Source organism: Nuphar pumila, chromosome 15, assembly GCF_984573655.1.
Source record: "Nuphar pumila chromosome 15, dmNupPumi1.hap1.1, whole genome shotgun sequence".
NCBI lineage: Eukaryota > Viridiplantae > Streptophyta > Magnoliopsida > Nymphaeales > Nymphaeaceae > Nuphar > Nuphar pumila.
In genome coordinates this window covers 74,154,380-74,207,315 of record NC_143263.1, presented here as the reverse complement: position 1 = coordinate 74,207,315, position 52,936 = coordinate 74,154,380, and the positions used below count along the sequence as shown (strand labels likewise).

The window sequence follows — 52,936 nt, the reverse complement described above, 5'->3', positions numbered from 1 at the left end:
AGGCCTTGAAAATTTGAAACGCCTGAGAGAGTTGTATCTTGTAGGATGGAGAAACCTTCCCGATGCTCTGTGGGACAGAATAAAGGTAATAACTTCCTTGGCATTTGGAAAAGAAAAAACAGTCCCGTATTGGTTTTACTTGAAACATGTGGGGGTGTTACTCATTGATTTCCTCATTTTTGTTCAGGAGGCAAGTTTTGAACATTTGACAGCGTTCGCAATTTCAGGAAGCCTGAGGCTTTCTTCATCCGAGCGCGAAACGATGTCTTTCGTCGTTCCCAAAGGGTTGAACCTAAGAATGGTTAAAGTTATGATAAGGGGAGACTTCGATGAGGAGCAGGAACCAATTGGGCATATTGAATTCGTAGAGGATGGCCGTTCGATCTTTCAGACAACCGTGAAAGGCCTGCAGGTGAGCCGCGGTTTTTGTAGCATTTTCAAATTAGGAGAGGAGGATGAGAATGAGATGAGGAGGGTAATATGGAATGGAAATGAATACTACGTGATGATGCATCTCCCAGTCGACAATGGCCCCATGACAGACGGTCTTCTCACTGTTGGCATCTCTGCTGATACAGATTTATTTAAACAATTTTAATGTCACCACAAGATACTTTGGAACAGGATGGATAACACAGTATCTTGTGTTTTCGCGTCAGGTTCGGTATTACATTCTTGTTGTGCAACATGATTGCACCTGTCCCGAACTCTCAACCGACGAGCCCTCTCTAACTAGGATAAATGGCAATTTTAATGTCACTACATGTACTTTGGAACAGGATAGATAACGGTTAGGTCAGTTCTGTTTTGGAATTTAGTTAGATTCCCTCAGAATTTTTCCCAAATATAAACTAATTTGAATTGGTGTGCTTGGTTGTAGTTACATACCTATATGCGCCATGTGTCTATATCATTAGTAATGAATCTTGTTATCGAGACTTTCTGGACCTAGTTAAATTTCATTGACAAATAGGAAATCTTGTTTGTTTAATAAAAAGATTCAAGAGATTTTCCATACATTTTAATTTAAAACACATAAACTAGGAAGCATCTTTAGTTCATGAAACTTTGCCTTATTTTGTTGCCTTTTGTCAAATTATGTGGCTGGTAGTTGCCCGTTGTCACCATTTCTTCTCATGTTTATGACATGAAGGTCATAGTTGGCCACCATTTTAGTTCATTGTCGTCCTCTCTTTAGTCCCCTTTGCCTTGTTTCTTTCTTTTAGCCACTAGGCTAGCCCTCTTAAGTTCACACCTAACCTAGCTAAGTCCTTGGTTTTAACCCAACTTCTTAGCTCACTCTCTCTCCTCTAAGACCTAGCATGGTTTTGCTTAAGCCTAGGTTTGACCAAACTCGCTACTATGTTCGGACCTAGCTCACTCGGCTTTACCTTCCTCCACCAAAGTTAGGTTCTGCCTAACTTAACTCAGCCCAACATGACTCGATTCTGCCAACCTTCATCAACTAAGTTACGCACTTGGAAGAATCATTGAAGTTATCCTTGTATTTTTAGAGAAAATTCTCCCCGGATTATTTTGGAATTTTTTTGCTTCTCTTAAATAGCGTTCAAAGGTAGGATCTTTTTTTGTCAAATGCTCATAAAGAGTACAATATTCGATATATATAATTAAATTTATTCAATTATTTCCTTTGAATATTTACTCCATCATGACTTCTAGAAATAATTGATTGGTCACTGATATTTTTCAAGAAGTATGGGTATTTTATTAATATTTTACAAGTAATGAGTGATATTTATCAATAAAATAAATATTCTTAAGGGAAAAATAAAGTATTTTAAAAGAGATAAATATTTTCAAAGCATTCACTTTACAAAAAAATAACACCATGAAAAAATAAATGATTTTTCAGATAAATATTTCACAAGTATCTTGTAAGGTAAGAAATGCTATATAAAGATTTTTAAAAGAACTAATCCTCAAAGAAATAAACATTTGGCGAATATCCCTTGTGAAAATAACTACCCTTGATTCATATAAACTCTATGCATACCCATATAATTCACAAAGAGTCTTTTGCATAAACTACATGAATAGTTCAATAATACTGAATTAGGATTTATGAAACCTTGAGGGCCATAGTAACGACATTTATTTATAAGCATACAGTTGGCTCCAAGAATAAAGCAAAGGTTCAAGAAACCTCTGGAATTAAACCTAAAATACTTATAGTGTGTGAAAAATACAATAGTTGAGATCCGCCTAAATAGACAAAGTGCTCATAAAGGGCAAAAGAGTTAGAACAACACTAAAATATAAAATAATTCACACACACACACATAAATGTCTTAGGCGGATCCCTTTAAAGGGGCATCTGCCTTCACAGGTGTAGTCTCATATATATAGAGCTATAACTAAATAGAAGAAAACATATAATTGTGTCGTAAAGCATTGGCTACTCGATTGAGATATGCAAGTCATCAATGCCTTGAAATGCTCATAAGAGGCAGACATAGTAATAAAACACTTACAATTAGGAAAAACTCTTTAGGCATACCTTGAAGAGTTTGAAATAAAAAAATTTAAATTTTTATGTAAAAATCTTCAGTCAAGGGTTTTGGGGCATGACAATATAGGCCAACAATAGGCATGTTTGCTAACCAGCATACCTTTTATGTAAAAGTGAAAGCATGATGCATTTTTGGGGGGCAGTACTAGGTAGGCGAATTTCAAGTTCAAAAAAAAAAATAGACTATTACCTCTTAGCACGATTAGTTGGTGTTCCAATCAATCATTGCTTTGTGTGTGTGTGTGTACGCATAGGGCAAACGAACCTAGGATGCCATGGAGCCAATCACATGGCCAATGTTTTAAGTGGGGACCACATTCAACGCCCCATGATTGGCAGGCCCCTTTTGCATCCCTACTTTACAGGCCCTAGCCAGAAAGTTGGGCCACATTTACGTGCTCTGGTCTAATTTTTGGATTGGACCTAAACTTTGGCCCATCTGCACCTTGGAAATGGTTTGGTTCCTCACGTAAACATGAAAGAATTCATCGATACAGCCTGACCTTATGAGAATCCCACTTGCAAAACTCAGGAACTCTTGTCGTGAATTGGCAGGGACGTCAATTGGTCGAACATCTAACCCAAATCCAAATACTATTAGTCGCATTGGGTAGCTAAATCTGGATTCAGGTTTGGTATTGAGTTTTGCATTGAAACCCGACCTGAATCTGATTAAAATCTAAATCCAACTAAAACCTGAACCTGAGAAAGTGAAAATATTGGGTTTCAATCCCATGGACGTCACTCCTTGAGTAAGCCAAAGCTTGGTGACGAAGGGGTAAGCCCTCAAAGTTTTGCACCGACAGGACAATGATCGTATGTATACGGCAGGCTTACCCAGCTTGACTAGGTTTATATGCTTGGGGTGGTTTTTTTGAGTAAAAATAAAAAAAAGTATATTTTAAATATATTTACAAGTATTTTTTTTAATATAATTTTTTTTCATCTAATGTTATTGACAATTCAGTTGCATTATATTTTCCAGAATCCTGTGCAAAATTATGACGGTTAGAAGAATCTCAAGTATCATTTTTATGACAAGTTCTCCAAGTGCAATATCATCATTGACAATTCAATTGCATTATATTTTCCACAATATCGTACAAATTCTTAACGTTCGAAAGAATCTTATGTAGCATTTTTCTGTCAAGTTCTCCAAGTTATGAATTTACCTTTTTTTCAATAATATGAATTTACCTTTTTTTCAAACCTTATCTGTTCACTGAGTACACTATGTGCACTCCAAGTTATGCAAATACCATCACTCACAATTGAGTTGCATTATTATTTTCAACTGTCAAAATGAATTTACCTTCTTTAATTTGTCCTACCATCAGTTCATCAACAATATTTAATGGACATTATAAACTTGTATCGATGCAAGATGCAAAGATTCCAAGTCAATAGAATTAACATAGGTCATTTGGAAGGAGCAAATGCACAAGCACTTTACGAAGAAGCTACGTTATCTTTGATGTATTTGTGATACCTTCAATCCAAATTCTCAAAATTTGTTCTTACTTTAACAATCAAGGAGTAATGCATAAGTAACTTTATGAAGAAATTCTGTTATCTTTAATGTATTTATAAAAACTTCAATCCATTTTCTCAAACTTTGTTCTTGCTTTCATAATCTCCAAAGCACTACCACTGTTTTGCATCTACATATTTTCAAGCTCAATATGTAAAAATTATTCCCATCTTGATATATTGAATTTACTTTATTTCAAAAAAAAAAAATACTTGGCTGAGTCAAAATGGCAAAATGTGAAAGGGCAAAAAAAACAACTTGGATTTCCAAGGGCTTTTCCATGTTTTCCTAAATCTGACCTGTGTTGTACATGCTTGATTTTATAGTGATTGACTCTTGCATCATCCAATTTCGATACACATGTTTGTTTTTATAATGTTTAAAATATTGATAGTCTAAGATTTTCTTAAATATTCAAGGTTTAAAAAGTTATGTTTTTTATCGAAAAAAACATGATCAAAGTTATGTTTCCTAGTAAAACATGAGAAAAACTCTTCAAAAGCAGAATTAGGTAGAAAAGTGGTTAGCAACTACCACCTTCTCTATCTATCTATCTATCTATCTATCTATCTATATAGAAAAGTGGTTAGTGCCTTTTTTTACTCCACAAATCGAGCAGGCTTGATGATCAGGAGAAGCAAATTAAACAAAAGAAAGATTTTGCCAAAACGGAGTTGCATGTTTCTTTCTAGGAGAAGGTGGTAATATACAACCTAGAATCACGTTGGACTTTGGTTTTCAAATTTTAAACCCAATCGGATTTTGATAGGTGAGTTGGTAGATGGACTAACAGGTGCTTTGGTCATAGACTCACAAGTAGGGGTGTCAACCGGTCAGATTTGGTTCGGACCTAGGAGGAACCAGACTTGGACCCAATTTCTGAGTATAGTATCATGTCCAGACCCGAGTTTAGTCAGGTCCTAACCTGAGTTTAATCAGGTCCACTATGAGAGAAATCATACCCAGACCTGATAAGAACTGCATGAACCAGATCCAGATCATACCCATTAAAATAATATTTTTTTATCATTTTTATATTAAAAAATTATAGGTCTTAATCGAAACTCGGGTCGGGCCTGGGTATGGTATAAAATTTCATACACTATACCCAAATTCCTGTATTAATCAGACTTTCAGATAATTGACTCGGGTCTTAATCAGGTCATTTTATTTTTCACAATACCCGGACCCTATGGGATTTGGTTCGGGATGGGTCTGGGTAGACCCAACACATTGACAACCCTACTCACAAGTGGGATGAGCCATTATGCTTGTAAAAGTTCAAACCTGAGAAAGTTGGACCTTGGTTAATCTTGTGACCAAAAGTGAGGATCACATTTACAACTTGCACTTTCTCATGTTTATAAGAACTCGAGGAAGTGTTGTGCTTGAGATTTACATTCACATGATCTTGAGAAAATCTAATTTTAATAGGGCATTACAAAAGTACCCATGCCGACATCTTAGGCTTAATTTGCAGTAACTTGTCCAATAAGCTAATCACGTCAAAACTCATAATGGATTCAGATTTGGTATTTTTTTTTGAAAGGCAAACTAGGTTTAGGCGAACCCTTGCCAGAACAACAGTTACCGTATGTGGCAAAGGGATTTGATCCTGTGCCTTTAGCTTGACACAGGACCCCTCTAATTACCACATGGGATACCACCTCGATGATCAGATTTGGTATTTATAATCTAGGCTTAAGACCGGATTTGATTAAGCCTGATATGTTCAAACATTTCTTTACTATAACCCTTTCGGACAAGTTTTTTATGCTTCCAGATTTGGATGTAAATCGATTTGGAGTTATGATTGAGGGTTAAAACGAGATCCATCTCATATTAATGGGTCTGATAGTGCGTAACTGAATCCGGGTCTGATAGTGCATAACTGAATCTTGGTCATCCACATCTCAAATTAATGGGTGTGGATCGATGAGCACTTCTCCGGCTATTACGACCTAATTTGCTCCTGTTTATAAATAAAAAAATAAAAAAATGCCTAGCTGGCAAACCATGTCAACAACCTCACAAAGGATTGAGTAATGTAGTGCAGAACTGAATCCGGGTCATCCACATCTCCGACAAACATAATTGAGTAATGTAGGAGTCACAAGGAGTATTTTACAAAGTGAAGGTCATCTGGATCATGGGCAAAATTTTAATAATTGAAAACAATTTAGACAGACTGAATGAGAAATGAAGAGAGTTATTGCCCACAGCTGGTAACTGACAGGTACCGTATAGTAGGCCAGCCATTTGTGGGTCGGTCACCAGTCAGAAATAATAGATAAATGATATTAGTGATGGTAATAAAAGCCCGACACTACAAACATAATTGAGAAATGTAGGAGTCACATGTAGTATTTTATCAAGTCAAAGCATTTTTTCAGCTGTATCAGTCCAAATGGTCTCTCTCTCTCTCTCTCTCTCCCTATATATATATATATATATATATATATATATATATATATATATATATATATATATATATATATATATATATATATATATATATATATATATATATATATATATGCTTTTTGAATTTTTAAAATAAAAAATCATTTGTTTAATAGATCTTCTGAGTGATTTATATAGAGGGTTCAAAATTGCATGATATTAGTGCGGATTAAGATGAAAAACACAATACAAGTAGTGGTTAGCTTCAATAAAAAGAGTTGGCAAATATGAAGGTTTAAGATGAAATATATTTTTTATACGAAGGACTTGCATGATCCCGTCAAAGAAGATATAACCCCCAAATCACATCGAATAAAGAATAAAAAAACCTTGATAAGAAGACCATTGCTACTATTCACTAAAGATTGGATGATGCAGTGTTCCACAAAGTGTCAAATAAGACTATAACTATGTCTTTACATAAGAAATTTCATAATTTATAAGAGAGGAAAACAAAATAACAAATGAGATATTTCTCATTCAACAGCTACTAAACATGAATCGGGCCCATTGGCACCCCTACCCTTGTCTAGTCAAATAAAGTTAGTGGGACCTATGGAAAGAAAAAGTAAAGTGGGGATTAGATATAGAAACGGATCGGATCCAGTATGAAACTTTTATAAATTTTGGTTGTTCCTTCGGAACCAATCCTCCTATGTATTTAGCTGATCTTGATCCTGATCCTGATCCCATCCATTTTCATTCCTAATAGAGAATGTCACTGCAAAAGTGAGTACCGACTCCATAAGATTTTGAGCTATGAATAATACCATCGGAGAACGAAGAATTCGGTGCTGAGGATTCGATGTTCAGGAAGACCTTGTAACACCTCATAGGAGATGTGACCCTCTGGAAAGACAGAATCGAGCTGACTGAAAAATACAGAAGAAGTAATGATAAAACTTTGAAAAAAAAAATACATGATTTTTGAAAAAAGATGCAGGCAGGAAAAAAAAATAGGTTGAAAATTCGAGATCTAGAGGAAAGAAAGGATAGAAATCACTTGGACTTTTGAAGAAAATAGAGAAATTTTTTGAAAATCGTCAAGGGTTTGAATAAAACAAGGATTTTAGATAGTATATGAAAATAGATGAAAAAATTGGAATTTTTTTAAAATCGTCTAGTATTTTAGAAAACTTATGAAAAATATAAGAAAAAAAAGCTAACATTCAATCACATCATGTACAAACAAGTATCCACATACAACATTCCCTAAAAGCAGACTCTAGATGCACAAGTTTTGAAATAGTTGTAGGATCATAATCCTAACTCTAAGACTCAGATCATCTGTGTCCGATCATGCTATGTCGACATACTCAAGTCAAGGCTCGATGTATGTGGCATAGAATCAATTTCTCTGGTTCTAGGTTCATATTTTCCAACATCCTTGAGCGCTTGCTGATATACTTTGGACTATGACCCTTGGTACGTGGCAGGGGGATTTTCACCCAAATAGGTGGCCCAATTGTGAGGTTTTTTCCTGAACTATGGTTTTGGAAGAAAACCCAGCAACGTGGTGGCCAGGTAAAAGTAGGTGAGGTTATTTCAGAAATATGAGCACATGCAAGAAAATAGAAGGCTCTAAGACCTAAAGAAGTAGAGTTTTTAAAAATTTTGAAGAAGCAAACATTGTTTACATACAAATCCTAGATTGAGGAGTGTTGTATTTTGACCTAAGTCTATGTGAGCATGAAAATTTTTGCCTTAATATAGTCCTACCAAACCATACATAGTCTATATGCAATCCATGTCAGCTGGGTTTGAATCTAAGCTCCTAGGTTTACATGATATCAAAAAATAAAAGCTAACATTCCATAGAACACGATTTTGATAACTTAAACAAAGCAGAGCAATAGATTGATCAGGCGAAGACAGGTCCCATCACGGTCGCCAAACCTGTTATCATCGCAAAATTTTACTTTTGCAAGTCAAACTGACCTTTGAAAAAGTTTTTTAAAATAACTCACCTCCGTTTTAAAATGCGGGATAATTCCGAAGAATGGAACTCGCCTGTCGGTACGAGGTTCAACCATTCCTGACACATTTACCAGAGGTAATTAAACCAAGGATCAATCAAATGCTTTGCTTTGCTCAACTTATCTAAATTGATGTTCTAATTCCTAAATACACAAAGAATCAGACATGTGCTATGAATTTCAGAAAATGCAGGTTTGAAAACATGATGTATGCTTCAGAGATTTGAAATACTTGGAGAATTCTTGGAAAATATGACACTTTAAAAATCGTGAGCCTTGTTGAGAGAATATTTCTGAAGAAATAGAAAATCGATTTCTGAAGAAATCTAAGTGTTTTTAAGAAAATCGATTTTGAGGAATTTCAAATAATTTTAGAAAAACTTGATTTCTCTGAATTCAAACTTTAAAATAGAGAATATAACTTGGAAAATCAAAGATTGAACTTTGAAAATCCCTTAAAAAATCAGAGTTTTGAGAAAATCATTTTCTGAGAAAAACTTAGAAATTTTTTGAGAAAACTGATTTCTCTGAATTGGAATTAGAATTTTCAAATTGAATAAAATGAATGAATATGGATTTAAAAGTCATGATTTTATGGAATTGAGAAAACCTTTTGTATTCTTGAGAGATGCAGTGCATTTTGAAGTTAGCCTAAGAGTGTAGGCTGAATGTGGCTAATACGAAGATCACATATCTGGCTCTCATTCGTATTCTGTCTATAGCCAAAAATACGAATTTCACCAAGTTTGTCAACTCCCTAAGAGCTTGTGCACGTGTCATTCGTGTAGACCATAGTGGATTTGTAAAAATATGCATGAATTGACATATATTAGATATTGAAATTTGCAGAATTAAACTATATGCAATGCTCCTTATTTTAAGCAAGAATTGAAATTCTTATTCCAAATTTAATTTAATTTACATCACTAATTGAATTTAAGTACAGGAAAATAAAGAAAATATATCCTTGAATGTCCCTGCAAAACTAGAAAACTTGTTAATAAAAATATGTTGGCTTTTCTAGATTTATCCAGTAATATATGAAAATTACTGGATTTTGATAGATATAAGCCTTATTTCGAATTTTCCCTGATATAAACACAATAAAAAATAATGTAAAATTGAAGGAATAATAAAAATAAATAACTTTAAAATTCAGAATTTGAGGAAAAATGATAAAAATACCCCTGAAAACAAGACTATGGCTTTGAAATCAGGGTTTTTCAGAAAGATATTTTATAAAAATGGGATTTTGAAATCCAAATAAAAATAAATCAAATACGAGATGATATAATATGATTAAAAATATGAAAATCAAAGTTTGAAATTTTGAAATTGAGTTCAAATGGCCAAAATGCTCCTGATAGCAAGACTATGGCCTTGAAATAAGGGTTTTCAAAAAATATTTTGGTAAAAACTTTGGGTTTAGGGTTTAAATAAAATCAAATAACATCCAAATCCAATATGAGGTGTCCTAGAACGATTCTAAACATGACCAAACCCTAAAAACATGAACTTATACAAAAAAAATCAGAAACATCATGAAAATCATGATTTTGTCAGTGTTTTGGGATCCTATGGGCACCCGATTTTGCAATTCAACTCATTCAAGCATTAAATGATATTCAAAATTGATAAAAATTGACATGTGAACTTGTTATAACCCTAAAATTAAATTGAAAATAGAAAAAATATTTTTTACATGATTTCAATCCGAAAATTATAAAAAACTCTAAAATATGCTATTTTTACCCACGGGCACGTACCCATTTCAGTGTCAAACCCGAATCAGGGGCCAATCTACATTGAAATTTTATAAAATTTTATAGAGCAATAGTAGACAGAAAAATAGAGAATCTCCTTCTTATAGATCAAAAAAACATCCCTGGTTAGGGAGATATCATTTCAGCAATATTTGATCAATTATAACGAATATAAAATCTATTAAAACAGATGCTTTCGGTTGAAAATATAGAGACAAATAGCAGAATACATCAGAAAATTCTAGGATTTCAGCAGTGAATAGTGTACATGCATATAAGGAACTTATTTTTTTATAGATCATTGATTGGATCTCTGGTTAGAGAGATACAATCAACACAAGTTGAGTTAGGGTTTTAACAAATCATAGCGAGGTCTAAAACATGGATCTGACTTTATGATAGAGGGAAAATAGAAAACAGTGACAGAAAATTACAATAAAATTACAGTAAATATTATACCCTAACATGAAGCTACTGCAATTTACAGATTCTAAATCGAATCTTGGATGACAAAACTAACACAACTGTAAGTTATACCTGAACATGAATAACGATTTTTAATCAACAGGAATCCCGATTTGACTTGGTATTTTTTTAACAGAGTTACTGAATCCTAAAACCTCTGATTTTTTTATAGAGACTCACTAAAATATCTGTGGACCACATACACAAAATTTAAAAATTTCTAACAAATATTTAAATAGGAAACAACATGATTTTTATAGAACTAGAATCAAAACACATGAAAATCTAATGAAACACTAAGAAAACTTGATTTAATAATGGAAAACAATAAAAAATACTTAACAGCCAAAAAATTTTATTTTAATGCTGAAACATGTGCAATAAACATTAATATGATAAAAAAGAAAAAGAAAATAGGGAATCCATGGCTGAAATTAATTTTACCTTTGAAATCATAAATTTAACCCATTTAACAAGTAAATCTCATGTTTCATTGGTTAAGAACATGAAATATAGCAAGATAAATGATTCTAATTGATTAGAATCTCGAAAAATAGCACCAAATAATGATAGATCATCTTCTTCGGTCGACCTTGGGGTTCTTGGATGAGAATCCATGGTTAAAACCATGAAAGAGGGGGCGTCAATGATGAAATCCATGTTAAAACATGGAAAAATATTAAATAAAACATGAAAAAGTTTATGAAAACCTTACCTTGAGGCTGCAGCTACAATGGAGGAATGAGAGGTGCTGGAAAGTGGAGAGAGAAGCTCTAAGAATTAGGTGTGTGAAGAATAGGGGGTCGACCCCCCTATGGGCTCTTTATATAATTTTTATTTTTTTTAGGTTTTCTAAAGAGTTTTAAAAAAAATGGACTTCTAAAGGGGGGGCGATTTTTCTTAATTGGATTTGACCTTTTGACTTTCCTAATTAAGCCACTAACTAACCTAAGACTCCTAATTAGACTTCTAAATGACTTAGAAAACCTATAAATGTGGTGCCACCTAATGTGGGCCTACATTGAGTTTTTAAAGCCTAATTTTTTTAAACTTTGAAAATCACTAATTAAAAACTAAAATAAAATGGAATTTTGAAATCACTTTGGACTCTCCTAAACCCCTAACCTAACTAGGACACTGACTAACCCTAGTCTAACCCTGACCTTATCAAATGTGGCGCCACCCAGAGTGGGCCCCACTTGAAATTTCAAAAAACGATTTTAAAACTTGAAAATGAGAGGTTTTTTAAAAGAGGTTTAAAAGTAGACTTGAAATTGAAAGTTTTGAAATGGCACAGAGTTCTGACTAGGTCACAACTCCTTCAGATATGGTGCCAACCGAGTGGGCCCCACACTAGGGTTTTGAAAAATTTGAAATAAAGACTGAAGATAGCTTTAAAAAGGAGTTAAAATCAACAAATGAAATTCAAAGTTTTGAAAATAGAGTTTTAAGCGAACTAGAACTCTGGGCTAGAGTCCTAAAATTTTAGGACTCTGAGATTTGAGATTTTTGAGAGCCAAATGAAGAAGTTTTTGAAAGATTTCCTCAGAATTGGTAAAGATAAGTTAGAAAATACAGTCAAGGTTAGAGTCCTAATTCAATCAGAACTCTGAAATAGAGTTCTGAATCAATCGGGACTTTGCAAAATGACCCAATTTTTGAAAAACAAATAGAAATGAATGAAAATAGAAGTAAAAACAAATTTCAGAACAGACTCCTAACTGGATTAAGACTCTGGGACAGAGTCCTGATCGGACAGAAACTCTAAATTTTTTTTGTATTTTCTGAAAAACATATGAAAGAACTTATGAAAACAATGAAAATAATAACAAGTATTGAAATCAAACAGAGTTCTGATCCAACTGGGACTCTGGGGACAGAGTCCTAATTGAACTAGGACTCTCAAAATTTTGGATTTTCTGAGAAAACAAATGAGAGGAGTTTGAAAACATGTGAGAATAAGGTGGAAATTGAAGTCTGGTTCAGAGTCCTGATCTGATTAGGACTCTGAGGAAGAGTCCTAATTCGACTAGAATTCTAAGAATTTTTTATTTTCTAAGAAGCAAATAATGAGTTTTAAACAAAACTTTTGAAAACCAGTGAAAATGAAGCGAGAAAATAAACTTTGGATAGAATCCTTATTCGACTAGGACTCTAGAACAGAGTCCTGATTCAATCAGGACTCTTAGATAAAATCCCAGAATTTTGAAATTCTATGATAAAGGTGTAACCATTTTAAAATTTGGAAAGATAAATAAAGAGATTTTGGAAAGATTCTCTCAAAATTGAAATCAGGGTCAGAGTCTTGATCCAACTGGGATTCTTTGAATAAAGTCCTGGTTTGACTAAAACTCTGAGCTCTTGACTTGTTTCAAGAGATTTTAAAAAGTTTGATTGAAAATGGCTAAAATAGCCACAAAAAATAGAATCCTAATCTGACTGAAACTCTAAAGAAGAGTCCTAATTCGACTGGGATTCTTGAAAAAGAGTCCTGGTCTAACTAGGATTTAAAGATTTTGGCCAAAATAAAAGATTTTGAAAGGTTTTCTCAAAAATAGGTAAAAAGTGTAGTAAAAGGTAGAGTTCTGATCTGACTAGGACTCTGAAGAGTCCTGGTCCAACTAGGACTATAAGATTTTGATCAAAATGATCGAAATGTGCAAGAGATATGACCACAACTGGTTTAAAATTAGAATGAAGTTTTGAAAAGGCTCAAAAAGATAGAAAGACAGAGTCCTGATCCAAATAGGACTCTGGAAATTTTGTTTAATTTGATCAATAAAGAGATCCAAAAGTGACACCACCTAAATGGGTCTCATCTGAAAATTGAAATCAGTTGAAAAATGATTCTAAAATAAATCCATATTGTTTTTCTTAAGAAAATGCCTTTGAAATAAGAAATGCAAAGCCCTGGGGGTTGGCCAAATAGTAAATATTGTTTTAAAACCCAAGTTTTTGAAATAGATTTTGAAATAAATGTTTAAACTCGAATCTGAATTTAATATTTTGAAAACATGAGTTCTGGATCTCTCTGAGAAATGATGAGGAATGTCATGTGAAATAAAAACTCTGGAAAAAGGATTCCAGGTATTGGACCCCGATTGATAGTTGTATCAGTTCAGAAAGTGGTAAAATTGATAAAAATGGGCAAAATGGTTTAAGAAATGATTTTTGTCTCTGCCGGGTCAGAGTGACACTGAAATTTGTGTTTTAACTGGTTTGAAATGGAATGAACTGAATTCTAGGATTCCAGAACTCAAAGGGACTGACAAGACACTGACTCAACTGAACTTCTAGACTAAATTGTCAAGAAATACTGCCATTTTTAGAGAAATGGTCACTGGAGTGAAGTGAGCTACGGACAAGAACTGAGTTTGAGCTGGAACTGGAGTACTTGAACTCCTGATGAACTCAAGCTAGACTTAGAGGAATAAGATTGACTGAGAATGACTGACTCAGAGACAATTGGCTTGGATTTGAGTGAGAAATGAGCTCATTTCTAAAGAAATGATCTCATTTTGGCAAGAATGATAAAAAATGAAAATGATTTGCTCATTGTGAGCTCAGGTGAGCTAGAAATGACTGGCATTCTAACTATTCTGAACTTAAAAATGAGCTTAGTTGACTCTGACTGGCATGGGTCTAGGATGACCTAAGGGTAAAACGGTAATTTAACTATTTAAAAAAATAGGTAAAATAGTAATTTCCTAAAACTGACTCGGGTTGGACTCCTACATTGATCTACTAGGGTTGACATCTACACGAGGGGGGTTGTCTGAGAATGGATGAGAGAAATTTGGTGTGTTTACAAACCTATGAAAAGAAAAAATAAAGTGGGGATTAGATATAGAAACGGATCGGATCCAGTATGAAACTTTTATAAATTTTGGTTGTTCCTTCGGAACAGATCTTCCTATGTATTTAGCTGATCCAGATCCCATCCATTTTCATCCCTAATGGAGAATGTCACTGCAAAAGTGAGTACCGACTCCATAAGATTTTGAGTCATCACAACACATCCAAACCAAATACTTACCAGCCTTACCTAGTCTATGGCGCCAAAAGCTATGGAAAACCAAATCTCTATTGCTTTCTTAAGGAACACCTAAAGGCCTTCTTGATTTACAATGATTTTGTGGTTCAACATAAACAAAACAGCTATAAGCTATGAATAAAACGGAAAATGATAACTGAAACAAAACAGCTATAAGCTATGATTAAAACGGATAATAATAACTGAAGGTAATGTTCAGACTGTTTACATCATTGTTATTGATTATAACGTGATCCCTGCACATCCCTTGCATTATTGGTTTTATAAAAATACACTGTTTTTACTTTTATCCCGTGCTCTCGTTATTGCTCTAAATAATATCATGACATTATTTAGAAAATTTTCAAAAGCAGACCTAATTTTTGACCTATTTACGAAACTTGTGAATACATGTTTGAGTTAAGAATTAATTCTCAAAGACACACCTCTCTAACATAACTGGCTTTTACCAAGTTTAAACTACGTTTTGCATGAACTCATTCCCTTGAATCAAGTGCCCCCATTTGTCATCCATCACCCGAGTGCAAAATGAACAGGAAATGGGGGTGGATTTAAGTTTGAAAAATGAACAAGTGCTCATGAACGTCGAGTCGACCCATAGAGGGAAGAAATGGAAAATAACAAGGAGACAGCGATGGTGATAATCATGATGTTGTTTTATGTATGATGAAAGATGGGTGATGGTGATGATACTGACGGTCTCTGTTTGAAATGGTCTAAGATGCGTCAATTGGGGACGTGATATGTCGTGGAGATTGCTCAACCACAATGAAATGAATAAAAAGAGAAGAGACATCAAATAATAAGGAAAATTACTTCAATGCCTCGTAGAGAGAAAGAGAACAAATAATAGGCAGGTTGACTAGACAAAACAACCTACATTGAACTTGGACATTGAGCCAAAGATACTGTCATCCCATGGGTCTCGGATCTGATCATTTCGATGTCAAATGTCAAACTACAGCATCCCTAGCCACAAAGGCATGAGCCCAAGATGATTCATGATCCACAATTTTGGTTTTGTGTGAAAGGTTTTAATGTGGACTTGGAGAAGGGTATCCGTGCCTTCAAAGACAATGTGGACTTAGAGAAGGGAGAGAGGGTGGATGGGCTGTTTGGGTACATCCTGAGATCCAGGCTTTTTGTGACCATATTCTCCAAGGGCTATGCCGATTCGAAATGGTGCTTGAAGGAGATAGCAAAGATCGTGGAGTGTGGAAGGCTGATCATTCCCGTCTTCTTTGATGTAGAACCAACCCATGTTCGTAATCAGACAGGGCCTTTTGGATCAGGATTCTTAAAGTGTTGTCGACAGCTAGATAATCAGGAAGAGCGAAAGGAGATCAATGGATGGATCAAAGCATTGTCGACAGCTGTGGGATATTCCGGGTACAATCTCAAGACAAACACAAATGGGTGAGTAACCTCTCTCTCTCTCTCTCTCTCTCTCTATATATATATATATATATATATATATATATATATCATTTATTTTGGTCCTGCCCAATCTTTGTGGCCCTATTTAATAGGACGTGGAGATCTCCGAACGTAATTGTTAAAGAGGAGTTTTTTGTGCTTGATCTGCTCCTGGGCCCTATTGAAATTAGACGATGCAAGCAATGGAGACTGATCTGGAAGACATGGTTGCTTACTACTTGGTGGTTTGTTTGGATGGCACCCAATGATGCTACTTTGTGTCAAATTCTGGTCATCCTTAATCATCTTGTCCATAAAATCCTGGTTGATGTATATGTGATTTTGTGTATGCATCTTAGAGACCTCTCCTTTCATCTGAACAACGTTCACTCAACGGTGGTTTCTTCTAATCCAGCGGATCCTGGTTGAGCTGGCTTTGTTGTTTGTTGCTAGCTGTCTGTAGTTTCTTTTTCTTTAGCTTTTGTTTTTTCTATATTTTAGTTTTGTTTTCTATTTTGTTCGGTTCATGGGCTCAACATTTTGTTGATCTTCATGAGTATTAATGTTGATCTTCTCTCTCTCTCTCTCTCTCTCTCTCTCTCTCTCTCTCTCTCTCTCTCTCTCTCTCTCTCTCTGAATGCCTTGTTGGTCAATGAGCCTGCCACGTCGAGCCCTCTCCAGGTTAGGCTGGTTTTTGCTATTCCAAGATCAATCTCGTGCTTAGCTTCTGATAAGTTGAGCCTAGATGGCCTTGTTAACAAAAAATATTATTTCCACATTTTTCTTGAGAAAAAATATTATTCTCCATATGAATACATTAGAGATGGAACACCCACCGACTTTCTTGCCAGCCGCTTAAACCAACCTAGTGGGCTACCAAAATATAATAATAATAATGGGTTCGTTCTAAATGAAATATGCTAGAATTTTTTAGTTTTATTTGTAAATTTTTTAGGTCCTTGATCTTATAGGGATTAGGTCTTGAAGTATTAAATTCTTACAAATGGGTGGTTTTTATAACATTCAAAATCTTTGTAAATTTTTTAGACCAGCATATTTCATCTCTCTCACTACAACAAACCAGCGGTTTAGCGACGACCTAAATTCGTCGCCAATCTGATGCTAATCCGTCGCTAACCTGTTTAGAGATGGATTAGCGTCGGATTAGCGACAGATATCTTCCATCGCGAATTTTTCGACGCTAATAAGCGACGACATATATCTGTCACCCATTCTGTCGCTAAGTAGCGACAGACTGTATCTGTCGCCCATTCCGTCGCTAAATTTCGACGGAATAACGAATGACAAAATTTGTCGCTAGTCCGTCTTCACTAAACGGCGGCTTCGGTTTGGCGATGGATTTATAGTCGTCGCTAATCCGTCTCTGAATTCAACGCCCATACTAATTAGCGGCGGATATATCCATCGCTAATTCGTCGCAAAAAAGAAAAAAATTTAAAAAAAATATTTGAAAATTAAATATCGAGAAAATTTTTCTCGTAATGCAATTTATATCCCCTGTACAATTTATATTTCTTGTGAATAAAAAATGAAGTACACAGCAAAATACATATAAAAGGAAACTAAAACAATTAATCGATCCACTTTAAAATTTGCAAGTTCTAATTATTTACAATTCAACATTTACATTTTTGAAACAAAAAGAAGGTATAACAAATTCAACACATAAATCTAATCATCGCCAAGATTTTGTGCGTCCTCTTGTTCAGTGTCTTGATTTGTCCCTTCAGCTTCACTACGCTGATTATCGCCATCAACCTACACGAGAAAAGAGATGTTAGTATTGATAAACAAAATATACTGAAATATAGCCTACTCTATATGTGATTCTATCATGCGCATATGTGTTCAAAGGCAGTAAAAAAACTTTATACATGATTCTATCATGCTCATATGTGTTATAAAGCAGTAAAAAAACTTCATATGTGATTCTATCATGCTCATATGTGTTCTAAGGCAGTAAAAAAAATGTATATGTGATTCTACCATGCTCATATGTGCACTAAGGCAGTCAAAAAGTTGTATATGTGATTCTACCATGCTCATATGTGTTCTAAGGCAAGCAAAAAACTGTATATATGATTTTATCATGCTCATGTGTACTCTAAGGCAGTAAAAAAACTTTATATGTGATTCTACTATGCTCATATGTGCTTTAAGGCAGTAAAAAAACTATATATGTGATTCTACCATGCTCATATGTGTTCTAAGGCAGGCAAAAAACTTTATATGTGATTTTATCATGCTCATATGTACTCTAAGGCAGTAAAAAAATTGTATATGTGATTCTACTATGCTCATATGTGCTCTAAGGCAGTAAAAAAACTGTATATGTGATTCTACCATGCTTATATGTGTTCTAAGGCAGGCAAAAAACTGTATGTGATTTTATCATGCTCATATGTACTCTAAGGCAGTAAAAAAGTTGTATATGTGATTCTACTATAATCATATGTGCTCTAAGGCAGTAAAAAACTGTATATGTGATTCTATCATGGTTATATGTGTTATAAGGTAGTAAAAAAACTTTATATGTGATTCTATCATGCTCATATGTGCTCTAAGGCAGTAAAAAAATTGTATATGTGATTCTATCATGCTAATATGTGTTTTAAGGCAGTAAAATAACTTTATACATGATTCTATCATGCTCATATGTGTTATAAAGTAGTAAAAAAACTTTATATGTGATTCTATCATGCTCATATGTGCTCTAAGGCAGTAAAAAATTTGTATATGTGATTCTATCATGCTTATATGTGTTATAAGGTAGTAAAAAAACTTTACATGTGATTCTATCATGCTCATATGTGCTCTAAGGCAGTAAAAAAACTGTATATGTGATTCTATCATGCTTATATGTGTTATAAGGTAGTAAAAATACTTTATATGTGATTATATCATGCTCATATGTGCTCTAAGGCAGTAAAAGAACTGTATATGTGATTCTATCATGCTAATATGTGTTCTAAGGCAGTAAAATAACTTTATACATGATTTTATCATGCTCATATGTGTTATAAAGTAGTAAAAAAACTTCATATGTGATTCTATCATGCTCATATGTGTTCTAAGGCAGTAAAAAAATTGTATACCTGCCGGGCACCGAAGCTCATGTTGAATGCAGACGAAGTTCCTCTGTCCTGAAAAAAGTTGCATAACTCATTACGGACAATGTTGGGAATGACTTCATCTAAAAAGTACTGCATTTTGTCCTCAAGACGCTGACAGACACCATCCCAAGACATAGCAGGGTCATTTGGATGTTGAGAGTTGATGATGATGGGAGAACTCTGTGGGCCCGGGCTGCAGGAGGCAACGACTGGTGTGGTGTTTATGTGACTCCCAAACCCGAACACACGTCCCTTTTTGGGTTCACCGGTTGCAGTCACCCATGCTGCACGTTCAAAAGGCGGATGCTAAGTGGAGTCATCGTCATATCGCTGTATCATTTGCTGCTCGTATGACTCCTACAATGTAATGATTAGAATATGAATTAATAATTAAGAATTACAATATTTTTGATAACGTAATTCATAGTAACTTGTCTATTACAATATTTATTAATAAAATAAATACATACCGCTGTCGCTCTCACCTTCTCTGATACGAACTCTCCCATGGTCTTACGTTTATGTGTTTCAACAAACACATCCTTGTATGGCACAATGCCACCTTTTTCTGCTTCCTGCAAAGTGAAATGATAAAAGATTTAATTAACAGGTTTGCAACAATACTTATAAAACTAACAATATATATATATATATATTGATGAGTTACCATTTTCTTCTGGTGGCTCCCAAAAGTCCTAGATTCACCTGTGTGTAGATGGGTTTCGGGCATTTTGGCTCGATTTTATGCAGCCTTCGTTGAGCGGTTTCAAAATGCATCCCCCGCCCACTTGTCACACATTCTCTCTCAATAATCTCTTATGATAGTAATAGGGTCATGGCCCTTCCACTGTAATGGATCATCTATTCCGTCAGATACTTTTTTGGTTGTAGTCTTCATGCCACACCTTTCTTGCATCATGTTTCTCAACCGTAGTCGCGAAGTGATTCGAAACCTATATATATTTTCAGAAAGTTAGTAGACATAACTATAACAAAAAATTAAATATGAAACACATTAACTATGACAAACAACTATATACCGTGAATGAGGACTACAATCTGTCTATCACCTCTTTTGGATACTCATTCCATTGAGCGACCGGTCTTGGTAGATGTTGAAGTAGTGAATTCTTAATATCGCGTACTACTTCTTGTGGCTCAAACCTCGTATTGCACATGAATTGGTACACACTAAATATCAATATACAATATTTATAAGATACGCAATAAGTGAAAATGAAATACTTACGGTCGATTATCGATATACACTATTCAAATGAGTCTTCTTGTGCCAGACTGAGAAGACCCTGCATCCTGTGTTGGCTCCTGACTTGTATGATCAACTGGTGTAGGTGGGTCATGTACATGTGCAACATCATTTGTAAAAAAATATGTTAGAAATTCTCAGAATGCACATTTCAACTAATCAAGTATCCAATTAGTTAAATGATATACCTATCAAAGGAGCCCATGAAGATGAAGGCTGAGACTGACTACCACTGGATGATCGACCACTGTAACCTCCACGAACCATATTCTAACAAATAAAAAATGTTAAAATATACATTCAAATTGTTTCAAATCAATCACATCAAGTATTTCAATACATTCAAATAATTCAAATCAAGTATTGCAATACATTCAAATCATTCAAATTATTCACATCAAGTATTGCAATAATACATTCAAATCATTCACAACATACATTGCAATAATACATTCACAATATTCAAATCATTCAAATCTAGTATTGCAATAATACATGTAAATACATGTTTGTATTACAAGATTTTGCTCACTAGCTCGATAATTCTTCATCATCACTTGTTTGACTTTCATATTCTTCTTCTTCTTCATCTTCTTCATGAACTTCTTCTTCTTCATCTTCTTCTTCATTGTTTGAATGTATTGAAATTAGTTGAAGGGTCGCCCCCCTCCCCTCTACCAGAGGATCATGGGGGCGACCCCCTGCTCAAATAAAAAAATGAGGCAGGGGGCGACCTCCTGGCAGAGAAAACAAATGAGGCAGGGGTCGCCCCACTACCGAAAAAAAAAGAGGCACGGAGGCGACCCCTTGCCCGAATAAAAAAATGAGGCAGAGGGAGACCCCCTACCCGAAAAAAAAAGAGGCAGGGGGTCGCCCCCCAGCCAGAAAAAAAGGGGCATGGGGCAACCCCCTGCTAGAAAAAAAAAGGCAGGGGGTCGCCCCACATGCCAAAAAAAAAGGGGCAGGGGGTGACCCCCTGCAAAAAAAAAAAATAAACGGCAAAAAAAAGGGGCAGGGGAGCGACCCCCTGCCAGAATTAAGCAACGAGGCAAGAGGGTCGCCCCCCTGCCTTGGTTATTTTTTTCGGCAAGGGGGCACCCCCTGTCGGAAAACAAAAAATGCGACAGGGGGTCACCCCCTGCCGAAAAACAAAAAATGCGACAGGGGGGTCGCCTCCCTGCCGAAAAACACAACACGCGGCAGGGGGTCGCCCCCCTGCCGAAAAACACAACACGCGGCAGGGGGTCGCCCCCCTGCCAGAAAACACAACACGCGACAGGGGGTCGGCCCCCCTGCCGAAAAATACTAACGAGGCAGGGGGGCCGACCCCCTACCGGAAAACAAAAAACGTGACAGGGGGGTCGCTTCCCTGCCAGAATACACAACACGCGGCAAGGGGTCGGCCCTCTGCCGAAAAACACAACACGCGGCAGAGGGTCGGCCCCCCTGCTGAAAAATACTAACGAGGCAGGGGGGCCGACCCCCTGCCAGAAAAACTAAAAGGGGCATCCTCCCCTTTTATCAGAAAAAATGTCTTTTATTGGAAAAACCTAGGAGACGCGGGTTCGGGGCGACGGACCGGGGGCAACGGGCAGGGCGGCAGGCCGAGGAGCAACGGGTGGCGGGCGGTCGGGGTCGAGGAGATGCCGACGGGCGAGATATGGGGTGGCAATAGAGGGCGGCCGGCGGGAATAGCAGAACAGAAAAGAGAAAGAGGGCTCTGATTAGGGATTTACGCGACATTTAGCGACAGATTTAGCGACGGCCGAAATCCATCGCAAAGTCGACGTAAATTAATATAACTACATAGCGACGAAACTATTCTGTCGTTAGATAGCAATGACACACTTTCCCTCGCCTAATCCGTCGCTAAAATATACGATTATTACGACCAAACATTTTGTCGCTACGCCGTCGCTAAGTTGCGACGAATTGTGAGACGGAAGCTATTCCGTCGATATTTTTGTCAATATTACGGTTCTTAGCGACGGATTTGTTTCTCTCGTTAATCTGTCGATAATTAGCGATGGAAAAATTCTGTCGCTAATATCCGTCTTTAATCCCCTATTTTCTCTCTCTCTCTCTCTCTCTCTCTCTATATATATATATATATATATATATATATATATATAGGGTAGCACAATGGTTGATTTATGGCTGGGAAGAAAGTGGGTGTTCTATCCCTAATGTTTTCATATGGAGAATAGTATTTTTCTAAAGAAAAATATGGAATATTATATATACATGATGCGAGTGGTTTTGACTCAATCTAATATCTTAGATGTATTCAATCTGATCTATTTAGCATAAAATTGACTCTTAGATTATGTGTTTTTTGGCAAAAAAATGTTTTTATTAGTAAAAAAAAATCAATATATCCATAGCCGCTGATTTTCAGAGATAAAAAAGCTTATGTTTCATGAAATCCATCTTTTGGACAAAACCTCAAGAATACATCGATCAAAACTGGGGTGTTCACAAAATCACATCCACATAGCTAGATTCAAGGCAAAAAGAACAAAAAACCAATGAAAATCTCCCTTAGATCTATATAAAGTGTGGACCACCATAGAAGCAGTCAAATTTATATATTAGGTGGTAACTGCCTACCACTTTTATAGCCTATCGTCAGCTTTTGAAGGGTTTTTTTTCATGTTTTCCTTAAATGTTTATATACATGTGTTTTACTTGCTGATTTTATAGGAATTGACTTTTGGATCATCCAATTCCGATATGCATGTAGGTTTTTATAATGTTTAAAAATAAACAATCTAAGATTTTCATAAGTATTCAATGCTTAAAAACTCATATTTTGTAAAACCCCCTCCGGCGAAGTCGCTGGAGGAGATAAACTTAAAAAAAAAAAATGGTTTCCCCAAAGGGAAAACCGCGTAACAAGAGGGGGTGAGGATAAACCTCACCCCCCATAAACCGCGGAAAGGGGGGGGGGGGGGCGAGGTTATCCTCAGCCCCTCACCCTGCATGAGGGTTATAAAAACCCTCACGCAGGTCCTCCTTTCCGCACCCTGCATCGAGAGAAATCAAGAGAGAAAAAGAGGTTCTTACCGGAGACGGCGGCGGCGGCGACGACAGCAAGGTAAGCCACCCTCTCCGTCTTCTTCTTCATTCGTCTTTCCTGTTTGGAGCTCAGAGAGCCAGCAGCCATGGCTGCCAGCGAGTTGCAGTGAACAAAAAAAAATAGACAGAGAAAGAGAGGGGGGGTCGGCCGACCCCTATGGCGGCCGACTCCGACGGCCGGCCCCGGGGACCGGCCAACACCGTTGGCCGGCCCCGGAGGCCGGCCCAGGTGGGTGGTGAAAGTGCACTAGGATCGAGCAAACACACAAAGAACACAAGATTTTATCTTGGTTCGGTCTATCCCGACCTACATCCAGTCTCCAAGCAAAACCCGCTTGAGATTTCCACTATCAACCTTGTTAACTACAAGATCACACAGACCAAAACCGGTCTCACTTTCAGTAACAACCCTATTGAAAGCAAACAACTCCTTTAAACCAAGGAGTCCTTTTTACAGAAAAGAAATAACAACTTACAATACAACATATGAGCCTTTCTTTTGAATGCAAATATGATGCAATTGGCTTTTGAGGTTGTTGAAATACTCTACTCATGAATTCACTATCTCTCAAAATGATTTGAGTGAAGAACTGAAGTGAAAATATCAAGTGAGTGAAAAAATAAATACTTGAATGAATAGGAGTGAAAAGCAATAAGTAAATTATTCAAATCGATTGAATTCTTGTTGTTTTGAGTGTAAAATGCACTCATATTTATAGTTAAAGTTTTTCGTACATTGAGAGTATGAAAGGGTGTCAAAACTATCCATTTTGAATTATCAAAACGTTTGAAAAATGAAAAGACACGCCTTTTTGAAGTTTCAGGAAAACGGCAAAATTAGTCGACTGAAACACCAGTTAGTCGACTAATAGTTAGTTATTAGTAGACTGCCAATTATCGTCGGTCGACTGATCTGTTAATCGAGCCGTTTGAAAATTTGAACTTTTGAAACTTAGTCGACTAGAGAAAAATTAGTCGACTGATAATATCATTAGTAGACTAAAAAACTTTCAGTCGACTGCTGCTAAAATCTTCTGAAAAACAAACATTCTGTTCGGTCTACTGATAAAAGCATTAGTCGACTGCTGCTAAATTTTCAGAAAACACATGTTCTGTTCAGTCGACTGATAAAACCATTAGTCGACTGCTGCTAATTTTCCAGAAAACAGACATTCTGTCCAGTCGACTGATAAAACCTTCGGTCGACTAATTTGACAAAAATGACTTTTTAGAAAATATGGTGCGAAAGGATTAGTCGACTGGTAAGTCGATTGGTCGACTAATAAACATGAAAATTTAAGAAAAGAGTTTTCTAAAAATATTTTCAAGAAGATTTCTTTTAGAAAAGTTTTTCTAAAGACTTTTAAGGTGAAATGCAACTTAAATATGCACTCTAAGTAAGACTCTTACAAGAATCTAAGACTTTTAATGAATTAAACATTTGCACACTAGTCTTCAAAGATTCTTCATCGAATTCTTTAATTTCGTCATAGCCTTAGCTGAAATGCAGTTGATTCCACTTGCTCATCATCAAAACCTTGTACTTGAAGTATCATGTATGACTTCATTGTCGTAACAGGTGGATGCAGAGAGAGGGTCGGCAGGGGCCGACCCTCTGCAACTGAAATCGGAAGGGGCCCCTTCCGCCCCTTTTTATCAAGGGACCGGTTCGGTCCGGGCACCCGGACCGAACCGGGATGGTCTGGGTGCGACCCAGACCGAGCCCACCGGTCTGGGTCGCACCCAGACCGAGTGCTTTTAAAAAAAAAAAAGTCTGGTTCGGCCTGTGTGCGACCCAGACCGAATCGGGTCGCACCCAAACCGAACCGGGTCACGTGATTTGGGTGAACCGGTTCGGGTCAAACTCGTTCAAGCCAAACCGGTTTGGGTCGAACCGGTTCAAGCCAAACCGGGTTGGTTAATTCTGGTTCGGGTCGAACCGGTTCAGACCGAATCGGGTCTGAACCGATCCGGTTGAACCAAGGTCTGAACCGAACCAGTCGGGTCTGGATCTGGGTTTTCAGTCCGGACCCAGTTCAATCTAAACCCGTCTTAGATCCAGATTGAGTGGGTCCAGATCCGTCTGGATCAATATCGGATCTAGACCCAGTCACACAGTTCTGGACCCAGTTAGATTATCCTAGATCTAGTCACGCAGATCTGGATCCAATCAGACTGTCCAAGATATAGTCAAGCAGGTCTAGATCCAGTCAATCTGTCCTGGATCCAGTCAGACTATTCTGGATCCAGTCAGAATAGAATGGATCCGATTTGGATCCAATCAGACTATTCTGGATCCAGTCAGACTTTTTGGATCCAGTTAAACAGTTTTGGATCCAGTTATGCAATGAATCCGAATCCAAACAGACAGGGTTTAGATCCAGATAAGAATTGGATCATAAGATAGTCTCAGATTGCTCAAAATCCGAAATGTACCAAGAGATCCATTTGGATACTTGAGATCCATTTCAGTAAAATGGACATATCTTCGCACTCCAAACTTGGAATCGAGTGAGGTTTGGTGCGTTGGATTTGTATTGAAGAGGGAAATTCATTAGTTTATGAAATTCATTCAAGCTAGAAATACAGAAACCGTGGTTTCTTGAATAAGATTCGAGAAGGGTATTTTGGTAATTTGGTAAGAGGTTTATGAACTGATTCAAGTATATTGCTTTAATGACCAGATCATATTGTTAGAGCTTCGTGAGGCTCGATTTCGGACAGAGTACGTTGTTCACACTTGAGGTAAGGGATATTATAAGTAACTTTAGATGTGAATAAATCTTTTTCACGTTACTTGTTATCGTAGTGCTATAGATTTTATGTGATTAGCATGATAACTTTGAATGTGACCATGACGTGTATAAATTTCATGCTTGACATTATGAGTTAATTTAAATACATGGTTATTGTGATATGCATGTTAGTTTTAATATGTCATGCATGATAGAATGCGATTGTGTTTAAGATTGCATGTCTAATTGATCATTAATATCATGCATTATGATGAGATTAAGTTTATATTAGAGTCTCATTTAGTTTATTCATGTAGTATGAATGGATATGTAGAGTTCAGCATGCAGTACCCCTTAAATCTCGGAAGTTGCGACCTGTGGCAAGGGCTATCTGGTTCACGGTCAGAGTGCAGCCACCATGGAGAGTGGGCCGCCGATGATTTAATGATGTAGAGTCATTACATCATTGCATGCTAATTGAGAGCGGTGTGAGTCCTAACGTCATCATGAGATGAAGAATGATATTTTTGTGATTAGTCATGACACCACTCGTGAGGGAACGGGTGAACTTTGTAATTGAGAAAATTGTTCAATGTGTGAACTTAGTTATGACTTAGGATTTCACTCACACTGGTTTGGGACTCTGGAGGACCCTAGATGGTTGATAATTATCATGGTTAGGATGTAGCATGAACCATGCCGAGATTGAGAGCTTGACCTCCCGGCTAGCTACCGATGGGGTCCCCGTGGTGGTTCACTGCAGTGCCTGGTGGTCCGGATACCACTAGGAGTGTATGGTTTATTGTTTGGCCAACATGTAGAATTGGGATGTTCTACAGGGTTGCTACGCCCATAGATGGCTATTACCGGTATAGTCAGCCTAGTGATAGTTGAGAGAGAGAGAGAGTTTGAGAATGAAAATGGAGAGAATTAAAATATACAAACATGTGTGGTGTATCGAGAATTAAAATAAGACTAGGGGCTTAGAGCCAACTACAATCGTACATTATTGTTTATTTACTTATAATTGTTTCTTACTGGGTTGTATACTCACCCTCATTCTTGTTTAATTACAACTGTAGGTTTCAGGCATTAGATCAGTCGCTTGTGAGCAGCTTTTTCAGTCTTCAGCAGGGCAGTGGTATATTTTACTTTCCTTGTCATTGAAAATAATATAATTGCTTTTCTTCTGTTGTGAATGATGAATATTGTAAGAAAAAGTTGATTATGAAAATAAAATAAAAAGTTTTTTTTTAGCCACGTTTTTTTCTGTGTAAGCTTTGCACTCTTTCCTCTGGGAAGTAATACCAACCGAACTCGGACTCCTGAAGTCCCAGATCGGGGTGTTATAAAGTGGTATCAGAGTCAGGTTTACACAAAAAAAGATGTTCATTATTCATAATAAGATTCAATGATAAGATGTAAGTCTCTGCTTGAATAATACACATTAGTGATTAAATTATTGCTTAATTAGGAATGGCTAATGAACAATGGAACAACGAAATCCCACGGGCTCAAGGCTCAGCTGAGCCTCCCATGGTCGGGAGAGAGGAATTCTTCGCCGCAATGGCGATGGTTACTGGAGTCATCACAAACATGACTCAGGTGGTTAGAGAGTTAACACCTCAGCCCCTCCGATCTACATTATACTCGGAGACCGGGACGCTTATCATCAGAACTACCCCTACACTACCCAGGGGCCACACCCACAACCGTACGGAAGGAGGAATCGCCAATGCAACTGTCAGAGAGCGAGGTCTGCATGTGGGCGAATGGGGGGAATTCGGATGGTGGCTCGAGGAGGCATCGGGAAAAGAGCAACTCCGAACACAAACTTTGTGCCTCGGGGTGGGTCTCGTATGGCCAGAGCACGGGGATGACATATGTCTCGAGCTAGTTATGTGGCGGCCATGAGTGGGGGAAACCAGAGGGTTCCACCTCCATTGCATGAGCTTCTGGCTGAAGAAGCTCGGAGAGCTGCATTTCAGGCAGCGGGAGCCAACCAAGGTGACCCAGGGTTTGGGTAGGGGCGAGAAATTTTGAGAAACTCAGAAGAGGGAGGCGAGGATGAAGATCCGAGTGATGATCCTGCCTCACCTATATACACTCCTGTCACACCTACCCACACATCTTTCTCACCATCGTACACTCCTGCTTCACCTCAATACGACTTGAACGCTCCTCCCGAGACTCAGACTAAAGGGAGTACTAGAAACAGGCCCTGCTTCGGATGTATCGAAGAATGATTAGGATTAGCTAGTTTGCTTAGTAGAGTAGCATTATTTTAATTGCATTGTTCTTTCTTTTCTTGCTTATAATGTTTCTCATGTATGAGACTTTTTGAATGCAATAAAGTGAATAATTTTATATATGTATTGCGTGAGATGTGATAAAGTCTTGTGAGAATCCAATGAAACATGTGATGTTAAGTGATAATTTTACTGCAGTACAAATGACCACTCGCAGAGGAACTTATCTTTCCAAGGACACGATAGCAGCTAGGCGAGAAAGGGAAATCCTTGGCAGACCGTCACGAAAGACACCCTCATCATCCCCTACTACGGAAGGGGCACGAGTTCAGGGGAGCCACACGGCAACACACACACCGGAGAGATATACTCCGCGTGAAGGTAGAGAAGAAAGTATGGAGATCCCACCTGGATCCCCAATGAGTCAGAGTACGAGGATACCGCCAGAGTATACTACCAACCGCATTTTATATGAACTGCTACAAACGACCCGTGCCCAACAAAGTCAGCCACAGACGGTGATTTCTGGTATCACCTCATGGGCAGAGAGGCTCAAGAATATGCAGCCTCCGCTCTTCGATGGCACTCCTGACGGTGTCGTGGCAGAGAATTGGTTGATGCAAGTTGAGAAGGTATTGGATGCCATCCAATGTCCAGATGATCACAGAGTTTGGATAGTGTATCCAATCTGACAAGCGATGCAGAGCACTGGTGGAGATCCATCAGGGACACCTTGGAGCCAGACACTTACTTGCCTTGGTCCACTTTCGTGAGAAGATTTTACAGGCAGTTCTTTCCAAAGTGTCAAAGGGTGAAAAAAGAAGAAGAGTTCAGGAAGTTGAAGCAGGGTGACATGACAGTCGCCCAATATACCACATGTTTCAACTCTCTCTCCTATTTTGCCAAGTCCTTGGTGGCAAACGAGAAAGAGAAGTGCAGAAGGTTCGAGAGGGGTTTAAGGCCTGATATTTTGAGGTTGGTCGGGCCACAACAAATAAAGAAATATAACTGACTCGTAGACTATGCCTCTAGATATGAGTTTTGGGAGATGCAGACAGCAAAGAAACCTCAAGCGAAAGAAAAAGCCAAGATGGAAGAAAGGACCCAGCACAGCGGTGACAACATATCAGAATCCTCTCGAAAGAAATTTCATTCTAAAGAACGATTTCAGCGAGGCAACAAGAGGCATTTCGGAGGGCAAAACCCTGGTCAGAACCAAGGTAAGCAAGTCAAGTGTGCAGGCAATCAACAAGCCAAGCGGCAAAGGTTCCAGAAGCCAGTCCAGTCGGACAATGCTTGTAAGACTTGTTCTCTCCAAAGGCACGAGGGTAAATGCGACTTGAGAAACGTCAAATGCTTCAACTGTCAGCAGATGAGTCATTATGCCAATGATTGCCCATAACCTGATCGAAGAAACAATGCTCCGCCAAAGCTGAAGCTAGTAGTACCAGGTCGCGCCTATGCGACTGCTCTCCAAGAAGCTCTTGCCAACCCTGAAGTGGTTGAAGGTACACTTTTTATTTCTAGTATTCTTGCTCGTGTGTTATTCGACTTAGGAGCCACACATAGTTTCACTTCTTCAGCTTTTGGGAAACGGTTGCCAGTGGCACCTTCGCGATTGAGTGTTTCTTATTTAATAGAGACACCTATAGAAGCATCCACCATTGTGGATACTGTGTATCCTAATTGCGTTGTAAAAATCGAAGATCGCGAGTTGCCTGTGAACTTGTTGCAACTCGACTTCAAAGATCTAGATATTGTTCTGGGCATGGATTGGTTGTCGGACCATCATGCCACTATCGATTGTAGAAGAAAGTGTGTCAACTTTCAAATACCCCATACTTCAACTTTTACATACCAGGGTGTTAGAAAGTTACATAAGTTGGCTATCATATCGTGTTTAAAGGCTAATTTATATATTGAAAAGGGATGCATGGGATTCCTGGCTTACATGAAAACTGAAGAAAAAGAATACCTCTCAATATCAGATGTAGACATAGTTCGGAAATATGATGATGTTTTTCCAGAAGAACTATCAAATCTTCCTCCTGATCGGGAGATTGAATTTCAAATCGATCTAGTTCTGGGAACAACACCCATTTCGAAGGCTCCCTATCGGATGGGACCTACGGAACTTAAGGAACTCAAGGAGCAAATACAAGAGTTATTGGAGAAAGGATTTATTCGACCTTCAGTATCTCCTTGGGGTGCTCCAATTGTATTCGTGAAGAAGAAGGATGGATCACTGCGTATGTGTATTAACTATCGTCAATTGAATGCAGTAACCATAAAGAATAAATACCCATTGCCGAGAATTGATGATTTGTTCGATCAATTGCAAGGAGCGGCATGCTTCTCAAAGTTGGATTTGAGATCAGGATATCATTAACTGAGGATCAAAAAAGAAGATGTATCTAAGACAACATTCAGATCAAGATATGGCCATTATGAATTTATGGTCATGCCTTTTGGTCTGACTAACGCACCAGCTGCCTTTATGGACATGATGAATAGAGTCTTCAGGCCCTATTTGGATAAGTTCGTTGTGGTATTTGTCGATGACATCCTCATATACTCTTCCTCGAAGGAGCAACATGAAGAGCATCTAAGGATAGTTCTGCAGACACTTAGAGAACATCAGCTTTATGCCAAATTCTCTAAGTGTGTTTTTTGGTTAGAACAAGTGTCTTTTCTTGGACACATTGTTTCTAAAGACGGGATTATGGTAGATTCAGCAAAGATTGAAGCAGTCACCAATTGGTCAAGACCCAAGAATCCTACAGAGATTCGCAGCTTTTGGGGATTAGCTGGGTACTATCGGAGATTCGTTGAAGGATTTTCGTTTTTGGTGGCTCCTATGACGAAGCTCACAAAGAAAGATGTAAAGTTTGAGTGAAATGAGAAATGTGAGCAAAGTTTTCAGGAGATAAAGAAGTGTTTGACCATTGCTCCAGCGTTGGTCTTACCTTCTGGATCTGGAGGTTTCACTATTTATAGCGATGCCTCTCACAAAGGATTGGGTTGTGTTCTGATGCAACACGAAAAAGTAATAGCTTATGCATCTCGTCAACTCAAAACTCATGAAGTCAACTATCCGACGCATGATCTGGAGTTAGCAGCGGTAGTTTTTGCCCTTAAGATATGGAGACACTATCTCTATGGCAAACAATTAGAGGTCTTTACCGATCATCAAAGCCTTAAGTATCTGTTTTCTCAGAAAGATTTGAACTTGAGGCAAAAGAGATGGTTGGAATTCCTGAAAGATTATGATTTCGAGCTAAAATATCATCCGAGTAAGGCGAATGTAGTCATTGATGCTCTTAGCAGAAAAGCAGGAGCACTAGCTAGACTCGCAGATTGGGAGTTATTTTCCTCAGTGGCTCATCAGAAGGCAGAAGCTCAATGCTTACCAGGTCGTTTATTATTCGTGCAAACTACATTGAAGTCAGAATTGTGGGATCAAATTAAGGAAAAGCAACCCTTAGACCCGAAATTTATGCAAGTAAGAAAGAAGATTTCAGAAAATGAAGAATCAGAATTCAAAATTGATGATAAAGGACTTCTTAGATATCGTCAGAGAGTGTGCATTCCCAAGGAGGATCAACTTAGAAATCAATTGTTGGAAGAGGCACATCATTCCAGATATGCCATACATCCCGGTAGCACTAAAATGTATCGAGATCTGAAAGATACATTTTGGTGGAGTGGTATGAAGAGAGACATTGCTGAGTTTGTTAGCAAATGTCTAGTATGTTAGCAGGTGAAGATTGAGCACCAAAGACCAGGTGGTCTTTTATAACCACTTCTCATACCCGAGTGGAAATGGGCGGATATATCAATGGACTTTGTTTCGGAGCTTCTAAAGACGAAGAATGGGATGGATTCGGTATGGGTGATTGTCGACAGGCTAACTAAGTCAGCTCACTTTTTAGTTTGTAAGACAACTCACTTGTGTGACCAATTGGCTCAATTGTTTATTAGAGAAATTGTGAGACTTCATGGAGTACCAGATTCAATTGTTTCAAATAGAGACTCGAAGTTCACATCACGTTTTTGGCAAAGTTTTCAAGAAGCTATGGGGACACAATTAAAAATGAGTACAGCTTTTCACCCTCAGTCGAATGGTCAGTCTGAACGAACCATTCAGACCCTAAAGGACATGCTCTGGGCATGTAGTTTGGAGTATAACGACTCATGGAATGATATTTTGCCATTAATGGAGTTTGCCTACAACAACAGCTTTCAAGCAAGTATAGGCATGACTCCATTTGAGGCATTGTATGGTCGACGATGTTGAACTCCCTTGTGTTGGGATGAAGTCGAAGAAAGGAGTCTGTTAGGGCCAGAGATGGTTCAACAAATGGCAGACCAAGTGAGATTCATTCGAGAGCGTATTCTCACAACACAAAGTCGACAGAAGAGTTATGCGGATAAAAGATGTCGTGAGTTGGAATTTAAGCAAGATGATCATGTGTTTTTAAAGATATCTCTGTTTAAGGGAGTAATACGTTTTGGTCGAAGAGGAAAGTTGAACCCTAGATATATTGGACCATTTGAGATACTTGCGAATGTTGGTCAGGCAGCATACCAGTTAGCTCTACCACCTTTCTTATCTCGAATTCATAACGTGTTCCATGTTTTCATGTTGCAGAAATACGTGTCAGATCCCTCCCATATATTGGATACAGTTGAGACTGTATTAGATTTGCAAGATGATTTGAGTATGAAAGAAAAGCCCATCGAAATTCTGGACACGAAGGTGCAAAAGCTGAGAAACAAGGAGTTATCTCTGGTATGGGTTAAATAAAGTCATCATAGCAATAAGGAGGCTACTTGGGAGCGTGAATCTGATATCCGCGAGTAATTTCCACATTAGTTTCCAGGTAAGATTCGGGACGGATCTTCTTTCAAGGGGGGTAGAATTGTAAAACCCCATCCGGCGAAGTTGTCGGAGGGGATAAACTTAAAAAAAAAAGAAACGGTTTCCCCAAAGGGGAAACCACGTAACGAGAGGGGGTAAGGATAAACCTCACCCCCCATAATCCGCGGAAGGGGGGGGGGAGGTTATCCTCAGCCCCTCACCCTGCGTGAGGGTTATAAAAACCCTCACGCAGGTCCTCCTTTCCGCACCCTGCATCGAGAGAAATCAAGAGAGAGAGAGAGGCTCCTACCGGAGACGGCGGCTGCGACGACGACGGCAAGGTAAGCCACCCTCTCTGTCTTCTTCTTCGTTCGTTTTTCCTGTTTGGAGCTTAGAGAGCCGGCAGCCATGGCTGCCGGCGAGTTGCAGTAAAAAAAAATAGACAGAGAAAGAGAGGGGGGTCGGCCGGCCCCTATGGCGGACGACTCCGACGGCCGGCCGACACCGTTGGCCGGCCCAGGCGGGTGGATGCAGAGAGAGGGTCGGCAGGGGCTGACCCTCTGCAACTAAAATCGGAAGGGGCACAGCCCCTTCCGCCCCTTTTTATCGAGGGACCGGTTCGGTCCGGGCACCCGGACCGAACCGGGATGGTCTGGGTGTGACCCAGACCGAGCCCACCGGTCTGGGTCGCGCCTAGACCGAGCGCTTTTAAAAAAAAAAGAGTATGGTTCGGTCTGTGTGCGACCCATACCAAACTGGGTCGGTCCGGGTCGCACCCAGACCGAACCGGGTCATGTGATTTGGTTCAAACCAAACCGGTTCGGGTCTAACCGGTTCAAGCCAAACCGGGTTGGTTAATTCTGGTTCGGGTCGAACCGGTTCAGACCGAATCGGATCTGAACCGATCCGGTTGAACCAAGGTCCGAACCGAACCAGTCGATTCTGGATCTGGGTTTTCAGTCCGGACCCAGTTCAATCTAAACCCGTCTTAGATCCAGATTGAGCGAGTCCAGATCCGCATGGTTATTGTGATATGCATGTTAGTCTTAATATGTCATGCATGATAGAATGCGATTGTGTTTAAGATTGCATGTCTAATTGATCATTAATATCATGCATTGTGATGAGATTAAGTTTAGATTAGAGTCCCATTTAGTTCATTCATGTAGTATGAATGGATATGTAGAGTTCAGCATGCAGTACCCCTTAAATCCCGGAAGTGGTGACCTGTGGCAAGGGCTACCTGGTTCGCGGCCAGAGTGCAGCCACCATGGAGAGTGGGTCGCCAGTGATTTAATGATGTAGAGTCATTACATCATTGCATGCTAATTGAGAGCGGTGCGGTGTGAGTCCTAACGTCATCATGAGATGAAGAATGATATTGTTGTGATTAGTCATGACACCACTCGTGAGGGAACGAGTGAAGTTTGTAATTGAAAAAATTGTTCAATGTGTGAACTTAGTTATGACTTAGGATTTCACTCACATTGGTTTGGGACTCTGGAGGACCCTAGATGGTTGATAATCATCATGGTTAGGATATAGCATGAACCATGCCGAGATTGAGAGCTTGACCTCCCGGCTAGCTACCGGTGGGGTCCCCGTGGTGGTTCATTGCAGTGCCTGGTGGTCCGGGGACCACTGGGAGTGTATGGTTCATTGTTTGGCCAACATGTAGAATTGGGGTGTTCTACAGGGTTGCTACGCCCATAGATGACTATTACTGGTATAGTCAGCCTAGTGATAGTTGAGAGAAAGAGAGAGAGAGTTTGAGAATGAAAATGGGGGAAATTAAAATATACAAACATGTGTGGTGTATCGAGAATTAAAATAAGACTAGGGGCTTAGACCCCACTACAGTTGTACATTATTGTTTATTTACTTATAATTGTTTCTTACTGGGTTGTAGACTCACCTCCATTCTTGTTTAATTACAACTGTAGGTTCTAGGCATTAGATCAGTCGCTTGTGAGCAGCTTTTTCAGTCTTCAGCAGAGCAGTGATATATTTTACTTTCCTTGTCATTGAAAATAATGTAATTGTTTTTCTTCTGTTATAAATGATGAACATTGTAAGAAAAAGTTGATTATGAAAATAAAATAAAAAGTTTTTTTTTAGCCACGTTTTTCTCTGTGTAAGCTTTGCACTCTTCCCTCTGGGAAGTAATACCAACCGAACTCGGACTCCTGAGGTCCCAGATCGGGGTGTTACATATTTTTAATGAAAAATAATATCCAATTATCGACTCCTAGCAAATCAACCATGTTGATCACATATGCCTGGCCAGATTTGTAAAAAACAAGTTTCACTTTCAGGTTACTCTCACCCTACGACCCTCTCTCCCAACCCCAACTCTCTTCTCTCATATATGACTACTTCTAACAAAAAACCAGGTTGGCCCATCTAGCAAAGGCGGTACCTGCTGCAAATTGTAAAGCTTTTTTTCTTTTTCATGTATCTTGCCATTTTTCAGCCAGCCGTGATCTGGGAAATGGCTGAACTGGTGCCACCGGGTAAGGGAAACACCAGCTCGGGCCGGTCAGCAGTTGTCTGAAAAATGGCCTGGTTATTTTCTCTTTTTTCTTAGTTTTTTTTACATTTTTTCTTGTTTTCGGCTATCTAACCATTTTTTCGGCCAGTTACCAGATGAAAAATGGCTGGCTGGCCAAAAGAATGGTCCGGCTATTTTTTCTTTTCTTTTGATAATTTTTAACAGTTTTTAATGATAGTTTTGTTTTTTACAATCGAGCATTTTCTGGCTAGCTATCAGTCGGGATGTGGCCAAGCTGGTGCACTGGGTAAAGTGGCTGGTCGAAAAATATCCTGGTCTTTTCTTCCAAGTTTTTTTTGTTACATTTTTTCTTATTTTAGGCTATCTAGCTATCTTTCGGCTAGTCATTGGCCAGAAAATGGCTGGAGTGATGCCTCTCTAGCTGGGTGGAACTAACCCGACCATTTTGCAACCGGTGTGTAGATGAAAACTGTTCTGGTTATTTTTCTTATTTTTTTTATGATTTTTAGTTTTTCTAACATTTTCTTTTGTTTTTGTTATATCCAGCTATTTTCAGCCAGCTACTGACTAGAAAAAGGCCGGACTTGTGCCTCCCTTATCAGGTGGTACTAGCTAGACCATGTCCCGGTTGCTTAGCCATGTTGTATTTTTTTGTAATTTTGAACATTTTCACTTTTTTTTTTGTTTTCATGATATCTTGCTATTTTTTTGGCTAGCCACCGGCCAAAACATGGTCGGACTAGTGCCTCTCTTGCCAGCTACCACTAGCTCGATCATTTCTCAGTCGGCCTTTTTTTGTTTTATCTTTTTTAACAATTTTTGTATTGTTTTGTTTAATGCTACAACATGGCTACACCATTTTTCCTTTTTCTTGTTCGTGTTTTCTATATTTCTTAACATTTTTTTTTAAATCTTTTTTGTTTGAAAAATGGCTGACAACGGCTTGCAATCCTTTTTTTTTAAGTTTTCAAAATTGAAAACTTGTTCTTTGAGGTTTTGGGTCATCCAAACACCAACAAACCTGGGTTTTGGCAAATTAGGTTCCCCAAAGACTAGGTTGCAAACCAAAACCAGGTTTCTAAGAAACCTAGTTTGGCCTCTCATCATCCAAACGGTGCCTAAGTTGGGTGTTGTGTAATTTAACTCAAATTTGAAACACTAAAATCCCTCATCCTTGGTAGGACTGGCATAAGGTTTTTGCCCTATAGTGTTTGTTATTGAGTTCTCTAGAAACACTTGACCTTGATGAATGCTCCAAAATTTCATCTTTGCCTAAACCGTTGGGACATTTGACATCACTAAAATCCCTCGTCCTTGGTAGGACTGTCCTAAGGTTTTTGCCAGAGGCGGAGCTTTTTTTTTGGGGGGGGGGGGGGGGGGGCGGGAGTCCTGCCTCTTGGAACAGTTAAATTTTTTATTTTTTTTAAACGCCCAGTCCTAGCCCAGCCCTGATTTCATATGAAATAGATTTTTATCCATTTTTTAAGCCCAGTCCTAGCCCAGCCTGACTGCAGCAAATTAGTTTGATTTGTTTATATGAAATAGATTTTTATTAATAATTGTAGCCATTTTTTATTTTATCTAAAAAAAAAACAAATTTGGGGGGTCGCTGACCCCAAACCTCTCCGACTATCACACCAATTTTTTTTCCGACTGAACTTAACTGGTAGCAATTTCTGCAGCTTACCTTCAAGTTTTCATTGCCTTTCTCAACTTACGGAAGTCATTTTATATGACTGCAAAAGGCTTCAGTTTGTCCCTAAACTTCCCACATCACTGATCAATCTTACCGTAACAGACTGCGTTGCTTTGAAAATTTTCTCAGACGTTTCAAACTTGAGTTCCTTGCAAATATTGGATTCAGATGGATGCAAGATGCTTGCTGATGTTCCAGGCCTTGAAAATTTGAAACGCTTAGAGCAGTTGAGCCTTAAACATTGTAACAGACTTTCTGACGCTCTAAGGAACAGACTTAAGGTACATTTTCCTTGTAGAAAACAAATTTTTCACTTGTTTTACTCAAAACCATCTGCAATTATTTTACTTGAAACTATCTAATGGATTTACCGTACAGTTGCTTACTGATTGAATTCATGCTGTCATTCTTGTTCAGGAAGCAGACTTTGAACGCTTATCCCACTTCTCAATTTCCGGATGTACGAGGCTTTGTAAGTCTACAGATCCACAGCTGTCTTTTGTTCTTCCTAAAATGTTCAAAAGCAGAACCCTTCACTTGAACTTGAAGGGAAGCTTCAAAAGGGGGAAGCAAATAGCTGCTCATATTGAAGTCATGACAGATAGCCATTCTGTCTTTGAGACCACATGGCAACATGCTCTTGAGATGGATGAGTACTGCAAAATTACATTTGAAGAGGACCATGAAATATATGGGCACATAAGAAGTGGACATATGATGATGCACATAAGAATGGAGGGGCTGACAGGAGGTAATATCTTTGTTGACCATAAGCTGAGCTGAGTTTGAGAAAAAAAAACTGACAGGTGTTCTGATCTGTAGTAGTAGCTGCAAGTTCAGTAGGCAGTGAAGGTAGTTGGTATGTTTTGATTGCATTTAGCAAGATACTAGTCATCATTGGATCCCGCATATTCTGATACGGCCTAAAGCAAAATGCGAATTGCAATGGGATATGGCTCAATGGCTTCTTCATACATTAAAATCTACTTCCAGCTTCTCCAGTATATACTCCAGACCTGGCTTAAGTTTTAACTGCTACTACTTGAATAGCTGCTACAGCTTCAGCATGTGTAAGATTGTAAAGCATGTCTACGTGATATTGAATAGGGATTCTCAAGTGGGCTCGATCTGGAAGCTGACCCATGTTATGAGATGACAATGTTAGAATGTGATTTTACCTTGTTCTGTTGTTCTGGACCACGGTGTCACTGAATATGGTCAAACACAATTCATTTTACCGATTCTTATATGAACTTGTGGATTCTCTTGACTTCTAGCTGAGTTTCTTATTCAGTCGACTGAGATCCTCCCACAAATTTGGATGCATATGATGGGACTCGACTTGAATTCTTTATTTGGATCTCATGTTTCAAAATGGATCTGGTTTCAGCTCAACCGTGATTGCCCAATATCTGGTTAACTGCTTTCAACCTCAGTAGAGCCCTGTCACAAAAATTCTTCATACTGTGAAAAAGCTATCATGATTTAATCACACTGTTTTCAGGAAATAATAAAATCACAACAATTCAAGATATGTCCTACTTTAAAGATATTGTGATTTCATTGCTATATTAATTCTAAAAAAAAAGGACATTTTATTCATAAAGGATGATCACTCGTTACCTGTTTCTTCATATTCTTTTCTCTGTTCTGTACTTAATACCTTAGTAACACTTTCTGCATTTAAAAAGTTTTGTATTTTATGTTTTCAACAGGCTTTCATAGGTTTTACATATTTTCTTAAAATTTTAAAATTCTAAACAGGCTTAAGTTTTACCAAGGTCTTTTTGGGCTAGGGAGATAGATTGCAGAGAAAATCTGGATATTGAGATTTGAGAGATTGGTACAATGTTGAGACTAGATCAGCAAGCTCAAGGGGTAAGCAGTTTGGTCATGGTAACAAGTAGGGCTGGTAAACGAGCTAAACAAGTTGAGCTCGGGTTGTTTGAGCTTGACTCATTAATTTTAGATGCAGGTCAAGCATGCGTTCATGCTCATGGCTTGACTCTCAATTGTAAAAATTGAAACCAATTTTTTGATTGCAAGACTTCTCAAGTTTATAAATTTACTCAAAGGTATCAAGGTATCATCAAACATGTTTGTACTAAAAGGTATAATGCTGAATTGCCTCTGGTTACATGATTTGTTAGTTTCACCAACTGAAGTTAATTTCTCGTGAATTAAGAAAATGAAACAACTATGAATTTTATTGTTTTCATCAAAGTGAAATGATAATTACTCAATTATGCTTGTTTCATCAAAAGTGAATAATAAAGGGTCTTAACGTTTATCATATGTAAAGGTTAAAAATGTCTTATAAAAATCAAGAACTTGCAAAATTAGACATCGGGGGAATTTTAAAATTTGTGGTGTTTCAAATTAATCATATAGTATCCTTTTTCGAATAAAAGAACAATATAAATAGCTAAGGCTTTGTTTGAATGACACCCCAAACCAAGTTTTAAACCTAGTTTTGGGTGTAAACATGAAAACAAGGTTTTGGCAAAACTTTGGTTTGAGTCCCGTTCTGAAAATTTTCCAAAGGAAAACCCCATTTGTTAGGTTACCCTCACCCCACGACCCTCTCTCCCAACCCCAACTCTCTTTCTCTCATATATGACTACTTCTAATAAAAAACCTAGTCGGCCCATCTAGCAAAAGCGGTACAGGCTGCAAATTAGAAAGCTTTTTTTTTCATGTATCTGGCCATTTTTTGGCCAGCCGTGATCTGGGAAATGGCTGAGCTGGTGCCACCGGGTAAGGGAAACACCAGCTTGGGGCTGTCAACAGCTGGCTGGAAAATGGCCTGGTTATTTTCCTTTTTTCTTATTTCTTTTTACATTTTTTCTTGTTTTTGGCTATCCAACCATTTTTCAGCGAGTTATGGCTATACTAACGACTCCCTAGCTGCGTGACACTAGCCCGAGCCATTTTCTGCTGGTGGCTGGCCAAAAGAATGGTCTGGCTATTTTTTCTTTTCTTTTGATGTTTTTTAACAGTTTTTAATGATAGTTTTGTTTTTTACAATCGACCATTTTCTGGCTAGCTGTCAGCCGAGACGTGACCAAGCTGGTGCACGGGGTAAAAGAAGACACCAACCCTCATTTTTCGGTTGGTGGCTGTTTGAAAAAATGTCCTGGTCTTTACTCCCAAGTTTTTTTCGTTACATTTTTTCTTGTTTTAGGCTATGTAGCTATCTTTCGGCCAGTCATTGGCCAAAAAATGACTGGAGTGGTGCTTCTCTAGCTGGGTGGAACTAGCCTGGCCATTTTGCAACCAGTGTGTAGATGAAAACTGATCTGGTTATTTTCTTATATTTTATGATTTTTAAATTTCTAAAGATTTTCTTTTGTTTTTGTTATATCCAGCTATTTTCGGCCAGATACTGACTAGAAAAAGACCGGGTTTGTGCCTCCCTTATCAGGTGGCACTAGCTCGACTATGTCCTGACTGGTGGCTGGCCGGAAAATTGCCTAGCCAAGTTATATTTTTTTGTAATTTTAAAGGTTTTCAACTTTTTTTTGTTTTTATGATATCTTGCTATTTTTCGGCTAGCCACCGGCCAAAACATGGTCGGACTAGTGCCTCTCTTGCCAGCTACCACTAGCTCGATCATTTCTCGGTCGGACTAGGGCCTTTTTTTGTTTTATCTTTTTAACAATTTTTGTATTGTTTTGTTTTATGCTACAACATGGCTACACCATTTTTTCTTTTTCTTGTTCATGTTTTCTACATTTCTTAACATTTTTTTAAAAATCTTTTTTGTTTGAAAAAAGGCTGAAAACGGCTTGCAATCCTTTTTTTTTTAGTTTTCAAAATTGAAAACTTGTTCTTTGAGGTTGTGGGTCATCCAAACACCAACAAACCTGGTTTTTGACAAATCAGGTTTCCCAAAAATCAGGTTGCAAGCAAAACCAGGTTTCTGAGAAACCTAGTTTTGCCCGTCATCGTCCAAACGATGCCTAAGTTGGGTGTTGTGTAATTTAACTCAAATTTGAAACACTAAAATCCCTCATCCTTGGTAGGACTGGCATAAGGTTTTTTGCCCTATAGTGTTTGCTATTAAGTTCTCTAGAAATACTTGACCTCGATGGTTGCTCCAAAATTTCATCTTTGCCTGAAACAGTTGGGACATTTGATATCACTAAAATTCCTCATCCCCTTGGTAGGACTGTCCTAAGGTTTTTGCCCGATAGTGTTTGCTAACTGAGTTCTCTTGAATCACTTGACCTTGTTGGATACTGCCAAATAAGAAGAATTCCAGAATTCATTGAGAATTTGACCAACCTCCAAATACTCGATGCAAGTTATTGCCTTCGATTAGAGGCTTTGCCAAGTTCGATTGGCCACACACAGAGTTTGCGAAAGCTCTATTCAAGTTGTACTGGAATTGGAGAGGTGCCCAATTCAATTGAATCATTGAGAAATCTCGAGCAATTACATATAGATTACTGCTATGGTATTACGGGACTCCCTGATGCTTTTGGAAGCCTTACAAGTTACGGGAGCAAATCAGAAGGGCGGTGTTGGAAATGAGTATGGTGCTTTTGGATCTGTTGAGCATGGTGGGCAGTCCGGAAGTAGCGGAGACTGCGCACATTTTCAATGACTCCCCCCATCAGCATCTCACGCCACATTCTATTGGATTTTTTTTTCAAAAATATAATAAAAAATGCTTAAAATTGTCTACCCGGCGTTCGGTGTGAATGAGCACTTCCCCGGGTAGAACCATGTCAACAGGCACATAAAGGAATGAGAGGGAGAGAGAGAGGGTTATTGTCCACAGCTGGTGACTGATGGGCATGGTAGGCCAGCCATTTGTCAGTCAGAAATAACTGATAAATGATATTAATGATGGTAATAAAAGCCTGACCCGACAAACATACCTGAGAAATGTAGGAGTCACATGGAGTATTTTACCAAATCAAGGTCGTCTAGAGGAAATTATCTGCCTTTTTTCAGCTAATGATCATGGGCCAGCCACAATTTGTCGGTCAGTCTCCAGTCAGAAATAACTGATAAATGATATTAATGATGGTAATAAAAGGCCGATCCCTCGCCCTCCCACAAACATAATTGAGAAATGTGCTTATCCCAAGACAACGTAATCTCAAACCATGAAGCAATGAATTTGTCTGCTAAACGAAACGCTCATGTCATGTGACGGCATCTGCATGAGTCACTGCTGACTATATATCATCCAGTGGTTATCTTCGTCGAATTGCGCCTCCCCAAGATTCAGCTGTATCAGTCCAAATGCTCTCTCTCTCTCTCTCTCTCTCTCTATATATATATATATATATATATATATATATATATATATATATATATATATATATATATGTTTGCTTTTTGAATTTTTGAAATAAAAAATCATTTGTTTAATAGGTTGGTTCAAAAGCATCCAGTTCCATTCGTTCGGACCAATTTAACGTTTCTAATTTCTGAAAAAGCAATCCGATTCAGAAACCAATTCCAGCAACACTGGTGTCATCTAGGAGGATAAAAGCAGGCAAGAACGTTTCAAATAGGGATTGCAAATGGTAACAGTTTCAGTTGGATATCCAACCAACCTGAATCCATTTAGTTAGATTTGGTATGAATTTTCAAATCTTATTTAAAATCAAGTGAGATTTTCATCATAACAAGTAGACCCCAATCAAATGCATGTTTTCTTTCGGGTTTATATCAAAGCTTTGATTGAATTCTTATGATGTGTCATATAAATCATTTAAGGTAGCAACACACCATTTGCAAATGAGTATGCTACTTTTCAAGCTTGTAATAAATGTATCAACAGATCAGGCTAGGTGGTTAGCCATCTGTTGAAGTGCAATAATGAACATGATTGTTGACTTTAAAATTATATTTTTTTTTTAGAGAGAAAGGAAACATTTCATTTAATCATCATAAATAGAATTATACAATGGGCCGAGTCGATGAGAAGTTGGCAGTCAACACATAGAAAAATTTAAATGACCTAGGGAAAGAGTCTGCAACCATCCAAGAACATTTCTTAGAGTGCAAAACTTGGATGTGCACATTACTCCAAGAGGAATTAAGACCTTTTTTGGAAAAAAGCGCACTGACAAAATAAATGGTAACCTAATTCTTCACGTGAAGCGCATAAATTGCAGCAACCGATCACAAGTTGAACTCCCCACTTGGAAACATTATTGGCCATTTGCAAACCATCCAGTGATAAGATCCACGCAAAAACCTTCTATGGTGGGGAAGGACTAAGGGCACATTTGAAAGAGAAAAAGATGCAGGAAAAGTGATGCAAAACAAAAAATTTGTAGGCATTTTTTTGACCAAAGTTTTTTTTTTTGCTGACAGTTTTTTCTAATAAGTATACTTTTTGATATGATACACTCCTCCACGGATGATGATAGAACAATGTTATCTACCAAGAAAAATTTTATTTTTACGCTCCCCCACCACCCATCTCACCACCACCACAACCACCACCTGTTATCCACTGCAAAATTTTACTTTTGTAAGTTAAACTGACATTTTAAAAAGTTTTAAAAATAGCTCACCTCCATTTTTAAAATATGAAAAAATTCTATAGAATGAGACTCGCCTGTGGTACAAGGTTCAACCGTTCCTTGCACCATAATCAGAGGTAATTGAACCAAGGATCAATCATGTGCTTTGCTTTACTCAACTGTCCAAATCAATATTCTATTTTCTAAATGCACAAAGAATTAGGCATGTACTATGATTTTAAAAAAATTTGACTGAAAACATGATGCATGCTTGGAAATTCTTGAAAAAGGAGACACTTTGAAAATTGTGAACCACATTAGGAAAATATTGAAGCTTGAAAAATCGTGAATTGGACTTAGAAAGGATTTGAAGAAGGAAAAACCATGAAAATCAATTTTTGAAGTAAAGGACATCCTCATATTTTGAGAAAATCAATTTTGAAAGAAAACCAGAATAACTATGAAAAAATTGATTTTTCTGAATTTGATTTGTAAAATAGATCAAAAGGGATGGGCGTGTGGCCCTGTGAACTCATTTCATGATATAATCTAGACCTAGATGATGCATAAATATAATTTATGGAAATATTTTCTGAAGAATTTGAGAAAATCATTGATAAAAGATATTTTTGTACTTATAAAATTTAAATAAGATAAATTCACCACATATCCCTGACAATGACCACGAATATGTATTGAATATATCTCATTTGATTCTAAAAGAAAAAATACTTAGCAAAATTTTTAAAAATATGCAATATTTTCTACTAAGAGTGTAGGTTGTTTGTAACTTAGAAGAAGATGATAAATCTGGGTATCGTTTGTATTCTAACTATGACTACAAATACGAACTCCACCGAGTTTATTAACTCCTTAGAAGTAGGTGCACGTGCCAATCATGTTGACCATTGTGAATTTGAAATATGTATGTGAATGATCAAACATAGCAGTTATATATTAAAATCAAACTATATGCAAATGCATCCTAAGCTAAGCAGAAAAGTAATTTTTCTTATTTCAATATATTATAATTTACATCAATAATAAACTGAAAAGTGGAAAAATAAAATAAAAGAAAATATAATCTTGAGCTTCCCTGAAAAATTAGCAAACTTGTTAGTAGATAAATATCGATTTTTTAAGATTTATCCAACAATATCTGAAATTAAAGGATTTATCCAAATATAAGCTTTTTTCTATGCTTTCCTGAAATAAAATCTTTAAATACCATAATGGATGATGTATAACTGAATGAATAATAAAAATAAACAACTTTGAAATTTAGAATTTAGAGAAAAATAACAAAAATGCCCTTGAAAATGGATGTTATTTGCAAAATAAGGTTAAAACAGAGTTTTTTTAGAAAAGATTCACGTAATATGCTTAATTCAGGGATCAAACGGATTCAAAATGATGCAAAATTGAGTGGAGAGCACCTTAACATGATTATGAAGATAATCAAATCCTAAAAATATGAAAACAATGCATGAAAATAATAAAATATGCAAAAAAAAAAATGAAATTTGCCTGTGTTTCAGTTGAATCGAAACTTTGTGGGCATCCTATTTTTATGAAATAAGTAAATAACACATCAAATGAATTTTAAAAATCAACATGGACACTTATAATAACCATAAAAATAAGATGCAATCAAAAAACAAAATTTTGGGATTATTTTGAATATAAATATTAAATAAAAAGAGGGAAAATATGCTATTTTACCTACAATTTCATACCTTTCACAGTGTCAGACTAGAATAGGATATCGAACAATAATAAAAATTTATGAAATTTAACAGAGAAAAACTAGACAAATCAATGAAAATAACATGTTTTATATATCTGAAATATAATCTTCGATTAAGGAGAATCGTTCTGACAAGTTGAACTGAATTCTGGCAAACATATAACAGTTTAAGAGAAGTCAGTTCTGATTTTAGGTTAAAGAAAAAACATCAAATAGACTTCAAAAATTATCAAAATCATACTGAAAAACTAGACATGCACACGAACACAATACTTTTTATGGATCATCGATATGATCTTCGGTTAGGAAGATATGACCCATGCAAGTTGGCTTTGACTCTAGGTAACGATTGACAATTACAGAAAAACAGACTCTGATATTTAACTAAAATAAAATAGCAATCTACCATAGAAATTTATGAAAATTACACAAAATAAACTAGAAATTCAGATGAAAACAACCATTTTTACAGATATGAAAGATCATTTCTGGTTAGAAAGATATCGCTTTGACAAGATGGCCTAGGGTTTAAACATGTCTGACAATTCAGGAAAAATGGGGTTTGGTTTTGGGTTAAAACAGGATAGTAAACAACCTTTAAAAAAATTATAGAATAAACTAGATACTCTAACGAGCACACTGCTATTTATGGATTAGAAAAGCGATCTCCAGTTAGGGAGATATGCCTCCGACAAGATAACTCTGAATGTACACAGAGTTTTCATGGTTCAGAAAACATGCTTCGGGTTCAATTTTTGAAAACAGGTTTAGAGAGGTTAAAAAAATCTGATTGGAAACCGTACACAGATGCATGATTCTACCATAAAAATTGTAGATTTAAATTATGAATATAAACAAGCGAAACAACATTATCATTAGACGAACAAAATTGCATATCTTAGAAATAAAACCCTAATCATGATATATTCTGATTTATGCATGTAAAAATCATGAAAATATGAAATCAAGGGCTCTTGATCATGCTTGAATATGTAGATGATAAAAATAATGTAAACACAACATGAAAAACAAAAATCATTGGAGCATGGATTGAATTTGATTTAGCCATTAAAAAAGGGGTTCAACCTACAAAAAGGTCGAATCTCAATTTTTTTCGTTCATTTAACAAAATAAATGAAATATGAGCATGATTGATGGATAAAAAATATGTAAAATACATTAGATGATCAATGGATCTCATTTTTGAACCATATATACGTTTTTTTGAATGAAAAGAAAAAGAAAATCTACACAAGGGGTGGCAATGGTGGTTTAATAAAAACAAATAAAACAAATAAAAGTTAATAAAGAAGCAAGAGGGAGCTCACCTTGGGCTGCTTCAATGGAGGATCTGCTGGAGCAAGGAAGAGCTTGAGGGAGAGAGAAGGTAGCTGGAGAGAGGGAGAGAACAAGATGAGATAGATGAGATCAGATGCGTCGACCTCCCCGAGAGGACCCTATTTATAAATTTTCAGAACTCTTAATTAAAGAGTTGGATTTGTTTTAAAGAGTTTCGAAAAATCAAAACAAAAGGGGTGATTTTCCTTGAAGAGTTTCAACCTCTCAAAACTCTAACTAATTAATCCTAATTCACTACAAAAATTCTGCAGATTCAAGATGGACGCCATCTAATTCTAATCCGTCGCAAATCCATCGCTGAACTGTTTAGCGATGGATCAACGACGACTTAGCAATGGATAACATCCATCATAATTTCTTGGTCGCTAATTACTGAAAAAACTGACCTGTCACTACTTCCATCGCTAATTCATGACAGATTAGCAAATGTTATGACCAGTCGCTAATTCGTCGTTAAATAAGCACTGATTTGGTTTTGTGACATATACATATCCATTGATAATCTGTCGCTAAAATTTAACGATGAATACATATCCATCACCAATTTAGCGATGGATTACATTCCGTCACAAAACATCGGTTGATTCAGTTTTTGAGATAGATAAGTATTCATCCCTAATTCATCGCTAAATTAAAAAAAATTATTTAAAATATAAATATTGAGAACAAATTTCTCGTTATACAATTAATATGACCTGCGTATAAAAAATAAAGTACACATAAAAAATACATATACAAAGCAGGTGAAACAAATTTAACAAAAATTATAAGTGAAACAAATTTAACAACTGAGTATAATCCTCGCCAAGTTCTAATTAGTTACAAGTGAATATATATAAAGAGTTTCATTTGAAACAACAAGTACGTGAAACAAATTCAACACATGAAGCTAATCCTCGCCAAGATTCAGAGCATCATCCTCTTTATTGTCTCGATCTTCCCCTCTATCCATGCCTCCATCAGCTCCTATATGTTGATCATCTCCAGCATCCTACAAGAGAACCAAAATGTTAGTATTGATAAACAAAATATAATGAAATAAATTATATGCAATGCACCTAATCTAAGGCAATCAAAGTAACATGGTTGAATGACACATAGACTAGCAACAAAATGTAGGACATTAACAGAATTCAGAGGTTGTAAAAAAAAATTCATAGTGATGAAATCATGCTTATATTTGTTCTAAGGTTGTCAAAAAAAATTTATAGTGAGTCAATCATGCATATATGTGTTCTAAGGTTGTCAACAAAAAATTTATAGTGATTCAATTATGCATATATATGTTCTAAGGCTATAAAAAAAATCATACTGATTCAATCATTTATATATTTGTTCTAAGCCTGACAAAAAAAATTCATAGTGATTCAATCATGCAGATATGTGTTCTAAGGTTGTCAAAAAAATGCCATAGTGATTCAAGCATGCATATATATTTTTTAAAGCTGTCAAATAAATTTTACAGTGATTCAATCATACATATATGTGTTCTAAGACTGTCAATAAAAGTTCATAGTGATTCGATCATGCATATATGTGTTGTAAGGTTGTCAAAAAAATTACATAGTGATTCAATCATGCATATATGTGTTCTAAGGTTGTCAAAAAAAAATAGTGATTCAATTATGTGTATATGTGTTCCAAGTGTGTCATAAAAAATTTATAGTGACTCAATCATGCATATATATGTTCAAGAGGTGTTAAAATTTTTTATAGTGATTCAATCATGCATATATGTGTTCTAAGGTTGTCAAAAAAATTTCATAGTGATTCAATCATGCATATATGTGTTCTAAGGCTGTCAATAAAAGTTCATAGTGATTCAATCATACATATATGTGTTGTAAGTTTGTCAAAAAAATTACATAGAGATTCAATCATGCATATATGTGTTCTAAGGTTGTAAAAAAAAATCATAGTGATTCAATCATGCATATATGTGTTTTAAGGGTGTCATAAAATTTTTATAGTGATTCAATCATGCATATATGTGTTTTAAGGGTGTCATAAAAATTTATAGTGATTCAATCATGCATTGTCATAAAAAATTATAGTGATTCAATCATGAATATATGTGTTCTAAGGTTGTCAAAATTTTTATAGTGATTCAATCTTGCATATATGTGTTCTAAGGTTGTCAAATAAAATCCACAGTGATTTAATCATGCATATATATGTTCTAAGGCTGTCATAAAAATTGTATAGTGATTTAATCATGCATATATGTGTTCTAAAAGTGTCAAAAAAATTTATAGTGATTCAATCATGCATATATGTATTCTAAGGTTGTCAAATAAAATTTATAGTGATTCAATCATACATATATGTGGTCTAAGGTTGTCAATTTTTTTTTATAGTGATTCAATCATACATATATGTGTTCTAAGGTTGTTAAAAAAAAATTATAGTGATTCAATCATGCATATATGTGTTTCAAGGCTGTCATAAAAATTATATAGTGATTCAATCATGCATATATGTGTTCTAAAGGTGTCAAAAACATTTATAGTGATTCAATCATGCATGTATGTGTTCTAAGTTTGTCAAATAAGATTTAGAGTGATTCAATCATACATATATGTGGTCTAAGGTTGTCAAAAAAAATTTATGGTGATTTAATGATGCATATATGTGTTCTAAGGTTGTCATAAAAATTGTATAGTGATTCAATCATGCATATATGTATTTTAAAGGTGTCAAAAAAATTTATAGTGATTCAATCATGCATACATGTGTTCTAAGGTTGTCAAATAAAATTTATAGTGATTCAATCATACACATATGTGGTCTAAGGTTGTCAAAAAAAAATCATGGTGATTTAATGATGCATATATGTGTTCTAAGGTTATCAAAAAGTTTTTATTGTGATTCAATCATGCATATATGTTCTAATTTTGTCAAAAAATATTTTTAGTGATTCAATTATGCATACATGTGTTCTGATGCTATCAATAAAATTTTATAGTGATTCAATCATGCATATACTAACTTGAAATCTAACGACACAAAACTAATGACATGAAACTTTGTACCTGATGGGCACCGAAGCTCATGTTGAATGCAGACGAAGTTCTCCTGTCTCGAAAAAAGTTGCACAACTCATTATGGACAAGGTTCGGAAAGGCTTCACGTAAAAAGTCACACATTGTGTCCTGAAGAAGCTGACAGACAGCATCCCCAGAAATAACAGGGTCAATCGGATGCTAGGAGTTGATGTTGGCAAGAAAACTCTGAGAATTCTAACCGCAAGAGACAACGACTGGTGTAGTATTCATATTACTCCCAAAACTGAACACACGACCTTTTTTGGGTTCACCAGTTGCAGTCACCAATGCTACACGATCAAAAGGTGGATGCTGAGTGGAGTCATCATCATATCGCTCTATCTGCTGCTCGTATGAGTCCTATAAAGTAATGATTATAGTATGAATTAATAATCAAGAATTATAATGTTTATGATAATATAATTTGTGGTAACTTATATATTACAATATTTATTAATACAACAAATACATACCATTATCGCTCTTGCCTTCTCTGATACGAACTCTCCATTGCTCTTATGTTTGTGTTTCAACAAACACATCCTTGTAAGGCACAATGCCTTTTTTTTTTTGCTTCCTGCAAGGTTAAATGATAAAAAAATTAATTAGAAAGTATGCAAAAATACTTATAAATTTGACAATATATATATATATATATATATATATATATATTGATGAGTTACCATTTTCTTCTAGTGGCTCCCAAAAGTCTTAGAACCATCTTTGTGTAGATGGGCATCAGACATCTTCGCTCGGTTTTGTGTAGCCTTTGCTGAGTAGTTTCAAAATTCATGACTCGTCCACTTGTCGCACATTGCATCCCAATAATCTGACCTAATAGTAGAAGGGTCATGACCCTTCCACTGCACTGGATCATCTATCTCACCAGTTGCTTTTATTGTTGCAGTCTTCATATTGTGTAACATGTCGACAAATCAACTAGCAGCCACATTCTGCCACACGAGCCTCGCGTCTTGCTCCTCCTTTACAGTCGCGAAGCGATTCAAAGTCTATAAATAATTTTAGAAAGTTAGTACACATGACTATAACAAAAAATTAAACATGAAATACATTAGCTATGATAAACGATTATATATCATGAATGATGAACATAATCTGTCCAACACCTCATTTGGGTACTCTTTCCATTAAGCGACCAGTTCTGAAAGATGTTGAACAAGTGACTTCTTAATTTCTCGAATTACTTCTTGTGGCTCGAACCTCGTGTTGCATATGAATTGGTACACATCAATAATCAACTATCAATATACACTATTTATAAGATAAGTATTGGACAAGTGACAATGAAATACTTACGATCGACTATCAATATACACTATTTCAATGAGTCATCATGTGTCAGACTGAGAAGACCCAACATTCGACATTGTCTCATGATGTGTATGAGTAGCTGGTGTAGGTGGGTCATGTCAATGTGAAACATCATCTATAGAACAATGAGTTAAAAATTCACATAATACACATTTAAATAAATCAAGTATATAATTATTTAAATGATATACCTATCAAAGCATTACGTGAAGACGAAGGTTGAGACTGGCTATCACTGAGCTGGGATCCTATAAAGACGATTAACAAGTAACAATTTTTATATCAACATATAAGCAAAAACATAATGAATGCCTATATTTAAATATAACACAAAGACATCTACCTAATGTTGTCCTACGGCCTCCACTTGGTCCTCGACCACTGAGTGCTCAACCACTGTGACCTCCACGAACCATATTCTAACAAATAAAAATATTATTAGCATGAACATGGCATATGCATGAAATGTAATGATTTAAAGGTCTTATATGAATCAATTTTATAATTATGCATAAACTGTGCATGCACATGCTAAGTATGCATAAAATGTAACATGATATGCAAGGTATAATGTTAAAATAGATGGTGCATATAAGAAAGTGATATTGTATGTATTACAAGATGTATTTCACTAGCTCGAGTATGATTCCTTATTACTTGTTTAACTTTCATATTCTTCTTCTTCCTCCTCCTCCTCTTCTTCATCTTCTTCATTGGGCGACCATTCACTTGGTATATCATTTGGATCACATTCTTCTATACTTGTGCCATCGGACAATGAAGATATGACATGCGGATCATGTGTGACATCGTGACCATAAGAGAAGTCATATATATATCCTCTGATTGATAGTAATCACCATTTTCAACAATCTTGCCTTCCTGTAACTGATCATACTCGGGGTATAGTTTAGACTTCACCTTGCAAACTGCCCACCATTCATTTCTATTTGACTTCTTTGTATTCGGATATGAAGTATAGTAAACTTGTTGAGCTTGCGATTCTAATATGAATGATTCATATGTTCTAAACCTTGATTTATGATTCACCTCCATAATGTCTGAAGCTTTGTTGACTCTTGTTGCTGTGGGATCAAACCAATGATACTTGAATAAAGTTACCATGCTATTTATGCCTAAGTAAGTCAACTTCATTATTTTTTCAATGACACTGTAGTAGTCAAGTTTATTTTCACCATAACTGTTACCCTTAATACACACACCACTATTCAT

At 36.8% G+C, this 52,936-nt stretch overlaps 1 protein-coding gene and 1 pseudogene across 1 annotated transcript; both read left to right on the top strand.

Annotated features, from left to right (window-relative positions):
- The first annotated feature begins 15,455 nt into the window (after positions 1 to 15,455).
- On the top strand, positions 15,456 to 16,202 carry LOC149815616 (disease resistance protein RLM3-like). Its single transcript, XM_089990584.1, has 2 exons — positions 15,456 to 15,480; positions 15,814 to 16,202. Exons 1-2 carry the CDS (start codon positions 15,456 to 15,458, stop codon positions 16,200 to 16,202), a joined length of 414 nt encoding a protein of 137 aa, XP_089846710.1.
- Positions 16,203 to 29,709: 13,507 nt separating this feature from the next.
- On the top strand, positions 29,710 to 33,468 carry LOC149815615 (uncharacterized; annotated as a pseudogene).
- Positions 33,469 to 52,936: the final 19,468 nt, after the last annotated feature.

Coding starts and splice junctions, on each gene's coding strand:
- LOC149815616 (XM_089990584.1), top strand. CDS start 15,456: ATGGGTGATGGTGATGATACTGACG. Junction 15,481..15,813: donor TGATGGTGATGATACTGACG/GTCTCTGTTTGA, acceptor TTTGTGTGAAAG/GTTTTAATGTGGACTTGGAG.